The following is a 69485-nucleotide window of genomic DNA, read 5'->3' as shown; positions in this document are numbered from 1 at the left end:
AACATAATAGTTGTTGCATTAGTGGTGCACTACATAAAAAATGCACCTTCATTCAACAAATAATTCACACTTAAGAATTCTAAATATATGTAAATAAAAGAAAATTAGGACTGTACCACATCTAGTAATAGGGAGGTGTGTGTGTGCACGTGTGTGTGCGACTCCTTCAGGACATCTAGTGGTTGCTATTGGAAGCTACAACATGTGATTAAACGGCACATCCTTTTCTACAAACCTCCTTCCACATGAGCTGATAAAAAAATTCCGTAGGACAATTTCAGCTCACATCATCAGAAGCACTTCATGAGTCTTTGTGTCTCTGCCACCTTCTGTTCAGGACTTGATCCAGTTGATGGAGGAGGATCAGGGAGAGTATCCAGACTCTCTCCTTTATCACTTCCCCTCTCAGCTGCGATTGGATGCCCTCCCTGAGCTGGTGGACATCAGCGTCAGCCGAACCCTCCTCACTGCTCTCCTTGTCGCCCTTAAGGCCAACGGTAAAAAAAAAAGAAAAGTGCATTAACCTCTACTGCAAAAATGTGTTGCAAGACAGTTGTGGAGAATATTCCACAAACTTCCTCCTTTGTATTAAACACTTGTTTAAAAAGGTCTCCCTCATTATCTCGAGGCTAAAGTGACTAAATATAAAATGTGGAGAAAATTAAAATCAACATTAAAATCAGCGTTAGTATATTAACATCAAAAATTATACTAACTTGTTGTTAAGAATTTTGAATGTTGTCCTATGTTAATTTTATTCATACGAGTTGGCATTTTAATGCATCTAGATAGAAAGACTGTCATTCAACTCTAAAATGAAAAATGACCACACATTTAATGAGCAATTTTTTGCAGGTTCTCAAGGAGTGTTTTGTGAGGTGCAGCCAACAGACCGTCAGAGGCTGGAGTTCTTGACCAAACTGGGCTTCCTGGAGATCCTCAGAGGAGAAGCACGGAGCAGAGAGGGAGTGGTGCTGGGAAGGCTGCTCTGAACACACACCAATACACACCACCTGATACACAGAGGCACTTAGGATACATAGAAATGCATTGGAATCATAGCACATGCAGCACAGCATAGACATGGCTAGTACTTTATCTGTCAAGAGAGACAATCCTGGATTCCTTTGAGTCTGTTTGGCATTAATAGGATTAACCCAGAAATTTGAAGGATTTTCAAAATACAAATTAAGCTCCTAATTTAAAACCTTCAACAGAGCTGTGCTAATCTTTGTCAAATTCCACGCCTGCCTATAGATTACAAGATTTAGTTAAATCGCAAGGAAGTCAAGTTTACATTGAGAGCAGAGCAGCAGATCACGGCAGCAGCAACATCCTCGTCCACATTTCGAGTGAAAGCTGGGTCTTGATCACGTAAACTCCACCATAAAGTCAGGAGAGTTAGAATTATTATATACCTTAACTTAATCACAATCTCCTCAATTACAGTTGCTTATCTGCCTGGTGGGTCACGGGGCTGCTGGAGCCTATCTCAGCTTGCGATGGGCGAAAGGTAAAAAAGACACACACATAGGCTGCATGTTTCGGAGCTGGGTGGAATCCAGAAAACCTGGAGAGAGCCTACGGAGACATGGAGAGAACATACAAACCCACACGCAAGATTGAAACCCGGAACCTTCTTGCTGCGACGGCAGTGCTATCCTAAGCTCTGAAATGACAGGAAAAACCACTTAAAATTAATAAGAGTAAAAGAAACTTAGCCATTGACAAAGGTCATGATACTTGTCATCTAATTCTCAACAAGAAAGCACATAAGGAAATAATAAGTTAATGAATTTATAAAATAATCCCCTTGTGCTCGAAACCAACCTTACTTTGCAGACCTCTGCTCTCTTTGCATCATGGTTGCTCTTTTCTCGCTGTGCCCTGCTGGTTAAACAGAGTCTGCGATCATCAGACTGGATCCAGAGACAGCGTCGCAGTTTACACTCGCTTAGATTAAATTAATGTATGCATGAAGAACAAAACATTGTGCAGCCGTTGAAAAAAGTATACATACACTCACGCAAGACAATGCTTTCATATTTCAATAGCATCCTGAAATATGGTGACTTTAACAAAGTTTTTTTTTTTTTTATTGGACTTATTATGAGCCATTTTAGCTTTAACGTTTTAGAGAAATTGCAACAAATTGCAAATAAATGTATGCTAAAATTCATCGTTAAAACTATTCAGAAATTCTGTGCATGAAAATCAGTCACACAGACAAATAACATGCACCCAGACAAACACACACATACACACACACTTATTTAAAGTTTACACTGAGTTGTTAGTTGGATGTAATAAATACCTCTCCATCATGTAATTGCACATGTGTGTATATGTGTGTGTGCATGTGCAAGCATGACAGTTTAGACAGTTGTGTCATTCTGCCTTTTTTCTGAACCGTAATGAACACTGACACACTTGTAAATACACACACACACACACACACACACACACACACACACACACACACACACACACACACACACACACACACACACACACACTCCCTGCAGCCATGCTAAAAGAAGCACAACAGCACACACAATCAAATCAACTGAAAGTCTGTTCAACTATGAATGTTCTTTACTTTGTAATGCAGCTTCAAAAATAGTTATTAATATTTCTACTTTTTCTTTTTTCTTTCTTTTTTTTAAAATTGATGTTATAATGCTTGATCAATCACAGACTGAGAAGCACTTTTTTAGGTTTCTTTTTATTAACCAACCTCATCACCATTGTCTGAGGTTTATTGATATACAAAAAAAAAAAAAGTCCTAGACTTGAAAGCGTTGTAGACAAAAAATGAACTGACCTAGAAATGCATGAAAACTGTTCAAAAAAGATGTTTGTGGCTGAATGTGTCACTTCACTATTTTAACTGTCTTTTAATATGTAATATTATTTCAGGGGTTTTTTTTTTACATTAGAATGGAGTATTTGCTTTATGTGTGAATGTAAATGTGTGTCTTAGTTGCTACAAAAAACATAAAAAATTAAATACACAGCACTGTGGATACTATACTGTATGTCTCAGAAATAATTATGTTTACTTTGTTAATGAGATTAAAAAAAAAAGTTAATAATAGTACACATTGCCTGTCACCTGTGTGTCTTCATTACCTGTCTGCCTGCACTGAGGTCCATGTTGTCTCCTTTTACAATAAGTTCCCATAGAATGCTCTGTAGTGTTTTTCTGCAGGTTACTACAGGATTTAAAAACTTTACTGTTCAATTGAGTTGGTTTTTTGACAATAAAAATGTTTTCTTTCCCATTAAAATGACTGATTTATTATGGCTGTTATTATGAATGAACACAGATGGAAAAACCCATGGAGGAAACTTGGCTTTGAAAGGTTTCATATTTAATAGAAATATTTGTATTATAATACCTCCACCGAGGAGGTTATTTCTCCCCCCAAATTTAGTTTGTTGTCAGCGGGATTATATGGGATAGATTTCTACAAAACCTAGTAGAAGGATGAACATGAAAATTTAAAAATTTAACGAGCAGATCCTAGAATCCCCCCCACTTTTTTTTCTATGTTTTCCTTTATTGTTCAAAACCAATAAACTGATTTGCTTGAATGAGTTTATATCGGTGTGATGTAGTGCTGAACAGATGTATGCTTGGCTTAGGTGGTGGGAGAAGTGCTGTTTAATATTGTAATACATATTTAACTTCTCTGAAAATATATTTATATAATTATATATAAATATAAATATATTTCTATATAAATGATTTATATCCATTTAAAATAAAATAATAAAATAGAAATATATTTATACATTCTTATTAATAAATTATTTACATGAACGTTATTTTGCTTAGAGATGCTGGTACAGTACTCTTGATATTATCCACATCCTACATCAGTACTCTCCACTTCTGTAACTTTCCCACTTTTCCAAGAGAGGCGGAAGGACCGGTTGTGTTCCGGAGCCATGACTTGATCACTTGGGATTCGGTATGTGGCTAAGCTGCCAGTCAGGAGTAGCATCAGTGTGATTATGATGGTGGATGCCCAACTGGATGCTGAGAGACCAACCTGGGGAAGGAGAGGGACAGAGTTCATAGCACTGAAGAATACAGCAAAAACGTGTGACACGTCCCCAAAAAAACCACGACTTGACCAACGTGTACTCACAGTTCCCAGCAGATTTCCCAGAGCAATGTCTACATATGAAGAGAAGAATGCTGCAGGCAGTAGAGAGGATGTAAATATATTCTCACTTTATTGAGTATGTTACTGTTTCCACAATGATTTAAGACAAGAGAAAAACTAAACCGACAGACGGAGACGAATTTACCTACTGGGAGTGAATTATCTCATTGCCAAACTGGTCAGCACTAGTATCTATGGACCTGCAGTTGCAAAGACAAATACAGTACTCTGTGTGTGGGATTGATCGTGTGCTTTACTTTGATTGAATTAAGGAAAGTAAACTTTCTAAATAGTTTATCTGAGATTTCAATCGACAGAATTGCAGGACTATTTAATTTTTCTTTGTTCATAGTCATTATTAATATTGCAAAAGGATAAAATAATGTAAAATAGAGACTTGCAAGGAAGGTTGTAGAGTAAAAGCAACGGTTTAAAAAAAATGGATGTGTGTGTGTGTGTGTGTGTGTGTGTGTGTGTGTGTGTGTGTGTGTGTGTGTGTGTGTGTGTGTGTGTGTGTGTGTGTGTGTGTGTGTGTGTGTGTGTGTGTGTTTGTGTGTGTTTTACCACAGGCGATAGCCAGGAGGTGAGTCCTCCAGTTGAAGATGAAGCAGAGTCCTCCTATTGACATGCAGCCCAGAGCTCCATTGAATCCCAGCAATCCTGAATACAAACATTCATGACGCACTGCCATGGATAAACCTGAACCACACACACACACACACACACACACACACACACACACACACACACACACACACACACACACACACACACGCACACACACACACTGTCAAACTTGTGGTACATCTTTTGACGTAAGGAAATCACACACTGATACACACAAACAAGTTAAATCCAATCTGCTGTACTGAGATCGTCCACGTGATGGCACTAAACATCAATGATTGTGCCTGCTTACTGCTCACATTTTAATTTGTTTAAGTTCCCCCATTTGCCATGTGATGACATTGAGCAGCGCTGGGGAGGGGAGGTGCTGACATTTTCATCCTTACACTAAAATAAATGGTGCTTTAAATCTACTAAGAAGAGATGGAGACATAGTGCTCCATATAGATCTATATCGATCCATATAGATCCGTTAAGTACTTCCAATGATTACTTTTTATATTTTTCTGAATCTTTTCTTCTTTTCATCATTGTTCCTTCTATTTATTTGAAGCATTGCTGCAGGGTGGTGATGTGATACGTGGGAAAACACCGGGTCTTGCCAGCGACTCACATCCATACTAACCTAATATACTCTGAAGATGAAGATGAGTCTATATGCAGACCTCGGGGGGTATTGTTGGCCCAGATAGATCTCAGTCAGGTTAGACGCATTGACCTTTTCTCTGCAGCCCTTCGGCAGTGACTGCTCTGTGTCGTTCATCCCACGTGAGAAGAAATAACAATAAGGTCACAACGACATCAGCAGGAGCAGCACGCTGAGTTCAGCTGCAAAGACCAAACCATTTACAGGAATCTCTTTGCTGACATGAATATTTGATGCATAGTAACATCATTCACGCTTGGTTTTTTTTATTGTATTTTGGAGGAAATTGTTTTGACATTTTTTGCTACATTTGGAAAATTTGATTCATGGGGAAAATGTGCTGCAATTAAGAAAATATGAAAACCAGACAAATACATTTTATTCTGTGTCAGTGGAACAGAAGTTCAGGCGTAAGCATCTTAAAAGATGTAGAGTGAAAACATTACAGTTTTTTGTTTGAACTTATTTATGTCGTTGTGTCAGCATCCGTGGAGGCCAGCGGTCGCGTTGCCCCACCCTTTTGCAGCAGAACAGCTTTAGTATGAAAGGAAATGAGCTAAATGTTGCTATACTTGGTTTGTACCAGCATGAACCATGAAATACACACGTCAGTAATATTTCATTGGACACTGTTTTTGCCGGCAGTTCTACATTATTTACACACTGAAATGTCAACATCAGTTTATTATAAATATGTTATTCGCCTTTTTTTTTGGTGTGGTTTTTTTTGTGTGGTTTTTTTTTTCAAATTTTTGCTAAGAATTTATTGGGAGTCCCCCCCGGGAGATTTAGAGGGTTGTCTCAAGAAAAATGACGATGGTAGTGTGCTGTTATTGATTTCCTCATTACCAGCCAGTGGGCTGCAGTTTAGGATGTCTGGTCCTGAGGTAGACTGACCACACCCCAGCACTGCCTCCACATCCTCTTTCTGCTGCCATCCACTCCCTCCCTTCACCATTTCCCCTCTTCATCGTTAAACGCTCCTGTTCTGCACTCATCTTGTATTTTTCTCCTCTCTCACTTTCTTTTCATTGCCATTTCCTCCTTTGTTTCCTGCTCTCTCGTTCCTCTCCTTACTTTCTTCATTACACCCTCTCACTCCTCCTGTTCATCCACACACAAGGGCATCATTTAAGACTAATGGCAATGTTGAAGGGATCCCCAGAGGATCCTAAATTTTTTACTGATATTCTACTTGGCGTGTGTGAGGGCGGGAGAGAATGCTAAGAGAATGAGTCATAGTGCTTTTATCATATCAAACTCACTATCTGCTTTCCTCCTTTGCAGTTACTGCCCCCACAAAACCAGTGTCTATTTGCATCGTAAATGGAGTGCAGCAGGTTGGAATAAACATCTGGAATGAGCTGAACCTAATGACATGTTTTCCGGTGTCACTGTGTTTCATTCGGCCAGTGAATCCATCATTCTGTCCTTTGAAACCTGTTTGTGGACGCCGCTAAGTGGTTCGCTCTGTGTGATGAATCACTCACTAACACAGTTCAAACATCAGCAGCCCGAGCAAACAGCTCGTCATGGTCTTCAGTTTGGTTTGTTATTTTTTGTTTTTTTTCCTTCACGTTTAGTTTACTTATCCCTAGCTTTTGTTTTCAGTGCAAATTGCCTGTAGGTGTGACTGTCTTTCATTTGGTTCTGCTAAGCACTGGCGTCACATGCCCACCTCCCAACCACAAGTCAGGTGGGTTACGCTCCAGCAAACCCCCTGAGCCACCATAAGCGGAATAAACAGTAGTTGATAAATGAATGAATGAATAGTTTTCTGTGTTCATGCGTTTTGTGCATGTCCTGCATTTCCATGCTTCTTTATTTGCTTTTGATGTTTCTGTCATGTGACTCCCAGTCCTAACTGTAAGTTTGCTTTGTTAGTCCAATTATTTTGTCTTTGTTTTCTCTTGATTACATCCAACTTTGAAGTGGTGATGTATTGTAATGGTCTGTGTTCGTGTGTTCGTCAGTGTGTCCACCAAATATCTTCACAACCGTTGCAGAAAGAAAGATGAAACAAAAAGCACATTACTCGGGTAGCAAAGGGGATGAAAATGAGATGATGACCTTGACCTTGAGAAAACTAGGTCAAAGTCAAATTTCAACTTTTGTACACTCAGGAACCGGATAAGATAGAAAGACGAGGGAGAAGGGCAGTGTGAGTAAGACCATCGATCAAAGCTAGTGCTTTGATCTACCAATGCACTAGCTTTGATTTATTGTCAAAGCTAGTGCATAGCTTTGACCTATCCTGAAAGGTCAAAGTTCAAAAAGGTCAAAGGTATTTTAAATAAGTCTCTACAGAGATGACAGTGACATAAAGACAACCAATGAATCCTTGGTGGTTTTCCAATCAACCTTTTTTTCTTTTCTGTCTTGAATTTCATAATAATTAACAAGAATTTCTACTAAAAAATTCTTCAAAAAAATGAATGCAGCAGAAGTAAGACTCTGATCTGCTCCATGGATACCCCTCATGGGAACATTTTATACCACAATAAGTTTGAGTGACAGTTCTGAATATGGCCTCGCACTGTGTTTCTCCCAGGCGTGCGTCCTTGCTGTCTGACCCATGATGCTATCCATCATTCTTACAGCAGACTGTATGAATGAGCAGACTGAGTAGATGCACTAGATTGCTACTATTCCAGTCACTGCGGGGTTTAAAGACTTAATATCTTGTTTGAAATGAATACTGGAATGCTATCCAAAGAAGGCTTGATATCAAAATTAAGTCTTTTATTCTCATCTTGAAGGAATTAAGTAGAAAAAAAAAACACTTCAAAATAAGCCTGCTTCATATTGAGATCTGGTGACTTCAACAGCAGTTGAACCTGTAACATGAAGGATCAACCATAAACTAGCATTAAATTAAAATTCAAAGATGGCAAGGCACTGAAGAAACTAGTGAAAGTGGAGCAGACAAATAATAAGCCTTAACAATAATAAGACTTAAAGGTGTGTGATGCAGAACTAATAAGATGCAACAGAAAGAGGGAAAGCATACAGTGAAAACACTGCACACTTGATAGGGAGGTGAAGTGTCAAAAGACATCCTGAATGGAGAAAAAAAAAATCAAAAAAAAAACCATCAAAAACTCTAAACCCAAACACAAGCTCTCATTACAGCAGTAAATTTTGTTAATTAGCCTTTGTTAGCACGCAACATTCAGTTTCTGCACGTGTATCGAAATACTTACACCCACGCTTCTTTTTTCCATTATGTTGTGACTCATTGACACACACATCCTCAGAAAAAAGTATTTGAAGGTTTTATATTGTGCTTACATTAGAAAGGAAGGGCTGAAGTCATGAATGAAGTACCATTCTCAATATCTCTCTTATCAATGCTGTGGTTGATTGCTCTGCATCTATTGGACCAGCTAAAAGTTTAATACTAATGACTGATGTACAGATGACATTCTGCTATACTGCCAAAGAAAAGCATAAAAGCTCTTCGCTTTAATCTTAAATTGGACAGTTCACAATTAGGAACCATGAGCAGTGACTAGGTTAAAAAAAAAAAAAAAGAAGAAGATTAAAACAAGGACCAGCATTTGCAGTGCCTCTGTTTCAATGATTAGAGTTAAGAAATCTGTTTCATAATTAGAGCTACAGAAAAAATTGGAGTAAGACCACACAGACCTTGCCTTAAAATGTGTTTACGTGGCAAAGACCTCACAGGAAGTAAGAAGGAAGACAAACAGTGATTCTGTTGTTTTGGGTTAGGGTTAGGGTTAGACACAGAGGTATAGCCACAACCTGGCATAGATTCAAAGGAACACATGGACTTAAATTAATTAGACAAAAGTGATGTCAGGCAAGGTGGGGAGAGCAAATAGGGTGACAAATTAAAACAGCACGGAAACTGACCACAGGACCTCAGGACCTAAGGTAGTATATCAGTCTCTGTTTCCTAGAGACAGTCTGGTTTATGCTCCAACGGCATCCAGACCCCGTTGATTTGTGTGGAGTTTGAATGGAGTCTGTGCTTTACTGCTACGACAGAATCCTGCACTGGCTCAGCCAGTTACCTTGTAGAGGCCCTGGCCTCCTGTGACCCTGGAGGAAGTAAGTGGCTTTGAATAATGGATGGATTTCAAAGATTGAGATCTCAGGTTTTAGAGGAGCACCATGGCTTAGCTTCATGGCTGAGATGCCAACTTGGTTCACGTCCAACTGGAGTGCCTTTTTGATTTAGCTTTTCTCTTTCTCCTGTTGCCACAGTCTGCATCGCAAGCTTCTTTCTCAGACTTAAAGTTCAGTACACAGTAAGCAAAAACAAAAAGATGAAGATTCTGGCCCTAAAAATGTGTAACCACATCTTAACAAAATTCCTTCTTAACACCTTTTTATCTTTCCCATTGATAAAGTTGACAAGGCATCTGATTTTATATACCCTTATGATGTTCCACAGGCATGGGAAGAGTGACATTTGACCCAGCAGGAACTAGTGATGTGTTCCATTGTCAACATGTAGAGTATGACCAAAATAAACAACACAAAAACATCCTCTACTGACACACACATGCAGATGGAGACTCACCAGCCAAAATTCCAATTGCAGATCCCAGTAAAGCATGGAGAAGAAGCAGTGGGGAGTAGAGCAGAACTGCCCCCAGGATGAGAAAGGAAGGGCCCAGCTCTTCACAAGCATAGATCTGACCAACACCAAGAACCACTCCACGCATTACCTGTACCAGAGGGACATGTTAGAGAAGTTTATACCATTTCTCACATTTCATACTGTGTGGAATCTTCAAACATTATTAACTACTCTTCCTACACACACACACGCTAGCACACACACACACACACACACACACACACACACACACACACACACACACACACACACACACACAGACACGAACATAATGCCTTCTCTACAGTCTGTCTGTAAGAAGTGAAGAGTTTCCATGGCGACATCATGAGTGTTCCTGGACCTTGATGATATTTATACTTATGATCTTAAAATGGCTATTATGCCACACAGCTCTTAGTGTGCTCGCTATTTTGAGTGCAGACACGTTTGAATGCATGTGTGTGCAAAAATGAAATACGGTGCAGCCAGAGCGCCATCCGCGGCAGAGTGAAGGCTGAAGACATGAAATATAAATAGGACCAACGTCATCGCCATCGCTGCTGAGAGCCGGGTTCACAAATGAGAGGAGGAGGGACTGAAAGGGGAAATGTGAACGAAAAAGAAAGGGAAGAGCATTACAGCATAGAAAAAGAATACTAAGAGATGTGGGAGAACAGCGAAGAAGTGCAGGAACGGCATTATATCATCAAAGAAAACGCAACCAGACAAAATCTGTGGCTTCATTTTGCTGTTCTTCAAAATGTGGTTATACACACAAACTACAGGGAGATCATAAAATTAACAAGTTGAAATACAGGATGTTAAATAAGGGGAAAGAGAGGAGTAATTTTATTGAACTACAGCTGGAAATCAGGAGACAAGCTGAAATAAACAGTGCAGTGGTGGAATCAGACTGATCCACAGGGGTGGAAACATAAATGTGGAGCATGAACAGATACAATAAAGACCAGAAAGATAAGATAAGACACCAACTTGGAGCTTCAGTGTCTAGGAATAAATAAAGAACCAGAACATGTTCCTGAACAGATATATGTTCTGACATAGAAAGCTCATGAAAAACAGCATTCTTAATCATTCACCTTGGTTTTTAGCAGGAAAAAAGGATAAGGGAATCAAAAGAATTGACCAATAATATGGTTTTAGCATGAGAGCATTGACTGAAAAATTCTATGAATTATTAGTGCAAAGATTCTTTGAGGGTCAAGAAACAAAAACAAATGGAATTGGAATGGGAATTCTGTCCAACTTCAAGTGCTCTTCCTTTTTGAGTTCAATATTGTGAGCAACTCTTGAGCAAACTTATTTCTGACACATTTGAAATGATTTCATTTTGTCATGTACACCATGCAATATAGTGTATTTATGTTGGGTGTAGCATTTGAAAACTTCCAATATATAAAATTTTAATATTGGACATTTGTTTTTACGAGTACAACTGTGTACATTTGTATTTTGTTTTATCTGCATGTAGGTTTTGCTGTGTACAAATACAACACATACTGTGAAACTGAGTCAATATATACCGTATCCATAAGCACTATCTAATCTTTATGTACATATGGAGGAAAACAGAGCGGATTCTGATCACATAATCTGTTCCAAATACAAGAATGGAGGCTAACAGTGAGCTGATCTTGAGCAGATGCCAGCTGGCGCAAGACTTTTCAAAACCAACTGCAGTAGCTGTGCTTCTGGACACTTTTGCCAAAGGTTGGTGTGGAGTGGCTCAAAGGAACTGCATTTCATTTGAATTCAGTGGCTGAAATAAACTCATTGTTGTATACAGCACAACACTTTGCATTGTAATCGAGTAGACTCTCAGTTGTTGCCTCAGTGTTTTATTGTTGTGTTTTTTTTTCCTTCCTGGCTATAGAACAGAAACAAAAGGTAAAATCAGCCTTACAGTGTTCTACCTGGAAAGTGTGTGTGTGGTCCTATACACACATATATACGCGTGTGATGATAACTAATAAAAACTAATGACTGGAATGTAATAAATAGTTTCCCCCACAGGGGATCAATAAAGTCAATTCTTCTTGTTCTTTTCTTGTTCTTCTTCTTCTGTTTGTTGGACAATCCCACATGCAGCAGCAAGTGATCAAAATAACATCAGCACTGAATCTTGACTGAATCATCTTAGGACATCCTACCATGAAGAATTGTTAATTAAAACTGTTTTGGCTGATTATAATATCCAAAAATGAGTTCCATCAGTGACTGTTGCTAGGTTACTGGTGAGTCATAGCTGGTTGATTTTGTACATATTGTATTCATATGCTTCAACAGTTGAGACTGTATTGTAATATAGCAGACAAACACAGAAAAACTCTGGTTTTTCATATGCATGAACTTCTTATATTCCGTGTCCTTTACTCATGACTAGCAGACATGTGTTCGATAATGTGGCTCAAGGGAGTTTTGCATTCAAATATCTCCTATTTACTGAGGGGGGAAAAAACAAAGTGTTTTCTTCTTCCCATTAAAGCAGGAAAAATATGTTGACTCTACTTGTTTGGGTTACTAATAAGAACTAAAAACCACTTGTTTAAGATATTGCTTCTTTAACCAGAGAGGTTTTCCACCACTTTCTGGAGCGATGAGTCAAGTGTCAGGCTAACACGATTAAATTTACTGTGGATCTGGAAAGATTTTTCTAGATGGAAAAGATCAATCATGTGTGATTATCTCTGACAAGACTGATGAAGAATGATTCGATATTAATAGTTATAATTTATAAGTCTTCTATTAGTATGAAAGAACAATCATTTTAAATGTAGAAATGTGACCAAGAGGTGTTCAAGGCAAACTGTGTAAAGTATGTACGCACCAGTAAAACCTTTTCATTATATTGGCAACAGTTTGTTTGGAAAGATTAACCTGAAACACAAAAGTTCTCAGCAGGCAAGTCAAACTCACTAACACCGCTCTAGTAAAATGTGGTTTACTCATATTGGCCTTGCTTGTAGAGATCCTTCCTTCTTTCCATGACCTTTCCCCACCCAAGCATAAAATAAATAAATAAGATACAATTGGCTTTTGATGATTCATACAATCATCCAAATGAGGAGTTGTCTGTATCCTTATGATAATTGTGATGTTAGTTACTGTAATTATTCTTATTATCTTTGTTAGCGTAATGACTGTTGCAAGTCCAGAGGATCAGGTTGCAGACATAGCGTAAATGTGAGGACATGCATTCATAATCCTACATTGAATCACAAATTGATTTAAAAGTCTGCTTTCGAGTAGCTGAATTCTACAGAATAAAACTCAAAACAAGCATCTTTAGCCAACTGGCGGCACCCTACCTCTGCAGGGACGAGATCGGTGTCGTTGGGGTCCAGTGTCCCGGGTGGAAGACTTGGGTAGTGTGGGAAGTAAGGGTTGTTAGGGCCGGTGCAAAGGAGGTAGAGGATGATAACAGTGTTGAAGGGAAACACACTGACAGGCAAGTCCCAGCGGTCCAACACGGAGGAGAGACTACTGTATAAAAACACACTGGAGACGGGAACGTTGTTGAGTTTGCTTTACCCACAACCATGCAGCGTTCACATTCTCACTAACTGCAGAGCATAGAAACATTCTCCATTTGTTCCTCAAATGGAGAATGTTGTTACTGAAGCTGCACTTTTAATTTATGCCGCTGTGTGTTATGTTGACAGGAGGGCTATTAATCAAACACTGTCAGCCTGGAGACGTACTGTATGAAATGTATATTATTTGTATATATGGTGGACCATAGCAGTAGAGTCTGTTGGTAGGTACCTTTATGTTAACTTCACCTGCTACGCTGACCTAAAATTCAACATAATCATCTCGCTTCATTCTTCAATGTGCTGTTTAGAAATTTATTCATGGGGAACATTTACACAGTTTGTACTAAAACAACTAATAATAAAACCCTTTTCTATCATTATTGATATGAATGTCAAACTCTGGTTTTGCAATCATATTCTAATGTATGCAAGGCTTGTGTTCAGCAAAATGTTTGAAGTTTTGGGATAGGAAATAAGACAAAGAAGTACTTCTTACATTTGGCTTCGTTGCTGTTAGTGCTTGTCACGGCTGAAGTCTCACCAAAGAGTCTTTTACGCTACAGCTAGCTGCTAATAGTGAAGTGACATCAGTGACAGACTTCAAAACAGAAGCCACATTATCTATCAAGTTCCTTCCTGACGCTCCCTTTTTTTTCCTCATTTATTGATTTTAATAACATGATAACCCAAACCTATGATGGATTTCTTTCTAATTGTTCTGAGAGATAGGTTAAGGATCATGGACCAGTTCATTGGATTTTGCTATTGAGCTGAATCACCATCTGGATTGTGAATTTGGTTCCAATATTGTTCCATTCAATTACATGAAAATTTACATCAAAATTTGATTGTGGATTTTATGGTTCAGAACATTTTAGCTCATCAGGCTCATGGGTAACCTCTAACAAGTAATAATGAACCAATTGATTGTAGCTGAGCTTTGTTGACTCATTTTGGTCATTAGTATTTATCTATTTCAATGAGGATTAATTTTTCAGACTCTTTTCACCTAAATGTTTCATACACATTTGAGCTGCAGCTACATGTTAACCAAATGCCTCAGATTGTAATCAAATATTCTCAGTAATCCAGCTAAATTGCATTGATAGGTCAAATAACTGAAGCAGGAGCTTAATAACACTTCCAAGGAGATGACCATATGCATTACAAAATGAGGCTTCTCATATGTACAGCAATTCTGATGCCATTTGGTACATTTCACAAATAGCGCTGATTATCTGCAGCGGCAGTAGCCAACAGTAATATTTAGGCAAATAGTAAATAGTGTCACCGCGTTTGTTGAACTTCAGAGCAAATTCTGTGTGTCTGCACACATCTCACCATGTAGCTGACCCCAAACATGCAGGAACTAGCAGCCACCAGTACCAGTCTCCAGCTGAGCTCAACGCTCCCATCAGCAGGGCCACCAACATGCCGTTGTAACCATGGACTCCAGCGGTCACCTCAGCACTTAAAACACACACACACACACACACACACACACACACACACACACACACACACACACACACACACACACACACACACACACACACACACACACACACGCACACACTTTTAGCTGTTTTGACCATGAATGACATTGACCTAATATAAATGTGAAATTAAATTAAAAGTTTATTTGTTTGTTGTAACACTACCTGTCCTGGCCTATGATAAGCGCTGTTAGCATGGAGGCCAGCACGCCCAGAGCTCCCAGCAGGCTCATCCATGGGGAGGTCCAGTATAATGCAATCAGGATGAGAGCACCACTCAGTGGGTTGTTGGCTAGAATCACCATGGTCACCCCTCTGAGGGCCCCCACCGCCAGCTGCAGCACAAACAGCTTGTCTGAAGACAGACAAAAACTTGTTGACACATTTTCCTTTGTGGCTTATCTCCTCAAAAACCTTTAGGGGAAACTAAATTCTGAGGTCTTTTCTCTCAAATGTGGTAAAAAAAAATTCTTCCTCAGATTTTTTGATGTAAATATAAAAGAAACACACTATGAGTTAGTATATGCTGCTTTCTGTATGAGGAATGATGCAGCAGGAGTCATTTGGACCTGTGTGATAATTACATCAGCATATTATAATAATTAGTTTCAGATGTCAATTTTTCGAAAAGAAAATGCGTAAAACCACTATTCGAATTTTTCCCCCATTTAATTCATATAGAAATCCTAGTCTTTTTGAATGTTGGATTTTTGAGGCATGCTTAAAAAAAAAAAACATGACATTTTTTACTGTGACAGTTGAACATTTTACAGATTTTGAGCGGAGTCAGTGTATCTTTAGCCTTTGCTTACCCTGCATGTATTTATCCAAATGCCTCATATCTCCAGTAAACAAAAGCAGCCCATTCAACACATGCTGAATGGTGTTGGTTTGCCTCCTGTTGGCCCCCTTCACTTCTGGTTTGGTATCCATCCACATCAAATCATCAGCTGGACCACAGTTCTGTAAACATAATGAACATGTGTAGCAATGGTGGAGAGTTCCACAGTACTTGGATGTGTTTGTGCTTTTCTATCCTCTGTTCATCTGTTGGTCCTCTCTCTCTCTTTTCAGTAATCATTTACTCCTCTTCTTTCTTTCTTTCTTTCTTTCTTTCTTTTTTTTAATCCTGTTAAGGGCTATGTGATGTCAAAAAACTGGTAGAACTGGTAACATATTTGCAAAGCTTTTAACCACAAAAAGTCAGTTTGGGGAAGGTGAAGAAGTGGTGCTTGTAATTCACCTCTTTTATCTCCCCCGCTCCTCCTCCACTGCCTTCCAGCATCACTGTGACAACTCTTGAACATTTGCCAAGTTGGAGGCACCACTCTGCAGAACTTTAAACATACAGTCTTTCATCTGTAAATGAAATGTTAACATGTCAAAAAGCACTGACAGTAGAACTCACCTATATCTGTTGTTTAACAGTATGTGAGAAAAGATACAAAGTTCTCACGCATAACATTGGTTATGATGGGTGTATCAGGGTAAGACTAATGGGTAAGGCTAATGAAGGGTAAGGGTAATGAAGGGTAAGGCTAATGAAGGGTAAGGCTAATGAAGGGTAAGGGTAAGGCTAATTGTTGTCCTCTTGTTGAACAACAAATAAAAGCAAACACAGTGAGTGACGCTTGTCACACACATGAGTGCCAGGCAGTTTCTCTCGACAGATGAACCACCTCATATTATGGTGAAACTTGAGCTGTGTTTCAAATCATAAGCTTTTACTCATATTTCTATGTCAAAACACAATAAAACAGGAGATCATATGCAAACCAACTGAAATGCAGACACATCAATTGGTGAGAGTTATACTTTGAAATACCTATGAAATACCACTTTGCTTGAAATGTTGAAGTGCATTAAAACGATTGCTCACAGTCATTATTTCCCATTAGTCAACCATAGAAGTATGTGATTTGAGAAACGCCATACAGTTGCAGTTCATGCACTACAGAAACAAGCTCCTATAACATATGTAGCGTCATCGGTAACGTATCAAGCATTATTCACTCATTTGGAAATGAAAAAAGTTGTTTAAACAGCACAAATTATGGTGGTAAACTCAGTAACACAAGGAAACCATGCATGTGCTTTACAGGGTGTCCTTGTATTGTTTGCACTTGCAGAACTGGTGAGACCACTTGACATAAAAAAACACACAAAAAAACCTTTCATATCCTTGGAGCAACACAAAGTCACTGAAGGAAATGAGCAGAGATGAAACATTTTACTTAAAAACAGCTCAGACACACATGTGTGTCTGAGCTGAAACGGCAGGAAGTGAAGGGAAATAACAGTTTGCCGGACATCATCACAAATACAATGTTTTCACTGTCCGAGTCGCTGCAGCATGAGTTCAATGGCTTTGTTGTTGCAGGTGGAAATTGCTGTGCAATTCCACAACCCCGACAGCTCATTTCTCTCACTCTCTCACATGCAAACCCTGTCTCCCTCCCTCTCTTCTTTTGTTATTTACTTCAAATAACCCATCCACCTCCATTTGATAGTATCAATCTATCACAGAATGAGAGCTACAGAGGGACAAATTGGACTTTAATATGAGGAAGAGATGCTCTGGGAGATTACACATTGGCCTCCAGCTTTACTGACTTTGTTCATGCAAACACGCAGACGCATAACCATCACAAGACAACCTACCATTTTGTGACCAAGCTGTGGACGAAAGTGCAGAGTCGGACAAGATCACAAACTGATACTTATTATAAAATATTTAAACAATTTACAAATATAAATTTGAAATTAATAAATGTGTAAAGTTTAACTTTGAACCTTTTGGTTAAATTTGTTCTATTTTTAGTGTCTGATCTGGTCAGTTAGTTATTACTGCAATTGTTTAGTGTGAACAACACACACAAGAACACAATAAATGCAGCAGCTGCATTGAAAGTCACCATTTTAGGGTGTTGTTTAATGCAGTTCTGTCCTCTGATTTCACAGCTCAATGATAGTGATTAAAATATTTTTATACATTAATTTCTGAAGTTCGTGTTAGCTTACAGACAATTCCATTGAGCATGGACATGATGAGGCAAAAGCAAAGAAAAAATTTCCTGTTCTGGACTTTTGTGTAATATAATCTGATCAGCGACAACAGTTTGTGTAGGAAGAGTGTGCTTAACATGGCAGAACATATCTCAACAAGCAGCAGGGTTGTATCAGAGACTAAACTGTCTTCCTCAACCTTGTTCAGTTCCATGTCCCTCATGTGACCTTAATGTGTTTGGTAATGTCATGATTTGAGATGATTGCTACTGCACCACTTCTGCTTTATTATCAAATAACATGTCGCATTTTACTTCCTGTTTCCTACATACATCATCCATATAAAGCTCTGACTAATTACAGCTTTCAGAGCCATTACATACTGTATTTTGTAATGAAATTTTTAAAAAATCAACTACTTATTGCATATGATTATGTTTGTGTCCTTTCCATTCTAATTCTACCATGAAACCAGCCTTGTCTGCTCAGTGTGCAGCTTACAAGTGTATACTGTATGTCCAACCAACCATCTCAGGTCAGCCTTATCAGAGTAAACACACAGAATAATCAGGCTGTGTCATATTATAATGTGATAGTGAGAATAATGATGATAAAACTCATTCACACAGAAGCCTTCAAAATGACTGTTTTTAAATAACTGTCTTGATCCCGTGACTGAAACAAACAACTCTTTTTAAATGATTCCTAAATTAATTTCAAAACATTACACTATGGTGGTCCCAAGTCTGGATAAATACAGAGGGTTGTGCCAGGAAGGGTATTCGACGTAAAACTTTCAGCAAATCAAATCTTTGACTTCTGTTCCAGATCGGTCGAGGCCCGGGTTAACAACCGCCGTCGGTGCTGTTCACATACAGAGTCTTCTTCTTCTTTTCCTTTCAGCTTTTCCCTTCAGGGGTCGCCACAGTGAATCAGTTGCCTTTATCTAACCCTGTCTTCTGCATCCTCCTCTCTCACACCAACTACCTTCATGTCCTCTTTCACTACATCCATAAACCTCCTCTTTGGTGTTCCTCTAGGCCTCCTGCCTGGCAGTTCAAAACTCAGCATCCTTCTACCAATATATTCACTATCTCTCCTCTGGACATGTCCAAACCATCTCAGTTTGTCCTCTCTGACTTTATCCCCAAAACCTCGAACATGTGCTGTCCCTCTGATGTATTCATTCCTGATCCTATCCTTCCTGGTCACTCCCAGAGAGAACCTCAGCATCTTCATCTCTGCTACCCCCAGCTCTGTCTCCTGTCCTTTCCTCAGTGACACTGTCTCTCGACCAAACAACATCGCTGGTCTCACCACAGTTTTGTACACCTTTCCTTTCATTTTAGCTGAAACTCTTCTATCACACATCACACCTGACACTTTTCTCCACCTGTTCCATCCTGCCTGTACACGCTTCTTCACCTCTTTTCAACACTCTCCATTGCTCTGGACTGTTGACCCTAATCGTCCACCTTCTTGATCTCATCTCCCTGTAACCTCACTCTTCCACTTGGGTCCCTCTCATTCACACACATGTACTCTGTCTTACTGCGGCTAACCTTCATTCCTCTCCTTTCCAGGACAAACCTCCACCTCTCTAGCTTCTCCTCCACCTGTTCTCTGCTCTCACTACAGATCACAAGGTCATTTGCAAACATCATAGTCCATGGAGATTCCTGTCTAACCTCGTCTGTCAGCCTGTCCATCACCATAGCGAACAAGAAGGGGCTCAGAGCTGATCCCTGATGCAGTCCCACCTCCACCTTGAACTCCTCTGTCACACCTACAGCACACCTCACCACTGTCTTACAGTCCTCATACATGTCTGGCACAACTCTAACATACTTCTCTGACACTTTAGACTTCCTCATACAATACCACAGTTCTGGGCACCTATCCTCTCTGGGCACCCTGTCATAAGCTTTCTCCAGATCTACAAAAACACAATGCAGCTCCCTCTGGACTTCTCTAACTTCTCTATCAACATCCTCAAAGCAAATACTGCATCTGTAGTACTCTTTTTTGGAAACCATACTGCTGCTCACAAATGCTCACTTCTGCCCTTAGTCTAGCTTCCACTACTCTTTTCCATAACTTCGTTGTATGGCTCATCAGCTTTATTCCTCTGTAGTTGCCACAACTCTGCACATCTCCCTTGTTCTTAAAAATGGGGACCAGAACACTTCTCCTCCATTCCTCAGGCATCTTCTCACTATCTAAGATCCTGTTGAAAAACCCAGACAGAAACTCTACTGCCACCTCTCCGAGGCACTTCCAAACCTCTACAGGTATATCATCAGGACCGAGTGCCTTTCCACTCTTCATCCTCTTCAATGCCCTCCTCACTTCATCCTGACTAATCTTTGCTACTTCCTGGTCCACAACAGTCACCTCTTCTAGTCTTTGTTCTCTCTCATTTTCCATGTTCATCAACTCTTCAAAGTACTCTTTCCATCTTCCCATCTGGCACCCATCAATAGACTTCCATCCCTATCCTTAATCACCCTAACCTGCTGCACGTCCTTCCCATCTCTATCTCTCTGTCTTGCCAACCGGTATAGATCAGTCTCTCCCTCCTTACTGTCCAACCTAGCATACAAGTCATCATAAGCTTCTTGTTTGGCCTTTGCTACCTCTACCTTCACCTTACGCTGCATCTCCCTGTACTCCTGTCTACTCTCCTCAGTCCTCTCAGTGTCCCACTTCCTCTTAGCTAACCTCTTTCTCTGTATACAGTCCTGTACCTCCTCATTCCACCACCAAGTCTCCTTATCTACTTTCCCTCCAGATGACACACCAAGTACTCTCTTACCTGTCTCCCTGATCACATTAGCTGTAGTTGTCCAGTCATCTGGAAGCACCTACTGACCACCCAGAGCCTGTATTAACTCCTTCCTAAAAGTCATGCAACACTCTTCCCTTTTCAGCTTCCACCATTTCATTTTCTGCTCTGCCTTTGCCCTCTTCATCATCATCAAGATTATTCAGGATGAAGTGAGGAGGGCATTGAAGAGGATGAAGAGTGGAAAGGTGTACAAAACTGTTATGAGACCAGCAATGTTGGTTGGTCTAAAGACAGTGCCACTGAGGAAAAGACAGGAGACAGAGCTGGAGGTAGCAGAGATGAAGATGCTGAGGTTCTCTTAGGGAGTGACCAGGAAGGATAGGATCAGGAATGAATACATCAGAGGGACAGCAGATGTTAGAGGTTTTAGAGATGAAGTCAGAGAGGCCAGACTGAGATGATTTGGACATATCTGGAGGAGAGATAGTGAATATATTGGTAGAAGGATGCTGAGTTTTGAACTGTCAACAGGAGTTCTAGAGGAAGACCAAAGAGGAGGTTTATGGATGTAGTAAAAGAGGACATGAAGGTAGTTGGTGTGAGAAAAGAGGATGCAGAACACAGGGTTAGATGGAGGCAACCGATTCACTGTGACGATCCCAGAAGGGAAACGCCGAAAGGAGAAGAAGACGGAAGTTAATATACTCATAGCAAATTTCACCAAAAAAAAAAGAAAAAAAGAAATTGATTAAAGGCCAGAAACACAAAGGAAAATTAAGACATTAATCTGAAAAATTGAATAAAAATGAGCATTGAATTAAATATGAAAACTTGATTATTTGCATTTGTGATCACTATTTTACATCTTTACTTTTCAATCAGGGCATCATCAGCACTGGACTGAATGTTGATGAGGCACTGATTCACACCTCCACCTCTTAGAAGAGTTTAAATAAAATCTGTACTTCTCTCCACTCAAAGATCAAATGTGAAATGATGGGAAAATACAAACTTGTGTCTTAAGGTGAACTGTAACTCTTATGAATGTTCTTATTCAGTCCTTGACCAAAGAAAATGTTCCAGGCAGTTGAGTATTGACATGTGATAACCGCTGACAGTGACCGATAACCCCCCCGCTGGAGCGCTAGAGATTAACTGTGTAAAAGACATAAAACTTTCCTGACTGGAATTGACCCTGTTCAGAGAAGAGCAGCAGGGCGATCCTTCACTGAGAGAAATATTTCATCTATAAGGAATTATCTTCAAACCAAAACAAAGTCTAATTCCACATTCAGCCTTCAAAGATTACCTTGACAACAGTTTCCGGTGGAAACTTGCCTCCATACTCTATTTGCATTCAAGACAAGGAGCATAAAAATTTTAATTTGGATCATTAGACCAGTTTTAAATAAACTGAACAACAGCTATATGACTTTAATATCCAAGCTAGTTTTGAATTTAGGTTAGCCATAATTTGAAGTTCACAGGTCAGGCAAGTGCCTTCTATGCCAACTGGCATGCAGGGCAGCAACGAAGGATCTCCACCAGGTGTTCTTGGGTCGGCCTCCTTTGTGCCTGCCTTCTGGTGTCCAGCTCTCTGTTGTCCTGCTCTCTGCGGTTTACATGTCCAATTCACTTCCACTGCTTTCTCATAAGGATGTTTGCCAAGTTGTCTTGTTTGAATATACTGAGAAGCTGTTGATTAGAGATTGTATTGGGCCAGAATATCCGCTGTACTCTCCGTACGCTTTTGGTGTGAAAGGTTGACAGTCTTTGGAGATCGGATTCTGTTGTCCGCCAACACTCAGGACCATATAACAAGGAAGAGAGGACACAACTTTGGTACAATCTGATACACTCTTACAGAAAAAGACAGTATTATTTAGTAGACATTCAGGTTTCATGATGATTAAATATTAATATTCACAACACTCAGGAAACCAGCAGCTTTTAGCTACCCTGGAGTATACCTCCAATCTGTTCTTTCATTCTCCCTCTTTCTTTCTTCTTGTCTGTCTGCGTCTTATTTCAGTGTTTCTTTGTCTCTTTCTCTCCCTCCCCCCCTCTCTACATCATACATGCATACAAATACAAATAATAATTGTAATTTTTGGACTTGATTATTTCCATGCTTTGTGTGTGTGTGTGTGTGTGTGTGTGTGTGTGTGTGTGTGTGTGTGTGTGTGTGTGTGTGTGTGTGTGTGTGTGTGTGTGTGTGTGTGTGTGTGTGTGTGTGTGTGTGTGTGTGTGTGTGTGTGTGTGTGTGTGGTGGGGGCTGTTCAGAGAATATAGTTTTGCTTTTGGACAATTATATGGGTTTTGTGAGTGTAGGCCATCTTTATTTGTCTATGCAGGAATGATGACTAACAGGCCCAATCCAATCAAATTAGCATGCAGCATGATAAGAAGCACGGAGGCGACGAGGGACTGCTGTGCATTCGTGACTCATCGCCTGAGACGACTGAGCTCCTCATCAGAAGCCTGTGTGTTGTACATGTGGATGCAGGAAGCTCAGGGACAGGAGTGCTAAGGGAATCAACACGTAAACCTACAGTATAATTAAGACTCAGTAGAATGCAATTTTGTATTTTGAAATTGATGTATGGTTTATTCCAGTAACATGCTAACTAGTACTCCATAGCCTTCAAACGGAGATAGGCTAACTGTTCTGCTCCCAGTCCTGAATGATCATTTCCTGGCGACCTATTAAGTGCACTGATGTAAGTCATTTGCAATATGTCAAATTATTCCAAACATCAGCCCATCATCATTTTTTATGGTACTCCGCACCATACAGATGTTTTCTTTTTGGGAAACATTAGCTGCTTTGCACTTGTTTGTAGTTTGTCAAGTGGAGTATCGCCTGGTGGTACTCCGCACCATACAGATGTTTTCTTTTTGGGAAACATTAGCTGCTTTGCACTTGTTTGTAGTTTGTCAAGTGGAGTATCGCCTGAGGACCTAAACAAGGTAATCAGAAATGATCTTAGATCAAACAAAAGTCGAAGCTAAAATCTACTCCGCTTCACTTTATCTGATGTGGATCTGAGGTAAGAATCAATTTATATAAAGAAACAATTAACTTCCGGGATTCAGAGCAGCCAAAATGAACCAGACCTTTTTCAAAGGGACAGATAAATTACATTTAAGGTCCAGATACTTGCAACCAACATGAAAAAAGCATCAGATACAAAGAGCAACTGATGCATGTCCTTTTGACTGGCAAAAGGGAATTTCCCTTGAGGGTCAACGTACACTTGCGATACATTCTGCTCTTGTATGAGAAGTTTAAAAAAAAAAGGTCTGCATCCCTGTAGGTGACAATCAATAATGACTAACAATCTATCAATGATTTGTAATCACTTACATGGTTTCAGTTTCTATGGCAATAGAAATTAGAAGATTCTTGACTGTAGTCTCTGTTCACCTTCCTGACTTCAGTTTCTCTGTTCATGTTCCGGTGCAGACAGCTTCCATTTGCTGAAAAGCTTCCTGTAAATTTAATCAAATCGGAAAATGAGTTGTTTCTTTGAGCATTGAGGTGTTAAAATTGTTAGTTTACTATTAATAAAAGTAGAAGAAATGTTTCAAAATCTGTTTATGATATTTTTAATGCAGATCAATGCTTTAGTCTTATACAATAGTCAGCAAGATATCAAGTAGCCCAGTGTTTCCCGCTACATTCCGTCGCTTGGGAATTCCCAAAGTAGATTCAGTTTCAATCTTTTTCAATTTGTCCTTGAACCTGACACCAATCAGAAGTCCCCCGACCTCTCAATCTCATAAATATTTGATACCCTGGAAATGACAGCACAATTCATTGTGTTGGTGAAGCCCACCAGAATTTGTGGGTTAAAATGTCAAAACCAGACATGTTTGGAGACATGACTCGGATACACAATTTTTCATAGTCCATGGATTTTGGCTTCAATATCTGTCCTGTTTGCTAATGATTTTTATCAGTTTCAGGAAAAAAAAATCCAAAATATAAATGAAAAATGACATATTTAACATTCACTGACAAAACAAAACAACAATATTTATGTTTTAATAAATAAGTTAAATATTCATGTGGATCATTCAAAGCAACAAATGAAAAACACGAGGATAAAAGAGATGCAGTGTATATATGCAGTTTGTTTTGCCAACTTCGAGTGATCTAATGGAAATATGAAATAGTTAAGTTACTTACATAAATTACATAAATCATGTCATGTAAACTTGTACAACAAATGATTAAATCAATTTAACATCTCATCTTATTTTATTTTAACTTAAATCAGTTTAAAGAGATAGCTGAATAGTAGTATTGTCAGCCAATAAATTGTGATAATTTTATTAGGATAGACTAAAAGTCTATTATGGAATCTGGTATTCTTCTTTGTATATATTTCAGTATGATTTGCAATAAAAAGTAATAAGGTTCTAGAATCAGTTCTATGATTTCCATATTACCTTTTAGTTTATTTTGCCTGGTAATTTTATATTCAAATATGTAATCAATCATATATTGGGCCACAGCCCCTCCAGCACTGATGTGAAGTCCTGATGAATATTAATAAGGCCAAGAGAATCCTGAAAGGTCTCATCCATTTGAATTCTTCTAAATGGGGCTTTTTGTTATTTTATATCCCTGTCATGATGTTAGACTTAATGTTTCCTACATGTGATGATGTTAAACTTAATGTCCTTTTCATCCTATATTATTCTACGATTGAAGGATGTTAATTCAATCTTGTCCTGCAGGTAATTCCAGATATACACTATAAAACAGGCCAATGCAGTATTCAAGGGGTTATCTTTCAAATAATCTAGATATACTGTATGAGGAAAGAAGACTGTACGGTTTAAGCTGTTTTAAGATCAATAAAAATATCTATTTTCTGCTGTCTCTTGAGGCTCAAACCCTTGATATGAATTCCTTGATTTTAAAATAGTTGTTCATAGAATTTATGACAGTTGTTTGATCTCCGGCTGAGAACACAGCAGATGTACGTGAAAACTTGACAGCGTGTCTGAGGGAGCTGCAGGTTAGATCAGCATTTTATCTTCCTTCCTCTGAGGAGGTGCTGAAAAACACAGCTGGAAATAACTAAATGTTATGAAGCCTGGTTGAAGAAAAAAGGAAGAGAATCTGGTGTTTTTGTCTTCCCTTATATTTTCAATTATTTCATGAGCAATTCAAGCCTTATAGTGAAATGAATTCTATCTTTTCAAAACATGCTTGCAAAATTAAAAAAAAAATTCTATGGCAATAATTCATATTCATAGTTCATCCACATTTTGAACCAGTTTAAACATATTAAAAACAGCTGCAAAATGTTTGGAAGCGATGCTGCTATTTAGCATCAGCTCCGCCTTAGTGTTCCTTAGAGAATCATTTGATGGATTGAATGAAAGCCTTGTGTCAAATCTAGTCGATAACCTTCCTTATTCCCTGGGCAGACTCGGCAATTAACCAGCAGCAGCAGATGAAGACAAGACATCAGTAGGGAGGCTCAATCCTAATGATCAACTCGGCATGCGTGTGTTTGTGAGTGTTGGCTCACTGTTTGTGTTTGTGTATCTCCCTCTCTGTCAGTAAAAGTGTAGACTGAGCTGCATCGACACAAAAATCATTATGTCCCGCTCGGCTTCTCTGACTCTTCATCCCTGCTCTACCTCTTCATGAAATGCTGGATCAGAGGCAATGGAATGGAAATGAATTAGAAGTGTAGCATTTAAAGTGTCCCGTGACATTTGGTATTGGATGTCATAAAACTGCATCAGAAGGGTAGGGTCGACAAATATTTGCTGGTGTCATGCATTATGCAACATTGCTTATGCTAATTTCAATTTCCACTTGTTCAAGCTGTAGCTTCAATTGCTTGAGCAGCTGCAATTGCTAACTGTAGGTAACTAGCAGCAAAATGCATTTCCTCTCCACTGATAACTATAAGAAGATAACAGTGTTGGGGAAAAAATCACAGGGTATAATCCAATACAGAGGTAAATGGAGAGTGCAGGAAATAAAACAAATGTACCACTTGTTCAAAACAGTGGACAAGGACAAGCCAACACACAGCTAAGAAACACAGACAGCGTCATCAAGAAGCAGACAGACTGATACTGTAGATGCTATAAATCAACGATCAACCACCATGTGTGCAACAGCTAAACAGATTTGCTCTACTGTTGCAAGACCATGAATCTCCAACTGAATATTTAGACAATCATCTATCTACAGGATGCAGGGTAAAGATAAGACATCAAGAAAAAAAAAGACCCCAGTAAAATATCCAGTAAAAACACGAGAGTACTCTGGTGTTTCAAGGATACAGTCACTGACATGAGAAAGAGTCCCAGAATTGAACTACAAACAATGCAATTACAGACTGCAACATCCCGCGACACCCCTGAATTCAAAATTTTACCCCGATCTACTTGCATAGGTCAAAGATCAAAGCTAGTGCTCTGAACTACTTCTGACCTAAAGCACTAGCTTTGATCTACGGTCTCACTCACTGGTCTTTCTATCTTATCCGGTTTTCTGAGACTACAAAAGTTGAAATTTGACCTTGACCTAGTTTTCTCAAGGTCAAGATCAGCATCTTATTTTCATCCCCTTTGCCGCCCGAGTAATGTGCTTTTTGTTTCATCTTTCTATCTGCAAAGTTGTGAGGATATTTGGTGGGATAACTAACGGAGGGACTTTCATAGGTCAGCGTAAATCAAAGCATAGGTAGTTCTTACTCACACTGACCTTCTCCCTCGTCTTTCTATCTTATCCAGTTCCTGAGTCAAAGTCAAAGTCAAACTTTCTTTATTGTCATTATACACACATAGAGATGGTACAATGAAATTTCGAGGCCAGATGGAGTGTTGGTTCAGATACTGCACCCCGGGGGCGCCGCCACTACGGTCCAACATGACCTAACATTCCCTAGATGCATGTTTTTCCTGATAATGGGGGGAAACCGGAGAACGTGAAGAAAACCCAACTCTTCACAGAAAGGTCATGTTGGAGTGTACAAAAGTTGAAATTTGACCTTGACCCAGTTTTCTCAAGGTCAAGATCAGCATCTCATTTTCATCCCCTTTGCCGCCCGATTAATGTGCTTTTTGTTTCATCTTTCTATCTGCAACGGTTGAGAAGATACTTGGTGCACTAACTGATGGACGGATGGATGGACGAACACACAAACACTGACAATTACAATACACCCCCTTTGCGGGATGTAATAAACCCTCCCATGGTGTTCACCACCACTACCAGGTCTGACAAAAGCATCAAGGCCATGACACACAGCCCCCACTGTCCCTCCACCTCAACATCGTGGTCTGTCTCCTCAGTTTGACAAGGAAGACATAACTGTGTTTAAAAAAACAAACAAATTGCAGGGCTGCTGGAACCCTGAGTTGTTTCAAATTGCACTCACATGTTCACAGTTAAGATTGTGTTAATTTACCATGATTATTTTAAGACCACTTTTAAATTTTAACTTTCTACTAAAACCTTTATTTTTTTAAAATTTTTCTTGTCTGTTGCTCTTGTCCAGTTTCATAAGCTCACAAAAAGAGATTGCTTTTTTTTTCTCATGTTATTTGATGTTCTCTTAACTCTTTATTAACTCTTTTAATATTTGTTTCAATAATTTTCTTTTAATGTGATTTTTGGCTCATGCTTATTTGTACAGAACTTTGAATCATCTCACTGCTGAATTGTGCTATATAAATACATTTGCCTTACCTTTCCTTTCCTACAATCACACATATAAAATCCACAATCCCATGTGTCTCTCTTTTCCTTCATGTCGATTGCCAACCATACCACCAGTCTCACTTGTGACTAGCCTCCACTAAGCCCAAAACAGCTGAGGCTCAGAATTAACCCCTCAAATCCAGTTGTCCTCTGTGAAATCCGGGGAACAAGAAGCTCAGGAGGATGAATTTGTGGAGTCAGAGAGAGAGAGTTAATAGAACTTTAAAAGAAGTATGAATTTAGAGCCTTACCAGCTTATCCGTTTTAGGCCACGACAAGTGAGTTGTTTTACACCTCCTGCATTGCTAAAAACTACTTGATTTCATTCAAGAAGGTTTATTTTTAACCTCCCACTCAGTCACCCACAGACAGACACAGTCACTCACAAAGAACGATTTGTAGTCAAGAGAAGGTTAAGTTGTTGATTGCACTGACTTTGCCTTAAACTTAAACATGGACATAATGATATTTGTGCTGTTGTGTGTTGGGGGGGCGGTGTTGGGATTGAAACAGTCAGATAAATGAACAAGATGAGAATAAGAACATGAAAGATGAGACGGTAGAGGCAATCGATGGTGGAAAATTGAACTCTGGTTTTATGGCATGGTAGAAGGTAAGGGCTGGAATCTGTCTGATTGGGGTGGGGGTGAGGAGGCAGGGGGCTCTAATTGGAAGGCCCTTACTGACCAAGGAGGGTGGTGGTGAGTCGGCAGGGAGAACAGACTGGATAGCTGGTAACATGACATGCATTTGAAAGATGACGTGAAGGGAGACGAGAGGATGTTCACAGAAACTGTACAGGGAGAGCGGTCAGATGTGAGACATAAATAAATGTGCAGAAACACAGGCAAAAAGACAATAAAAAGGAATGTTGATGGAGGATCGACCTGGGGGGACAAAGGGGAGGGTAGTATGGCGTAGTGATCATAAGAAGCTTCCCTTCATCTGTTGCCTTGAGCTGTAAAACATCTATTAACAACGCATGAACATCACACTTACACAATCCTTCACGCTCACATGTGAATGCTCTTTTGATCTTCCTCTGCCTTTCTCAGCCACACAAACTCTCTCTCTCTCTGCAAAGCAAGGAAATTCAAGGCGATAAAAAGATGATGAGGGATCTGTCAAAACAGAAATCCAATCAAGGAGACGTCTGTGGAAGCTGACTCTCACATTTTTACAAACATCAGTAATGGTCGGGTATTTCTATTGTGCCTTTCCACCAATTCTGGCAAAAAAACAAATCTTTTGATGCCTGATTGTATTAGTTTTATAATGGTTATTATTCTTTTTCTTATAGATTTCATTTGAATTCCATCTGGAATTGTTTTCTTATGATAAAATATATCAAAATTATTTTTCACTGTCTGGCTCATTCAGTCAGCAGCTGAAAAGAGAATTGAAGTGGAACTCTCTTGACTTTCAAAAGAGTTGATTGTCTTGTTTCTTCCCTTTATTTGGAGTATCTCCTGTATATTTGCTTTCAAATTACATCTCAACATTCTTATTTACCATTATCTATTCTGTCTTTCCATTTGAAGATCGTTTCTGGAGGATTCAGAGGCAACTCGCTGTCATTCTTCATCTCACCCTTCATTAAGGTGACTGCTAAAAATGTTCAACAACAACTTTCTCCACTCGACATGGGGTTTCTCCATGAGAGAGGACCTGGTCTGGCTGCAAGCACAAAGGGTTTATTCATTGCATACAAAACACAATAATCCTCAATGTTGCTTATTCACTAATGGAAACGATAATCCTTCTCACTGAACTTTCAACCCTAACTGTTCTGTAGAAACAAGAGCAAAAAAAAACCTCAAACGTTTCCCTTCATGCCCATAATCTCACATTTATTCCCTTTCATTTCTTCTGCCTTCCCGACAGGCTGATGTTGTGAAACAGCTCACCCCCCTCACTATCTTCCTCCTACTTCTTCACCAGGCTGATATATTGAAGCTAAACGCCTCACCATCTCTCTCTCACGGCTCCATCAATCTTCTACCTCCAACCAGACGGTCTTCCTCCTCCTTCTCTTCATCTTCCTCCATTTGTTATCCACTCTGTCTGTCTTTCAGCACCATCCTACCTTAAATACGTGGGGGACACTGTTGCCATGACAGCAGAGGTGATGTCAAGGCAAAAGATTGATGAACCTGTGTTTCAACTTTGTTTTTTGTGTGTCTCAACACACCCAAACACCACACATTTTCGTCCCAGGTGGTTGTAGCTTTCGTTGTCTCTTTAATACAACAAGGTCTTCTTGTCTGTCTTGTTTACTGCCTTTTTAAATGCTAGATGTCTCTGGATTTCAGTGTCGTTACCATGGCAACCCATATGGCTCCTTTCCTTAGTCCTACATTGGCTGTAATGCCCCAGGTTGAGTCTTGATAGAAATGGACTGACTCCTTCTTATATACAGTGCACCCTCGTTCTTTGCAGTTAATGCATTCCAGGAACCACACACGATTAATGAATTCCTTGATAGAGTTAAAAACTATTTATGTCATTATTTACAGTAATTTAAACATTTATGAACCCTCCCCATACCGATATTAAACCACTTTCTATCTGTATTACCTTTTCCCACACTATTATGAACGAGACCAAAATCTTTTTTTTTTTTTTTAAAGATTTTTGTCCCTTTACTGCTAGGAATATTCCTTTTGATCTTAAATAAATAAAATATTGATACAGATGAAATATCAACAAATAAACTAAAAATGCTAATATTGCTTTTTTGATCAAGTTAATCTTCAACCAAAGGTTGTAAAACCGTTGCTGATTTGGACATATATCAAGGCATGTACTGTAATGCAGTAGTTTGCAGCTCTTGTATACTGTTCTAGCTGATTGGAGGCTTTTATGTATATACTAGTTATGCTCTTGTTGAGCTTAGTGTAACTTTGAATCAAACCACAGTCTTTATATTTGCTTGACCATTTAATCAAAAGCCCCTTAATGCAGTTTGGTTAATGCTGACCCTCTACTGTTCCTAAATGTTCTGTGAAAATGTTACAAATTCAAAAGAAGGCATAATTGTTCTCCCTTAACATAAGCGTGATATGAGGTGACTGTTAAACAGGGCAGCATGGTGGCACAGTGTTTAGCACTGTTGCCTCACAGTTAGAAGGTTCCGGGTTCAAATCCTTTCTGTATGTTCTCCCCATGTCTGCATACGTTCTCTCCAGGTCTCTGGCTTCCTCCCACCTCCAAAAACATCCAATTTGGTGAATTGATCACTCCATATTTACCATAAGTGTATCTCTCTGTGTGTGTGTGTGTGTGTGTGTGTGTGTGTGTGTGTGTGTGTGTGTGTGTGTGTGTGTGTGTGTGTGTGTGTGTGTGTGTGTGTGTGTGTGTGTGTGTGTGTGTGTGTGTTTGTGTGTGTGTGTGTGTGTGTGTTTACTTCTCTTTCATGTGGCCCCATGCTGCTTGCCCCACTTCTTGCCCATAGCCAACTGGGATAGGCTCCGGTACACGTGACCTGCAAAGCGGAAAAGCAGCTGAACACAAGTCAATTACGGACATGTCATCTTCAAATAAAATGGATGGATGGATTGTTAAACATAACAGAGATAAAGAGTTTGATCACTGTAGTTGGGCACGCTTCTGTGAGAAACAAACAGGGAATGATGGGACTATTTGCTATAGCAGTAAACTATTAATGGGTTCTTCTCAGTTGAGTCATCTTAGACCACATTTAGTAACAGTCCTTATTAACAAATAAGTAATTTAAAATGCAGTTTTGCAGCTCCTAAAAAAACTTATCCTGATCAGGGAAAGTGAGAGAATCAGTAGGTTACAAATTGATTGATACAGTATAATATATGGTGTACAATAATAAAAGTCTCTTTCCCCATAACCCCACTTCCCTCAACCACACAGTTTCCAGGATAACAAGGATGATGATTAAAGATGAGAGTGGTTGTAAGCATTATAGATCTGCCTGGAAATTGCCCAGATATTTTAGTATGCTATTTTGCAAAGAAAATGCTGTAGCAGATCCATGAGTCAAAATCAACCATCTCCGATATCTTCCGCTGGATGAATCCCAATTATTTTCATGACACTCCTGCATTTCCTTGGAATTTCTTTCCTTGTTAAACCATGAATTGTCCTTTTTTTTCTCTCATATGACTTGACTGAAGATCTATCCTAAAGTAAGGAGTATAGTTTAGCATGTCCTGGGGCTGCACATAATCTGCAGACTGTCATTTCAGCCAAACACAAACACATTTGATTAATTTCTCCCTGCAGGGATGTTAATCATTGAACAAAAGCTTGCAGACATTCAGCCCCTGAGGTTAACTATGCATTTAAACGATGCATTTCCATTTAGAGGCCATTAGTCATGCATTGATGAAATGTTGAAAAATTGAAAGAAAAAGAAGAAATAGTCCAAGACTGACTTTTTAATATGCATTGCCATTCTGTTTACCAAAAGTTCAGCTCCAGTAACTCCCCCAAAATGATGATTTGTTCACATTAACTACTGCCAGCCGCTTTCCCTCTGATGACTCCAACCTCTATCTCATTTATTTTTCTGTGCTCTCAAAACGTGACTCAAAAACAGCCTTCAGTCCCCAGTGAAATGAGGTAATAAGTGTGATTAGATACTTGTGTGTGCTGCATTAAGAGCATGAACACAATGTCAGAAATCTGGTCTGCTCGAAGCCTGGTCCAACATTACAATTAATAACTCGTGTCTATGCTTAGTATGCATGCAGTACAGTTCTTTCCTATGTGCAGTGTATGCGCCAGATATAAAGGTCTCAGTGACACTTGTCTAATTATCCGTTGTGAAGGTCTTTTTCACCGTGACTCATCTTCTCCATCCTGCGGTGCATCGGGGACAGTTATTTTCCCAGACGGAAAGAGAGACAGGTGATTTCAAAGAAGAGCACGGTCACAACGACTCCGCAGGAAAACACAAGGACTGTGCATCAGAATGGAATGAATGTTGCCAAGATGAAGGAAAACACATCAGATCTATTACAAATGATCCAAAATTGACTTTTCAGCTTCATGTTTTTTAGAATTTAAATAATGATGGATGAGTTATTCAGTTTAGTCACAGAAAAATGTCATAGTTGAACCCTATCTTTCATGAATATATGGAAATAATGGTATCTCCTCCAAATCTAGATGGAATAAAAACTGGTCAGGTCAGGTGGTGTGGTGACACTAATAAATTTCTGTCTACATGCCTTGTGATTAACTGGCATGTCATCCAAATTATATGATCAAGAAAAATGATGAGAGAAGTGATGAGGAGAAGCTGGGGTGCCAGAAATGTATAGGACATGTGAAAAGAATAAAGTGGACACAAGCTATGGTAAATATGTCAAGTCACAAATCAGCATCACCTCACATCACATATCACCCCATCAGAGGGGCTTGAGTCTCAAGGGGGATCGCTGGGTCTCTGTGGAAAAAAAAGAGTCTGGTGTGGTCTTGCTTTTTCCTGGAAAGTGTCTTGACTTGTCAGGATTTCCTACAATAAAAAAAATTAACTGACTTGATTGACTGAACATGGGCTGATCCCAACATTTTGTATTACCTTTATGTGAGATTGTTTCTAGCATCTATGGTCAACAGGTAAAGCCTTTCTAATTTGTACTTAGGTTAAGTTCAGGACATTGGATGTCAAATCTGTTTGCTCTGATTGTGTTATTTCTATTCAGTTGCATTGAACGCGAGAGCGTTTTATCTAGATGTACAAGTCTGTTTCCTGCATGCGGGTAAGTAATGGCGATATTGTTGCCCTGGTAATAAGAGAATGCAAAATTGTGGAGAAAACAGCAGATTGCCCCCAATGGGGTAATCTGCTGTTCATTTGGTTCACTGCTCTCAGTTCTCCATTATAGGCGTTTATCTAGTGGATCCAGATCTAGTGCTTTTTGTGGACGGTTTCTGTGGCAAGATATCTTTCAATGGTGATATATTCAACACAGCCTGCTTGAATGTGATTTGAGTAAATACATACTCTGTGTCCACATACTACAGATCGCAGTTACCGTTAAAAAGTAAGAGCCTGTATTTCTTTTGGATTTTGCTGTGCCATTGAATTTAAGCACAGTGGGATGGTGACTTTCTGCTCTTGGTTGTTTTGAAGTGATTCTTGGCTATTTTCAGATTCTGTATTGGTTTAAAGCCCACATCACATCTCTGTCTCTCTTGGTTTGCAATGATCATCTGAAACACTCTGATGTGGACTCTTATGTAAGATTGTTGTCATCATTTAGAACTCCCTGTCTTTATCTGATGTTTTGTAACCACATATTTGACTTTTCCTTGCTTTTTCTCCTGCCATCTTTGCTGTTTGCCACCTCTCTTTGTGCATCAGTACATTGCAGCTCAGGTAGAGACAGGTATGGCCATCTCTGTTGCTGTAATCATAGTAGTGTAATGATAAATTATAGATATTAAATAATACATTTATGCAAATGACGATGGAAATTATAAAGACGTGAGTTTGATTGGTTTTGATGTTTATGTTGAGGTGAAAATGAGGTTCTGATTCATCACACCAAATTCCATGGATACATTTACATTGATTAGTGATTCATGTAGAATTTGTTGCTTTATTCTCAGCAGCTTAAATGATTATTTCAAGGTTCTTATTCCAAACCCTTCAGAAGAACATTGCACAGACAGCTTTCTTTCTCTATTGCTTCTTTCAGCGACCACATTCAAATTGCTGAATACTTTTCATGTATACTATACTGCCTCCTGATTCCTCTTTTCATTGGACACAAACGGCCCTCAGACATAAACCTAGACTGTCTGCAAACCCACACATATCAGACTCATCTCTCTGTATCCAGAGCTAACTTCTCACCTTCTCGTCTGTCAGATCATTATGCCATCAATCTCTGCACCTCCTCCTCATCAGGCTGTGCAAATCTTGCCTCACCTCTTATTCCGACTGCCCATCTATTTACTTCCTCCCCCCACTGCTGCTGCCTCAGCTTCCTCGCCCCACCCTGCAGATTAAATTTTAAGAACTGTGCTTCAGAGAAGTAATGGGCACACTTTGGACTTGTCGCTTCAGGTTCTGCTTAAAAATCTCATTCACCAGTTGCCATGGTTATACTGATCCTGTTGATTTCATATTTCTCTGAAAATAACACGTAATTACATTCTTTTGGCTTATTAAGATTTTCGACATACTAAGAATCTTGCATAGTATTTTAGTTTACTAAATAGTATGTTACTATGATATTAAGCTGCAGTAGTAGATACCATAGCGTAATACATTGCTATGGTTACTCCTGAGCCCTTCAGCTTTGGCAAACCAGAAATATTGCTACCTGTTTAGTGAAATGCAGCTATAAACATCAGATTTAAAGGCTCATGTTAAATACAGAGGGATTTACCCGGTGGCATATTTAGCAGTGCATGAACTCATGTCACTAAAGGCGTCAGTGTGATGAACATTTATTTTAATGCATATTTAATGAAACTAGTTAATAGTTTTAGATGTAATGTATGTTTTCATTCACCCATGCTGAGTTTCTAAATGAAAAAAACAAATCACTTTTTTATCACTGAAAACATGCAGCATGAAAGGACCGGAATGATTTGGAGGAAGAATGGTTACAAAAAGAATCAATAAGTAGAGAGATGTCTAACTTAGTTACTGTACTCTCTGTACTGTGAGTTCCCTGATCAGAAACACACACACACACACACGCACACACACACACACACACACACACACACACACACACACACACACACACACACACACACACACACACACACACACAAAGAGACAGAGAGAGAGAGAGAGAGAGAGAGAGAGAGAGAGAGAGAGAGAGAGAGAGAGAGAGAGAGAGAGAGAGAGAGAGAGAGAGAGAGAGAGAGAGAGAGAGAGAGAGAGAGAAGGGAAGTGACTGGATGCACCAACACACTGAGTGATTTGATTTCTGCATACATCTGTCTGAATCAGATTAACCTGACCTCATTCTGACTGTTAGGATGTGAACAGGTCACATTTAGTGCAGATGTGTGTGTGTGTGTGTGTGTGTGTGTGTGTGTGTGTGTGTGTGTGTGTGTGTGTGTGTGTGTGTGTGTGTGTGTGTGTGTGTGTGTGTGTGTGTGTGTGTGTGCATGTATGTTGATGGTGCTAGGTATAATGTAGTGTTTGCAGAGGAGAGTTCAGGGTTTCATCAGAGGATACACATTTTGATTAGACCCAGAGGGACGAACTGCTGGAGGCTGTTAACACACACACACACACACACACACACACACACACACACACACACACACACACACACACACACACACACACACACACACACACACACACACACAGTGAAGAAATACTAACATGCTGGATGCTGCTTCGCATAAAAGAAGAAAGGAAGATAGTACTAATAAGTACTAATAATAATGTTTACTTCCTCACTCTTTTATAATTTGTTATAAATTGTTTACTACACAGCACGTTTGTGCAAATGTGAATAGAAAGAGATAAAATGTCTGTCTGGAATTTGATGACAGGTTTTGTGGAGGCTTCATAATAAAACAGAATAATTAATCCTGCATTACATTTTTTTAACCATTTGAGAATAGGACAAGGCACACTTGTAATTTGCTCATTTTATAGCATCCACACGTTGAATTATTTAGTAAAATGCTAACTGCAATGCTAACTTCTGCAGGTCCTCTTACACTAATCAGAAATCACTTTTATTGTTATTGTCATTCAGTGCAAATGCAGACAAAAACAGATATAAAACATAAAAAAATAGATAAAAACAGGTGAGAAAGACAACCGTCATACATTCAATATTCACTCACAGTCTGGAATTATCAGTATCGATAATGTATGCATAAATTGCACAAAGACACTTAGTGGTGTCGCATTTCAATACTGCATTATACATGTGCACATACATATTTCACAGTAATCTGGCAGCGTTCAACAGATTTACAGCAATAGCAGAAACTGTTGTTCAGTCTGCCACTAGACGGCCACTAGCAGCTCTTGAGACACGTTGTATTTCCTCAGAATCCTCAAGAAGTAAAGTCTCTGCTGGGCTTTCTTTACCAACTGAGTGATGTTTACCCCCCACCATTATCCTCATGAATGTGGTTGCAGCCTTTGACAGCTTTCTCTTTCTGCCACGCCCGGGTGATGCAACCGCTGCATCTTTAGGTCTGGACTTTCAAAGCATGCTTCCAGTCATATTTCAAGATTTATTTTTTTTTAATATTCTGCTTCTTGTTTTGAGCAAAACAATTGTCTTTTTGGACATTTCTGCGTCATATTACAAAAAAAAATTCAGTAAAATTTGACATGAACATTTAGGTCCTAACAGAAAGAAGAAATGAGACTTCACTGCTAAAGTCTATGAAGGTTAATACAGAGATTTAAGTGTTTAGCAATTTACTTGCATATGTTTGTTCCTGTGAGTAAAATATTATGAATATTGCATTGACTTATCGATGAATCAAATGCACCATTGATTTATCAATAAATCAATGCACCATTGATTTATTAATAAATCAATGCAGATAAATTTGCCAGTGAACCTGATATATAATGTGGGTGGATTTTTATTTGTGTGCAATAGCAAAAGGGGTTTTATCATTTGTGACCCTGGTGTTAATTAAACTACGTTTTATGACATTGATAAATTGAATGTCCCTCTTTTGATTAAACACAATCAGTAAGTTCCAGATCTGCCATCAACTTTATGAAGATGTTCATTTTGCCAATTTTCTGCTTCATAAAATACCAAAAAACATGAAATAAAAAATAAATAAATAAGTAAATAAAGCACCTACTTTGTACAGGTCAATGAGCCTTTTCCACTATTTAGCTATCAGTGTCTAGGTCATACTGTGTTGATCTGTAGCAGGTCAGGAATATGTTTTACTTTAGGAACTTGAATGCAGCCTCACAGGTTATAACAACAAGAAAAGAAGAACAGAGTGACAAACCTCCTGCTTCCCTGGAGACCACATTAGCAAACCCTTGATTAGACTCTGGAGGAGACCAATGCAGACAGACGATCTAAAAATACGCAGCTGGGTGAGTCTGTATTTTTAAGGGGCTAAGCTGAGCCAGCACTACCCCCCCCAACCCAATCCCCACCCCCAACCACCACCCACACCCAAAAAACCACTTCACTGATATTAAATTCACACGATGACCTCAGCCTGAAGCACTTAGCCGCTCTGCACTCATTACATCATCAGACTTGGACTGGGTTTGATGATGTCATCCCTGGGGTGTTGGAATTGAGGACATACTTCGTTTATGCAAGGTTTATGAATTATGGAGACGTTCCTTTTGTAAAGAACAAAATAGAATGAAACCCATACTTGTGAATTTAAAAATCCCTCAAGCAGTGAATTAGCTAATTTAATTCCACCGGTAATAACATTTTTGGAAATATGACAACACACACAAAAACTTGTCCAGTATATGGTGATAAATAAAGACTGCAAACCCAGGTCTTTTGTCAGAACTTGCCTTGTTTTATAGTAAGGTACATACATTTTACACTTCAGCTGTCTTTGTGCTCACAGTAAGAGGGACACAACACTGACAGTAAACAGTATGTGGCTCACATCTCTTCAGAGTTAACACACATACCAACACCCACGCAACCCAAAAGGTGCATCAGCAAAAGCACTCACACACACACACACACACACACACACACACACACACACACACACACACACACACACACACACACACACACACGCTCATGCATCCACGTCTAACTGTCCCCAATGCACTCAGTCTATTCCAATCTTCTCTCAAACCACCTAATTTAGGCTTTCTTGCGCTAAAGTAATGATATATGAAATACCACTTATACCTACAAAACATGTCCAACAAATCAACTATAAGAGTACAAAACAAAAAACATAAATAAAAGCAATCTACATTTTTATGAAGTAAACATCATCGATATAAAATAAACTTTAATAATCCACATTTTTACAGCATTGTGAGATGTGTTTCATTCCATTTCTCATACGATGGTCTAGGTTAGTATTTACAGGAGGAGCTGAAGAATGGAGAAGAGAAAGAAGAGAAAGAGAGCAGTAGCGACATTTAAGACATTCTGTGCTGCACACAGTTACAGTGACAATTGGTTGTTGCCATGGAGATGACATCTCATGGGGCCAGATGATTTTTGGTGACAGTCTTTGGAGCATTTAAAGCTACAAAGTTCCCTCTGTCATGACCCGCTTTCCTATGAAACCCGACACCTTCAAAGATACATGATTGATTGAAATATGACATCACTTCAAAGGACCATCCCCTCAATGTCATAGTCCCCTATCTTTTTTTCCCCCACCCGACCGCACTGAAAAATCCAATGGATACTGGCTAGTGAAATGTTAAATCCCTTCCATCCTCAATCCACGTCTTTCCAGACCAGATCAGATACAGATGACAGAATCCATCCTGGCGTCCTAATCCTCCGACAGGCCGTGCCACTTGGCAATCTGGCGACGTGGGTGGTCGCAGATCTCCCTCCAGTGCTCGCCGGGGGTGCCCGCCGCTGACGTGCCCAACACCAGGCGCCCGATGATGGTGTTGGGGCAACGTGCACTGCCTGCGTCTGAGTCCATCAGCAGCAGCTCCACGCTGGTGTCCCTCAGGCCCTCGTTGGAGGGAAGGTCAAACACAAAGAGCTCATTGAAGACTGGGTTGGGGGAGCACTTCTTCACGTGGGTCTTCTTCTTGCACACCCGTTTCTTGCCGTGGTACATGTTCACCTTGACATATGGATCTAAAAATCCAGAGTGACAAGAGTGAAGACACAAAGTGAAAGAGGAAGCAAAAATATGGTGAAAATCCAACCTCACAGTCTTTGCAGAGCAGCATATTATTCCAGATCAATACAGCAATTGATAGAGCTGAAATGATGAATGGCAGTTAAGAGGGCGAAAGAGGCTGTGTGTGTAGGTCTGTGTTTATCACATCTCGATCAGTTCGCTCTGATGCTGAGACTATGTCATTGCGGCAGCTATCACAGAATCAAGAACCGTTTGGGCTGCTCTAAGTGACCAACAGGGCAGAAGGTACCCAAACAGATACGTGCATGTATGCATTTGTTTGGATGGCACCTCCCGTTTAAAGTACCCTTCACAATCAAGGATAAGAAAGCATGATTCATAGAATTTTCTTACCTGTAGGTCCATTATTTTCAGTCTTGGGTAAGTTGCGAGCTTTAAGGACGACCACGGTCAGAGTGTTGGTGGTAGACTGGTAACACAGGGACAGCAGTAACTCACCTCGGCCGGACGACTTCTGTTGAGAGAGCAGGGAGGGTAAATGGATGAGAAGTGGCGGGAGACAAATCAAGGATGAAAAAAATGAATAAAGAGATGATGGGTGTGGAAGGAATTAGAGAAGAGATTTTCAGAGATGCTCTGAGTAACAATGAAAACAAAAACACACTGACAAACACATCCTATGTTTACTATGCTGATGGTTAAGGAGGAAGCTGTTGCCTGCCACTGCATCTACATCACGTTTACTCCACAAACATTAGTCATACATGTCATTGAGAGAGCATGTGTACTAAGAATGACTGCAAGCTAAACAAGCTCCTTCTCACATCTCGACAAGCACAAAGGTGTGACTGAGAAGCGAGTCTGCATCGGCGCTTTCACTGTGTTACAACTCCACACCCAAGAAATCTGACGCCTGGGACACCTCACTCATGGTTGCTATGGGAATTACAAATAGAATGCAGTCTATTACTACCCCTAACTTGGTGGTTCTGCATCCGATTTAACAAGTATACGTCCATGACATTTCTACTGCACTTCCGGGGTGAAAACAGGCCGTTGGCCATGCCACTAGTGACAAGCCATGTACATCCCGTGACCTGCGGTGTGCTCATACATGCACACTGTTACACACACAAAGCAGTGAGGAAAAATCCATGCAATGCAGACAAAGACAGCCACCACCCTGCTAGCAAGGGCTGCTTCTAATTACAAGGAACAATGGAGAAAGAGAAAAATCCTGCATCTGTTATTACATATATACCTCATTAAATCCACTCAATTGGTTGTTTGCACCAATTTTATGAGACATAACAAGAACTGAAATATTAAAGTTCATAAATTATGGCTGATTACAGGAAATAAAGTAAGAAGAGTTGTTGTTTTTTTACCAGCAAATATTACATTCAATGAAACAATTCAGCAGAAAAATCCCCAAAGCAATATTATGCATTCTAAAAACTATATTTTGCCCCTTAAAAAGTGTTCTGAACAAAATCCTCCTTGCTGAAGAGTTTTATGAAATGTGTCTCAGCATGGAGCAAGTCAGAGGAATTTTATTCTGTTGATGATTTTTTTTAAAAAAGAGAGAGAGAGAGACAGAAAGCTCTGCTGAGACAAGGAGGGAATAAATTCTGAGTTGTATTTTCCAGCTTTTCTCTAGAGGCAAAGTTTTAAGCTACAAATCCATGATTACATTGATATTATCTCACATTCCATCATCAATGCTCCTTCCCCGGCCCCACCAGTCTGTAGAGCCACTGTATGCTAAACTACAGAGGTGTGCTCACCCCCCATCCTTTATGGTAAACATGGTGTAAGAAACCCTGCACAGAAGGTTTTCAGTCAGACTTCCAAGGTTTGCATACCTCTACACCTCTGACGCTGATGCTAAAACACACAACAACTCACGAAAAGGAATTTATACTGAATGTGATCCAGGAGCTTTACTGTCCTCACTATTGCCAGGAACAGAGAGAACGGAAGTGTAATGACCACCACATCATGGATCCATTGTGGTGCAGTGTAGATACCCCTCCATCCTCTCAATCCACAAATGGAAACGGTTTAAATTTTAAGTCGCGCCTGAACGTCTCAGATGACGTTTGAATCTTAAGCTCTTCATCAAATGAAAAAGAAACCATTCATAATCGAGATCTTGTGAGGCACGTATTTTAGAGTGGAAAGGTGTCTCATATCTTTTCAGGATAAAATATTATAACATAAATGTCTGTTTGATATTTCAGAATTATCCTATTTTCATAAATGAGATCAACAAACTGCAAAAATGAAGCAAAAATAATAAAATCTAATGATAAAAAAGAGATCCAAGGCTCCCATCCTTCCATTTAAGAGCGCCAGTCCTTGGTATCAGCTTTCAGATCCATTATGGGCAGCAGATGCGATCACTGCGCTACAGAAAGAATAAACCTACTATCTGCTCTCCAGCTTGGCTTCATTTAACAAGAACAGTTTCATACCGGCAGGGATCGATCCACTGAAAGTGAGCTTCAATTTATTTGATATATTATTTATATTCAAACTTAAATCTCCTCTTCAAGGTGCAGATTAGCTAATTTAAATAACACTTGAAAGCAATATTAAATAAATTAATTGGATATGTTTCCATTTAGGTGACTTAGAGAAATTGCCATGATTAAAATATTTTTCCACGTAGATGAATGGATGATTGCGTATTAATTTCTGTCTTGATTAATTCAGGAACATTGGAAGACCAGAATTGTGGTGCTTTTAGGAACTGAAGCAAACACTAATGTCATAATCAGGGAAATACTGATGCTCCAATCAACAATAACAAAAATAAAATTAAGTTTCCACACATCCACAGTGTTCCAGATCTTACCTTGAAATTCTTCTTGATGATCCCTCGACTCATGAGGACACGTCCCTCGGATAAGTCAATCCCGGACAAGGGTACAAGGGTTTCTCCGATGACCTCATCTCGAGAGAACCTGTCAAAGCTGAGCACCATGAAGTGAAGGGCCAACTCTGACACCCGTGCCAGCGGAATCCCGTAGAAGCTGAAGGTTTCATCAAAGGCGGGGTCCAGAGTCTTCCTCAGGACCCTGGTCTTCACCCGGTGCTTCTTCTCTGGCAGCAGGGTCAGCTTGATGTAAGGGTCAGAGGTCAGCGATTGCTCGTCAGTTGGGGTCAGGCCATGGGCTTCCTGGATCAAAAAGTTGAGTCATGTGATTAGCTTGGAATGTGTGAAAGGTTTCATTCAGATTTGTTTTATATATCTGATTGTAGCTTCAAAAAAAACAAAATTCCCTACCTTGATGTGTACAATGAAGGCCTTCCTCTCTGACTGGTACTCCAAGGAGAAGTGAAGGGTCCCTAGCCCACCCTCTCTCTCCTCCACCTGGGTCTTTTCCACAGCTGGGGTGGGTGCCTGGCTGGAGAGGGTGCTGGACGGTGAAGGCAGGTCACGTCGCTCCATCACACCAGGTTGGGTGAACCCGGCTTGGGGAGAGGGCAGCTCCAGTTCTGGGGAGCTCCGCACCTTGTGGTGGTGGTGATGAAACGGTTTGGTGGTGAAGTTACCATTCAGATCCCGTTTTTCCAGATCTAGATGCAAAGCCGGTCTGGACTCGCTTGGACTTGTCGGCAGTTTGCCGGAGCCAGTGGGACTCATCAGCGACGTAGTGTGGCAGTTTCCATTCACATCGGTTTTGCCGGGGTCGTTGGCTGAAGCGGTGGCGGCGGATGCAGCAAACTTCTTGTTACCGCTCAGGCTCTCCGGGTAGATGTCGACTCCTTTGAGCATGTGCACAAACTTGTAGGGAGGTGTCTTCTGGGATTTGGTGTTTTTACGCTGACAGCAAATCCACGCAAAGGCTGACGCAGTGAAGACGAGGCCAAAGACGCTCACCAAAGCAACACCCGCGGGTACTGCCACTATGGAGGAGGAGTAGTAGAATTCATTAGGTGTGCACAACCTCAACAGGTTTAAATGTGGCATTTGAATCCATTTTGTGAGTCAAGGCTACAGCTTTGACTCAAAGGGATGAAAAACAAGCCAATCTGGGATGAAAAACAAGCCAATTATGATTAAGGCTGAGCAGGTTTTAGATAATATTTAAAACTAGATAATATTTAGGAACTGTTCTTTTATAGGGTAGTTATAAAAATGGTTGAACAAAGCAAACTCATTTATATTCCTAATTAGATTGACAATGGTTTATTGTTTTCACCAGCAGTGGCATTTAGACACCTACCATCCTCCATTGGAGTCACTAAAACCCACCGAGTGCCTCGGCTCTTTGTTTGATGACGATGACTCAACAGCATCAGAACAGAGTTAATGGGCTCATTTCAGTGGCCGAAACACAAAGTGTTTCCTGCAGTTAAGGAGGCGGCCAAGTGGAAAAGCACTCAGGTTAACACACAGTCAAAGAGAGAGAGAGAGAGAGAGGCGGAGGCGGAGGCGGCACGTTTCAGACGATATAGTCAAATCTATTGAGCTACATCATCGTCTGCATCTTTATTCAGTTTCAGCCTGGGTTCCTGTAATGCTGATCTAACAACGTATGAGGATATTTTTATTGGCCTGCTTATTTATTTTTATATAATTCTCTCTCAGATTTTAAAACCATAACAACAAATTCAAATTTAAATCCTATTTATTTATCAGTATGGAGAATAACACAAAAACTATTGGACAGATTTCCAGTAATCTTGATGGGAGGACTGGTCCCTGTGCCAGACTAGACTGCATTAAATTTTGATACAAGTCTGGGATTATTTTTTCCACAATTGTAAATTTTTTATTTGATTTCTCGACGCATGAATCCTGACCAAAAAATGAATCCGACAGATTTAGATATTTATTTAAAAGTCTCAATTCACCTTGTTATAAACATGTTTTCATAATAGGTGGGCTGTCCTGTAAATGATAGTGAGAGGGCATTTAGTTTGCATTGTAATAGGTTTAATAGAATTAAATTGGACCATCGGGCCTTGGCTGAGATCTTGCCAATCCACATTATCTACTGTAAGCTAATCTTACTATAATTCTTGACAAAGCATCCATCTAACATAAAGTCGAAGGGTTTTTCTTTCTCTTTCAGATTTCTCCACCAAAGAGGCGGTAACTGAGCTCATTTTCCAGTTTATCCTCTCATTAATTTTTCAGCTTCACACACTGGGTAGACTGGTTTTCAAGGCAACAACAGATGGATGGGACAACAGGAGGGCGAAGAGGCGACCGGTGAGATGTTTTATGTAAAAACACACACTCGCATTTACAACCAAATATGAAAATAGTGAATAAATATGATAATTCATTATTGGTTGCTGCCTTTTATTCAGCAGTAAAATGGAAACTGTAAGTCTCAGGATACGTCTGCTTATGGAGAATTCCTCTTTCACCTCAATACATCATCACCTGATTCCTCCAAAACACTGACATTCATCCCTTTGTCTGAGGATGAATTCACCAGGACTCACCGAGCTGCGCTCCTTCCTCCACCATTGGAGCCATTGTCGCTGTCCGAGGTGCTGAACCGCTCCGTTTGCGCGCTTCTCCGACTCTCTCCTGATGTCCGCGCCGCGTCTCTCAGCCGGGATGGACTTCAATAAAACACCAGCTTCGATTGCTGAAAGGACAGCCTTTTGCGTTCCCAGAAACGAGAGGAAGAGGATGATGGATGAAGGGATGCTCTGTCGTCGCCCTGTCGCCGTTACTCTGTTATGCGTGAGCGTCTTAGGAGGGACAACACCCCGTTTCTCTCTCTCTCTCTCTCTCTCTCTCTCTCTCTCTCTCTCTCTCTCTCTCTCTCTCTCTCTCTCTCCCTCTCTCTCTCTCTCTCTCTCTCTCTCTCACCCCTCCCTCCTTGACGGACGGGAACGCGTTGAGCTCATCGGTGCTGACGCAGTGGTGACGGAGGCTGGCAGTGATGTCAGGGGCCCGGCCCCACGGATACAGCAGGATATCCAATATGGTTACCTGTCAGGGAACCGTCCATATTACAGCTGTCTGCTCTGTGAAATAGTAATAATAATAATAATAATAATAATAATAATAATAATAATAATAATAATAATAATAATAATAATAATAATAATAATAATTGTATCGGCCAAAAAATGAAGGAATTAAGTCAGAAAATGACATGAATAAGACAACGCGCTCTTCATCGCCAACAGGTTTAATGTGTGACGTGATCGAATACTGCCCTCTAGTGGACATTGTAAAGAATGCATTTACAGTCACTAAAATGCATCGAGTCCCACAGCTTCTCCAGTAGAACACATTTATATTACATGTATATATTACAAATGTAATATACATTTGTAATACTATCCAAACAAAAAAACAGACCTTATCACGTTTAGTAAATTGTTCAGAAAGCTGAAATCAAAGATATTCATAAGGAAGTAGATTAGTGCAATATTTTTTAAATCTATTAAGAGGGGCCAATATGATTATGACTAGATATCAAAAGAAAATTGTTAGATGGAGAATTCTAGGCTTGAAAACATGTTAAGATTTCCAGAAACATCTAGACAAAAAAACCCCCCAAAAGACTAAACTTCATGAGGAGGCCATATTTGGCAGTTTAATCTCATGTGGTTTCTGTGTTCAGCAATACAGGTTTTTGAACTACTAATGGGTCTTTGCAATCTAGTCATGAATCTCTTATTATCTAAATTACATGCTTGCTCTTTCCCTTTTACCAATACATATCGTTCTTTCTTACACCTATATTACAGAGCATTGCAGTTTATAATTAGGAGACACAGAAAATTAACTTTTCAGTGTTCTTTTCTCCTTGCTTTTCTGAATCCACGTCTTTCATTATATCTACAGAACAGAGGTGCCATTCAAAGCGGCGGTGGAAAAGCGAGTGTGTCACATCACACAGACAGGAAGAGAAAGCACAGTGTGGTCTGAACATAACCACGGGTGACTCACAAGCAGCACTACAAAAATCGATCGACGCTACTTTGACACGAAAAGAAAATGTTCTGCTTTGAAAAAGAAAAGCACATTGTATGGAAAAATCAAACTTCAATTGTGATGGTGCTGGTGCTGCTTTTCATTTCATCATGGAGACTTAAGCTCTTTGCATCACAACACACAAGAAAATGGATGGGATATCGTTTCATTCATGTCCATAAAGTTGATTTTATGGGGAGGCAGAGACCTGCTCCAGTGCTGCAGCAGGTTTTCTGCTGTTTTTGACTAGCATGACTGTTCAGAATTTCCTGAATCTTTAATGAACCGGTTTAAATAATGTTCTGTATTAATAGAGCAAAAATGAAAATAATTGTATTCAGACATGTTTTCCAGCAGCATTAATGAATAAAAATAAATTCTTTCTTTTTTTATTTTAAATTTTCAAACAATGTATTTAAATATTATTCATTGTATGTACAATCAAATTGTATGTATATTTTTTTATGGTAAACTTCACCCAGCATGTTAAGTATTTTATCTTAAATGCTGACCAAGAGTTGCTTATAATTTAATTATACTTGCTTGTCAAATTGAAACTAACCACAAACCGTGAGTTAAGTATACTGCACAAATACATCTTGCATGACCAGACAGCCACAACCTGTGTCAATGGAAAGATGAGATGTTGTTTATTCTGGGCATGAGAATTTGACAAGCCAAATGGCTTCTATCCGTCAACCCTTTTTTTATTTTTCAGATGTTGTTGATGTTGCAACATCTGCTGTAACAACATGTCTGGAAACAAAAAAATAAACGAAATAAAAAAATTTAAAAAAAGATTCTTTGGACGTTCAAATCAAAAAGCTTTGTGGCTAACAAATGAAGAAAATGTGGGCTGTTTTTTCTGCTTTCAGCGAGCTCATAAATTAAATTGAAAACACTCTACTTTATTTACAATCTTTTTTTTTTAGCTAAAACTAGTGAAGCTGCTAAGCTAAAACATGTCCTGTTCATGTTCATGTTGTCTAGCGATGCTATGCAAACCGCAGAAGATGCACCAAAGCTTTTAGCTTAGAGGGGGAAGAATTTGTTTTAATTAATGCAAATAATGTCTTTCAGAATCAATCCATTCCATCTTAGGGCTCCAAGAAATTAGGATCAAAACAAGTCCCCATCCAATTAAATTATTTTTGTGAAAATTCAAGAAAGCAGAAATGCAATAAAGCTCCAGAAACATTTTGGGGATTAAGAGATGTCCCTTTCCATCCACAAAGGGATGAGAAGACAAAAGTTATTTTTGGGGCGTTGATTAACTGTTTCTTGAAGAAGTTGTAAACCTCACCGGGCCACGTTTAATGTTGGATCCTTATCCTAGCCTCATTATAGAGGGGACAATAGATTTATACCTCCATTGACAGATGTTTCTGCTGATGTCTGTATAGACAATATAAAAAAAAAAAAACAGTTGATGGAGACAAAGTGATGAGCTGCCTCCAACTGTACTGATCTGCACACAGTCTGGGTTACGTGTTATTGATCACAAAATCGTCTTGTTCATCTGTGTAACCATTTTAATGAGAGCTTTACGGATGGACAGAGGAGCACTAAGCCTCTGCACACAGAGACCCCTCCTCCTGATGTGCATCAGTCACAACCATTTCAGTCTTAATCACATTGCACACGCAACAATGAACTTGACCATGAAAACAGCTCTCCTCGTCACCCTCAGTAAGTGCATCTATGTACTTCATCTATCCAAAGGCCAGTTTTTCTCCAGGTTTTTGTTTGCTGGAATTGTTATTTAAAACCATGTTTTCTTTGCGACATGAATTGTTTGATTTCTTCAAAGGAATAAATATATTTTCTTTCAGGCTGCATCTCTGTCTCATGTTTGGAGTTCATCGAAGTTCAGCCTGGTGAACATGTCACACTATCATGTTCAAATTTTTCCAGTTTTGCCTCACACATATATTGGTACAAATCAGCCAACGGATCCAACATCACCTGCATTGTGTGGCTGTGGAGACCCAACACCAACGCAACATTCTGTGACGGATTTCAAAAAGACAAATTCTATATGACATCCAACATCGCATACATTTTTCTTGAGATCAAGGGAGTGAATATTTCTGACAGTGGACTGTATTTCTGTGGGTTTCCATCAAAAAGACATGCAGTAATTGTCAGTGCAACATATTTGAAGGTTCACGGTAAGAATGTCTTTTCTGTCTCAAGAAAGAAGGGGACTGAAAAAAAAGTTTACGAAAGGTTTCAAATAGGTTTCATGACTCGAGCATGTGGGCCTGCTTTCTTCTGTTTTGGTCATAATTATTCCACGTGTCTTTGTGAAAGATTCTTCTCGTGTTGAAGCATTTGATGGAACAGCAGCCATGGTCGGTCTGATTCTGTTTGTCCTGATAATGGTCGTCTTTATATTCATCATTGGTCTGCATGTCAAACTCATCAAACTTCATAAAGGTATGTTTTTTTTAAATCATTATTATAAATATAATAACTAATTTTGCAAAAATTGAAAAAAGGCTAATTTACAAGAAATAATATTGAATAATTGGCAAATCCGATGTTTTCTTTTCATGTAGCTCGTAATGTGAGACAGAACCCAGAACACAGTGAGGTAATCAAACCATTTATTAACGTTTATTAAAGGCTTGTGTCGCACTCTCCACGTGGAATGTGAGATGAGTAACCGTAAACATGTTTCTTTACAGAACCTGTGCTCTGATACGTTGACCTATTCAGCAGTGAGATTTAATCCAAAAAGAAGAAGCAGCAGAGTGTTGGACCCAGAGACACAGCTGGAATTAAATGTCCTGTGAGCATAAGAAACTGTGAGTGGTTCCTTTAATAACAAAAAATTCAGAACCATTATATCCTAAATTACACATTTTTCTTCATCATTTTGTTATTTTGTTGGCAATTTTTTTAAAAAACGTTTTAATAGTGAGAAGTGGTTGAGGTTTACAGGAAGAGACAGCAGCCCTGACATCTTCTAATACCAATCTTTAATCATATCATTTATATTGTGCAACTTATGGAGCTTACCTGACACTGACTCAAAGATGCTGTCCTTGTGTCTTTTTACATGTGACCACTTAAATCTCTTCATTAACATCAACAGAATGGCTCCATACTCTAGAACAGGGGGGCAAAATCCCCAACCCCAAATGTCTCCTTCTGTTTATGTAGTTTACTTTTGGATATTCATGTAAATCCATGGAAAAGCAGTCTCACAACGATCAGCTGATTTATTTTGTTGATAAACTAGAACCAAACGGCTGGAATTATCTGTGTGTAATTTGTGACTCTCATCAGTATTTTTCAAGCTGTGTGGTCATCCTGTTGTTATAGACCTTCACTTTTCACTGAAACACTATCAAAGCTGTGCAATCATGCTCAGAATTTATGTGGTTGCAATACAGAAATCGGCCTAAAATAGACTCAACCACAGGAAGACAGTCTTAAGCTGCGTGCTGTCAAGCTACTCCTTTAAGAATCACCATTCTAGATGTTTTTTATTTGAATTCCTTCATGAGAACTGTCAAGCAGCACTTATAAATAACCATCTAAATATATTTTAGTGAGTTAGAGGTAAACCAAGACTGGCCTTCAGCTTTGAAACAGCCTCAAAAATATTCCTGAATGAGATGCGTGATCACAGGCAACAATACTTTCATCTATTTGAATTGTTTAAATTCTTATTGCTAATAGAGGCTGGAAACTAATTCAACTTTATGAAACAAACAGAACAACAGATACTAAAAGCTATTTGTTAATCTCTGATGAACTTTGCTTAATTTTGGAGCAACATTTACTGTCCAGACTGTTGGGATTTTCCTTTCAGGAATCCACAGGATCCGTAGATATGGATCGAGACCCTGTCCTCCAGCCATATGAACTCAACATTGTCCTTAGATTGTTGCTTTACATAGTTTTCAAAATAAAAATGGAATTTCAACAGCTGCTTAACGACAAATTATAAATTTTTATAAAATTTAATGTACGTCTTACAGATGTGAAAAAGATCTACGAAGCCAAGAGGAGAACTACACATGACTTACCAGAAATCCGTGTTTAGTGTTTTCAGTACTTTATTTATGCAGGCCAGATTCACATGATGGCAATACAAAGACAAATTCGTAACATTATAATATAAAGTCTTATTGTAGCATCAATATTAATTTGTCACATAAAAAGTCAATACATGTAGAATTTACTGACACCTGTTAACTCTAACCAGGCTGTCTTCAGCACTCCTTTATGCCCCATCTCAAAAACATCCACTTCCCAAAAGCCAACCATGGTCTTCAAAGCAGCTGCTTGGAATGCCTGGAAAAGGACTATCAGCTATACAGGTAATTCAGAAATACATGAATCTGGACTGAAAAAGCAAAAATTTCTGTAGGATCTACAAGAAATCATCTCTGTAGTAAACAACACAAAAATTACCTTTAAAAATAGTTTGTGCTTCAAGATTTCTTAAAACCCTTGACTTACCTGTTGACTCTGAAGGTGTCTGGCAGCCAGAGGTCATCTCCCCCAGATTGAAGGTAACCTATCCTCGGCTACCAAACCTCACCTGACTCTGTTCCACCGGTCACGGCGCCTTTTCTCTAATGTAAACAAGCGTTGAGGGGGGAAAGCTACGCTGGCGAAAGATTCAGAGTGTAGCAGTTCACACAAGACCAGAGAGGAGCTTTCCTTACGTTGTCGTGACGATTTCAACAGGTTCGTTATGCGTGGTTTCACCATGGATAAACGCAGATCATTAGATGAAAGGATTGATTATTTCCCGACATTTCCGTAAAAGTTTGCGCATTAATGCAAGCGATGAGGTATTTTTGCGCTGAGAATGATTTTATGCACATCTGTGAACATTACTGAACAAATGTTTATTTAAAACAAGTTTCAAAGGTACAAGAGCGCTTTGCGGTAACTGTCCTATCAACAGTTATTTACTACATTTGTTATAAACCTATGTGTTTTGACAGTTTATATTCTCACAGCAACGCCACATGGTGGTTTTTGTAATCGATGGAAGTTAAACTGATGGAAACAACGTGCAGTTTAGATTATTTAGCAAGAGTAAATTCAGTTAATTCTACAGTCACAAGTATCGCCTAGAAAACGCTGCTGAAAATTTTCAGCTTTCTAATGATCACACACAATATCAGAACACTAATGATTCAAACGTAAAAGTACAAAATAAAAAAAAAAATCCGCCTATAGTCAGACGTGGATCAAGAAAAATAGTACAGCACAGTTACAAACTAAAACAATCACGGGACAATATCCGAATGTAAAAACTGTCCCAAAATAATGAAAGCAAAACAGACGTGGACGCCGGCAATTCACGTCCTTCTGTGAGCATCGCAGGGGAACGCAACGCGCTCAGCCAGACAGGAAGAGGAAAGCGTCACGTGCATCAGGAGGCGGCGGCGAGCGCAGACGCAGTAGAACGACGATCCTGGAAAAAGAGCAAATGACACAAATGATCTGTCTGCAATTGGTCATAAAAGCACGTTGTTCCTTCTTCGTGATCGAAAAGGTTTCGAGTTCCGTGTCTTGAGTTGCCCTGCGTAGTTCCTCAATGCAAAGTCGGAGTTTTTGTCGGACTCATTTAATAGAGAGCAGCGAGAATCCATGTTAGCGCAGAGACGTGCATTACAGAACAAATCTAAAAGATTTGGAGTGGTATTTCGTAGAGCGAACAGATCTCAAGCTGCCTCTGCCGTTACAGGGACGAAGGGCAAGTTTTTAAAGAGATGTGGCATCAGACCACCTCAGGCCTATTCTCACCTTGGATTAATAAGCGTAGCGTGCAGGCGGTGGCGGAGGCAGCCGGTCTGTGTAGAGCTCCCTGGCACGTGGAACTCCGTAAGGAGGGACTCGGGAAACTGGAGAGAGGCGAGAGCGCTCGTAGGAGTAGCCATTACTGGCAGGGGGGGGCATTGGTGCGTTTGGCCCTCTCCTGAGGGGGCTGCGATCTCTTGCATAGTACGAGGCCGGAGGCGGTGGGAGTGGCCGACGCTCGTATGGGTCAAGCGACGGGTTCATAAGACGGTCTCGGACGACGGCTGAGGGAGGTGGCGGGGGAGGAGGGGCGCCAGGACGCTGGTCCTCGTAGGAGGGCATGCCATACGGACGGGCTCGGTACTTCTCATAGTAATCTACGACGCCGAATCTTTCCCTGTCACCATCGTAAGGACGATCAGGATAAAGGGCTCGTCTAGGGGGGGGCGGCGGCAGAGGAGGGGCAGGGTAACCTGGGGGCATATGACCAAGGCGGCCTCTCATGAAGCCAGGTGGAGGAGGCTCGGGCCTGTCCCCTGGATAGCGAGGGGGCCAATAGCCTCCCCTTTCTGGGGGAGGAGGTGGAAACTCTTCATCATGTCTGGGGCGGCTCTTCGAAATCTGGACGTGGATACGTTTTCCTGATTTTAAAAAAACATTTGCAGAAACAAAATACAGATTAAAATAATTAGATGTAAAACAAGAATATCATATGAATCTTTATTATTTGATGGCCAACTCTTACCTTGAAACTCAGTGTTGTCCAATCCCTTTATGGCATCCATGGCCTCGTCGGAATTAGACATGTGCACAAAGGCAAAATTCTTAACCACTGCACACTCTGTGACGGAACCATACTCTTCAAATAGAGCACGAAGCTCATCATCGGCGCCCTTTTCTACATTGGCGACATGCAGTTTGACTGAGCCCTGATTCTTCCCATGGCTGGCTTCAACATTGATCTGCGTGCCATGAAGCTTGTAGAGGTGGAGGCTCTTAATAGCTTTGGTGGCCGCCTTACGGTCATCCATGTGGACAAAAGCATAATTCTTGATGATGGCACATTCTGTGACGGTGCCGTGCTCTGTGAAGAGCGCCTTGATTTCCTCTTGGTCTGCTTCCCGAGGCAGATTTCCCACAAAAATCTTCACCATTTTTGAAGACCTATTGGAAAACACATTGGAACAAAATCATTAGATATATATACATGATGAGCAATCAAAATTAAATTAATTGATCCTCAAAGATACAGCAGTAAGCATTAGATTTCAACTAAGAGAGTATGGGGAAAGTGGAACAAAGTACCTTCCTAGCATATAGCATGTCAATAACAGCTATCAGGGAAAAACAGGCCCTTTCCATTCACTTTAAAATGGCCGACATCGGCTACACAGAAAGACAGCTAGCAATTTATGATTTCGATTTCATTAATAAAACTGGACTAATACAAATACTTTTACCAACAACGAGTTGTAAATAAACCTGCAGTACGGATTAACATTAAATGCAGCCACAATCTGTAGTCTTGGTTGAACAAATTCTGTAGTTCTAGCTATGGTTAGCATGCTAATTATGCAACGCTATTACACAAAGCACAACAGTCCATATCGACAAAGGAAGGAGAAAACACACTGCCGCAGAAATAGGATTAACATTTTAGTAAATTATTATATACACATTGGATTTAATAATTTTTTAAAAATCGCAAGAGCGGCAAAATATGTCTTAAATTACCTTTCAAAATCGAACCTACGTAGAGAACTGACAGCTAACCGACTGCTTTTCTGCTGACTTCCGTTTGCTCCCTAGTTTCTTCTTCGTCTATATCCGGTGGACATCCACACAACACCGAAACACCGCCACCAGCAGGTTAGGGGGATATCGCGTTAAACTATCTTATTTATCTATGCAACAACATTTGGTTTAATGATTTCTTCTGTAAGCTAACTTTACTGCTACAAAACACTCGCTCACGTGTTACTTCCGTTTTTATACGCAAACACACTTCTTGAGACATCTGAATGGGTGATTGTTTTCCATCTTAACTTTATGTATGTACTTTATTTATGTATGTAACTTTTCACCGGAACTACGAGGATACTTTAGTAATATTTTACTAAATATTACTAAAGTAATATTTAGTAAAATATTACTAATGCGTAACGTTTTAGTTTCAGTACAGCAGCTTCGTGAAGCAAGCACTGACGTCCTGTCTGGTTGCATCATCTTGGACTTTTCAGTGCCGTAATGCTGCATTAAGGTGCCCTTCTTAAAAATTGGAATTCATAAATATCCATCTAAAAAAAATAGGCATCAGATGATTAAAAAAACATTATTGTAATAAATGTGTGCTGTGTTTGTTTATTATTATTTTGAATAGTAATAACAATGTTTCTACTAACAATACGTTTACCATTCTATCGTGCTGAATATGAACCAATAATTCATTTAACAATTTATTCATGACCTGACATTGTTCCAAATGATTTATTTATTTTATAGTTTAATAGTTTTAAACTTGGTACGGATATGCTGAACTTTCCCTAAACTATAAGAGCAGATTTCTTTAAACTTTGTTTAAAAAAAACAAAGGCTAGCATTGTTGTTGTTGTTTTTCACCGTCTATGGAGATATTTTCCATCTCATATTGAAAAACGAAAGGAAAAACCAGACTTTTCCATTCACAGCTTATTGCGTTAAACAGCTAACCACAAGACAGTTTGTAACGCCGAAGTTGCACTTGAAAGCAGCATTGTTATTACTGGGTCTTGTGAGAGTGACGAAAAAGACATGAGGCTCAGGGAGGAGTTCTCGCTTGTTTTCTCTTCTGGCAGCAACGCGAGTTCCCTCTCATTCCAATCAATCACATTTAATCCAGAATCTGCAGAGGGAACAAAGGAACCAGACAATACTGGTAAGACACAGACACCTGAGGTAAGATCAACATGTAAACATCATTATCTCAAGGGATTCTTATTATGATTGCCATCTGTTCCTACAGTTTCTCATCGCCAAACTTCAGCAGGACAATCAACACTTTCATTGATTTTTTCAGGAGGCATTTGTTTCATCATGAATGTGTCCCAGACAATGGAGACAGAGGAGGATCTCCTTACTTACCTCCACATCAAGCTTTATCATCCTCAGCAGAACTTTAAGGGCCTTTTTGGGCTTCTTCCTCTGGGGACCAAGAGAAGACACTCTGCAGATGAACCTCTGAAGTTAGGACGTGACTCTCAGACCTGTGCCTACACTCTGGTCGATGCCAGGGTGTCTCGAAAACAGTTGTCCCTCCAAGCCTACCGAACACCCCACAGCCAGGAGATGCTTTTCACCATCCAGAACTTCAGCCAGAAGTGTCGAATGTCAGTGAACAGTGTGGTGCTTGGTTATCTGGAAAGGATGGACCTCCCGGATAAAGCCCTGATCCGGTTCGGAGAGTATGAGATGGTGGTCATCCGTCACAGTGGAGAGGCCAAGGGGAGCTTTGAGGTGGAGTTTGAGGTGCTCCCAGTGTCTCCATTCAGAGAGACATGCATGTGTGTGCCCAGCATGACTCCAGTCATAGAAACAAGCTCATGTGTTAGTTACCCAAATGAACTCAGAGTGAATGGGCCCCTGGAGACAGATGAAACTCTCATGTTTCACTCATGAACAACCATCTGATGTGACTTTTTATTTGTTCATGATATTACTGATAGTATTGGTTTGTAGTCATTTTAAAGGTCAATCAGGTTGAGATGATGTTTTTCATCTGAAATCATGTTATTACACCTTTAGTTTTACTTTTGTGAAGAAAATCTGCTTTTCGTGTAAGTGCTACTTTGAGCCATTTGTTTTCATACTTTCAATTATTAAGATTAATATTAAATTACTTGTATTTAAATAAATTGTCAAACTGTTTTGTTTTGTTTTTGTTTCTTTGAGTGCTGTTGCACCTGAAGTCAGTGACGGATTAGAAAACAGAAAATTTGCATTTCTGCCTGAGCTCAAATTACAGTGCCGGAGCCAGGGTGAAAACAAAGAAAACAGAAACCTCTATTGCGGTTTCAAATTTCTGGAAAGTTGGGTAATCTCACTCAAAGGCAGAGGTTCCGTTTTGCTCAATAACAAACGAAATTAAATTTATTATAATAGTTCTGCATTTAAAGTTTACTTGAGAAAAACAATGTGTTCTCAACAATGTATATTTAAAGGATGAAATGAAGCTTTTTTTAATACTGACTGACCTAAAATTGTTAGATGATCAATGAAGTACACTTTCCTCTGATATGAAGATGAATGAATCTGAAGTAGCTACATGGAAACAGCTAGATGTCCTAGCCTGGATTGCAGCCACAGAACATACATTTACCTAATAAATTACAACACAGTGTAAGTATGAAGTACTTAGATGTGTTCTTGCTGAAAGTGAAACCCATAAAAGAGGGATTACAGTAAAAATGCATCATTACCCTTTGGCTGGTGATCTTACTTTGACAAGCATTGATGAGATAAATTTCAGATACACTGGTTCAATATTCTGTTTATATCAGGTCCATAAACTGCACTGATTTTTTAAATAATTGTCAAAGTCCAGTGTTGCTGGAGATTTATTATCTAGTTTATTGAAGCTACAAACAGGAAATGATGGACGAGAGATGGACAAGATTTATGTGTTTACTGGTGGGCAAGAGTCATAGAAGTTAAAATGGGATCCATGCCATGCAGGAAGTAGACCATTCCAGTCAACAATATAAAAACGTGGTGAAAGATGTCATCCACAAACCACTGTTTCACAGCGCTCATCCATTGTGAAGGGAGTGCAGCTTGAAAAAAAACCTCATTGGAAATGTGAACCTTTCTTTAAGGACAAACAAAAGGGGAATAGAGAAACCACTTTGCTCTTCAGCAGGTTTCGATGATTTCCTGAATTTTTCTTTTTGTGTCACACGCTTCTTTGTCTTGTGGTCGTTCCCAAAGCACCAAATGTATACAGCCTATTAATATTTAGCTGGTTATCTGTCCAGGATCCAATTCACCTTTCACCCTTCGTTCCTGGGGATGATCCATCCCAGACTATCCTCAGGTAGACAGCATGTTTTCAACATTTCAGATTGTTTCTACACTTGTTTCCAGGAATCGTATTTTATGTTAAAAGGTTTACTATGATCAGCTTCTCAGATGAAAAGACAGCAGAAAGGATCATTTTAAAAGTACATTTTATTAAAAGTGCTGCACATGATTAAACAAAACTGTAAATAATATATTGTACGTAAATTAAAAAAGTTTACTTTAAAATGTTAATGCACATTTTCAAAATCAAACTTAGTACTTTTGTTTTTGCTCCCATTTTTCACAAGTTGAATAAAGAAATGAGACTCCAAACTCAAGGTTTCTTGAATTCCTCCACCTGATAGTTGTGCAATATTGATAAAATTAGTTCAGCATGATGTATTTTATGAAAATAAGGAAAATCAAAAGTATTAAGTGTCAAGAACAAACCAACTGCGACACCAGTCCCTTTGAGCCATCGATGCATTTCTTCAGTTAAACAGGGATGTTTAGGCTGGAAAGAGGAGGTACTGCTTCTACTCTTAATGTTTGCAATAATTTCAATAAATAACAATCAGAAAAGTCCAGTCTTTCTTCTCTCAATAATTATCCATTATTTTGGGGTCACTGGTCTCCAAGAAAAAAGCTATCAGATATTTTCCGATGTCTGCCATCTCACCTCAACAAAAATGAACCGTCCGTCATTGAAGAACCGTCTCCAGTTCCTGTGAAAACAAGAGACGCTTCACTATAATGTAGATTCCATAACAAAATAGTTAATTCCATGAATTTGGAATGAACTCATACGGCTTTACCTTCAAGTACAAGGTCGGATCTTGTCCCACAGTTCACAATGTTCAGAGGGTACAAAACCTGAGAGTTCACTTCTCCAACCATTAAAGCTTCCAGAGCAGAAGTAGGCCTGCAGACAGTCAGCGATCAACTCGTCACCGATCAAACCTTTACATTATCTGTTCTTACATTGTACTTGATCTCACAATACTTTAGTAAAACCTAGTAAGTAAACAGCACTGAAGCTTAAGACTCCAAAGCATTACATTTATTTTAATAAGAAAAATCATGTATTTTAATTTCAAGAATCTTAAATTTAACTGACGGTACTAAAAATATTATCCATGCACGGTTTATGCTAAATGTGTTAAAATATTTAATATTTTAAGTTAATATTCTTCAAAAATAATTAACAGCTGCTTTACATTGAGGTTTGAACAACACATACCTGAACTTGGCAGGTCGCTGCACATCATCCCCCAGGGACTACTTACCATGAGCTGCCACCTCCTTCATAGTCTAATAACCTACAAAGAGCACAAATACTAAGAATACCAAGACAGCATGCAATTTGTTGTACAAATATAAAATCAATAATGTTGAGAGTTAAGAAAATGATGGAATATGTACTCAGTTACAGAAATTAGAAAAGCAATCCCAGACCCCAGGACAACTGTCACAAACAGGCCAGAACAGTCGTCACACAGCTCGGTTAACGTTTAACATCCAAGGGAAACTGGTTCGATACACGGTAGGCATGACAACATGCAGCTCCCTCTAGGCCAGAGACACGCGGAAGCCAATAAACGGCATCAAATCGCGTACAGCCACAGGAAAATTCAGGAAACAGAAGCAAACTGATTATTTCTGATCACTGTAGGGAGTCGGCGGGGTTGGGCACAACTACAGATTCCGTTACCTATAGCTTAACCTCGAGGGTATTCAAGGGGAAGTTAGACAAATGTATTTCTTTTTGTCTCACATTGCAGTTTCTGGTAATAACTAAAGACCTAGGAATCAATCCAATTCAATCAAGTGGCCAATAACAAAAAAGCTACTCAGAAGTTCTTGGTTTTCTGACCTTCAAAGGTCACACAAATGGAAAGCAGATGAGCGTTGCTTCCCATACCAAAGATTCATCTCAAATAAGTCATCTACTATGTGTCAAGTTTATGAGTCTGAAGAATCAAAGAAAATCAGGGTGAAGGATGGAAATAAAAGTATGCTAAGGACTTTAACGCCTGGTCGCCACTGAACATATCTGGTCTGGTGAATACTATTTGTCTGCCAGGTCCTGCGACTAAAAGACCTACCCAACGAGGAATAATTTCACAGTTAAAACGGCGTTTTTGGTATGACTTGTTTATTAAAAAGATTTGAAATGAAAAGCATCCTTTGGAGTAAATAAAATCATACATAATGGTGGTATATATTCTATTTCCGCAAGAAAAGATAACACAAAGTGTAAAAGAACACAGGAAATTTTGATCTGTCATGCTGACATGTGTCGCTACACCCATTTTTTATATTAAAGCCTTGTCTACACCGAATATTAGCGTTTACTGATGAGCCTTGTCATCCACCAATATCTGTAGTCTGAAAACAATTGTTTTTACAAAAACTGCACATAATTTCATTTAAATGATTTCCCTTATTACTAAAATTTATGTCACAGTTTCCAAGAGATTATTTCCATTTGAAAAACTTCAGATTACCTGGCCGTTAAACTAAGACTATGCACCTAAACCAGCAAACTAATCTGAAAACATTTTAACTATCTGAACAGCAAACAAGCAGAGGAACAAAAAGGCATTAAAAGCTCAGAAGAATACGTGAACTGTAGACATTGTATACTATTTTTTTTTTTTTTAATGTACGGGGCTGTCCGCAATACAATATCTTCCAGTAAGTCTCAGGTGAACGCAACGCAATCCGCCATAGACGAGGGATGTTTATTGCCACGAGCATCAGCAGACGACGATCTTGTCATATTCTAAACCTGGAAAGAGAGCACACCACACATGTCAAGAACCGTGATTTAGTAAGGATGCGCGCAAGAGTGAGGTGATAAAGCAGCAATATTTTAGGATCCTATTAGCAATGAGTAATTATTGATCTCTCGGTTGGACTAAATCTGTAGGTATTAAGAGCTCTGGCTTATGATGATAAAATGTTTCGCTAAATGTTTTTTGATTATCTCCATCACACTTATTTTTTCGCCACGTGACCTATGGCATGAAGCATCCACCCTGTGCTCACCTTGTATTAAACTTTTAATAGCCTGTATATCGTGGTGTTGCTGTCGGTGGCAGCGTCGGCACGGTCTCTGAAACGGGTTCCATGGGGTTGGGGGTGGAATACATCGGAGTCCGAGACAGCGGGGACAGCCGAGATCGCTCATAGGAGTACCCATTACCCGCTGGTGGAGGAGCTGGAGCTGCGGGTGCTCGCCGGATGGGGCTTCGATCCTTGACCATGGAGGGCTGCGGCGGAGGGGGGAGCGGGTAGCGATTGTACGGATCATTAGCCCCCATTCCGAGACGCTCTCTAACCAGTGCAGAGGGAGGAGGCGGAGGAGGGGGGATGGCACCGGAATAGCCGTCATTATAGCCTGCCGTGTTTTGAGGATGGGGTCTGAATCTCTCATAGTAATCGACAACGCCATAGCCGTCTCGCTCGCCATAACCACGGTCTGGATAAGGTACTCGTCTCGGAGGAGCAGGCAACGGAGGAAGAGACGGGTAAGCAGGCATACGGCCTCTGTACGAAGGCTCGGGCTGGTCCATAGGGTGGCGAGGAGGATAATAACCTCCTCTGCCAGGTGGAGGTGGAAAGTCCTCCTCCTCTGGACCCCCTCTGGGTCTGCTTTTTGATACCTGAACATGTATGCGCTTTCCTGAGAGAGAAAAAGACATCGTCCCTCAAATGTAAAAGGCCAAACTCGAACTGAGGCAAAGTCGGCAACTTCCAAATCCTTACATTCATAGAGTGAAATATCAAATTGCTTACCTTGAAACTCTGAGTTGTCCAGGCCCTGTATGGCATCCATTGCCTCATCAGCATTGAGCATATGCACGAAGGCAAAATTCTTAATAATGGCACACTCTGTGACAGTGCCATACTCTTCAAACATCTCACGAAGCTCTTTATCAAAACCCTTCTCTATATTGGCTATGTGGATCTTCACAGGGCCCTGGTAGCTTCCTCTTCCTCTGCTGGGCTCCACATTAATAGGCCTGCCATTCAGTTTATAGAGATGGAGCTCCCGGATCGCTTTGGTTGCAGATTTGCGGTCTTCCATGTGGACGAAAGCATAGTTTTTGTACTTGGCACATTCTGTCACACTTCCATACGGGGTAAAGAGAGCTTCCACTTCATCCTTCCCGGTGTGCTGAGACAGGTTACCAATGAATATTTTCACCATTGCTACTCCAGTGTTCTTCTGAAAAGACAGTAGACAGAACATAACACAGAACAAAATGTTATGACTGAAAGCCATCAGTGTGACTGCAAATGTTGGATGCATTACGTCAGTATCAAGATATGGAAAGCTTGTATTTGAAGCGTCCATAGGCCAAAGGAGCTCGGCGCAAAACGATACGAAATTTGACATGTCGATATTTAAATCAGATGTAAATTATTATGCTTGACACAAATAAGGTGAATAAAACCGATATAACAATAAGTGGCGTCGAAAAGTTTCCGGACTCACTTCCTAGTCTCAGCCCTGCGACCCAGGATCAGTTCATTTCCACGGCTACTATTAGCATGCTAAGGTTAGCTTCAGTGGGTTAGCCATTTTGTTGCGCGTCTAAACTAAATAAAGTTTATTTAAATATCAACATTGAGTGTATTTACACTGGACCTGTGTCAAATATATTGAATTTTGCAATAGGAGGAATAGAAATGAGTAAAGAAAGATCTAAAAACAAAGATACTTACAGCTGTTGAACGACGAAACAATTAGTCTCTTCTTCGTTTTTTTCGTCTACCGCTTAATTCTGCTTCTTCTTCGCCTTTACTGCTGGCGGACGCGGGGCTGCTGGCGTCTAGCTTACGAGCTCATTACTGCCACCTTCTGCTCCGGAGTGTGACTCAAATTATGGACCGCTCACAAAATTCAGATACAGTACTATGCTTATTATCAGATTTACCTTACAGCTGAAAAATTCTAAGTAAAAAAAGGTTTATCAAGGTTTTTTCATGCAGGCATCAACCTACAATCCGTGTGGACAGTGATGAAAGCTGTCTTTATGTTGCTGTTTATGTGGTGGATGAATGACTTCCCAGAGCTAATAATACACCAGTGAAACATGACTGCAGATCTTCTAAAAGACATTTAAGTTTTTTGCCGCATAAGTTGACAGCGAGCATAACAACCACACAAAAACCAACAGATTTACAAGTTATGGGAGTGATTTATTCCATGATGCAGGCTGAGTGCACAACGCTCCCTGATGAGGACACACATTTTTAATAGCAAAACCATTGTCTATCAAATAAACAAGCAAAAAGAAGAAAGAGAAAGAAATTTTGTCAAAATTACATGACTGTGCCATCAGTTGTGAAACCTCTTCACAATTATATTGGAATACCACGATTCTCACACTCCCCATTAAGGAGGACATTATTACAATGATGACACACTACTATAGAAACATGAGCGGAGTATATACAAAAGACGAATAAAGATGTAAATCAGGAGAAAGTGAATATGGGGCTGTTTTAATTGAATACATGACAAACCAATTAGAGATCGTAGCGGTAATGGCAGCAATAGGTGTCCGTGAAAGCCAAGGCCTTTTGCATTTGAGCCTGCAGACCTATTAATTCCCTGTCTTGTACGAGAAAACAGAATCGCTTACATCATCAGTGCTATCGAATGAACGAAAAGAAACAGAAAGAAATACTTGTGTCTTCATAAATTGATAAAAATGACAAACACTGACAGGTGTATCAAAAATATCCATATAGAGCTGTCGCTGTGTACCTGTGAGGAACCTTATAAGACAAAAAAAAAATCATATTCGCTCTTGAGACGTCACTCTTAAGATTACATTAAATCTATTGAAAATGAATGCAGGTGAAGCAGGCCATGAAAACAGTGAGATTACGTCAAAATCAAAAAAATCAGGAAATGTCACTTAAAAAATTAAACAGAAAAAAAAGAAAAGGCTGTGTATTTTGGTAGCAGTATAAACCCCCCCACCCCCCACAAACACACACACACACACACACACACACACACACACACACACACACACACACACACACACACACACACACACACACACACACACACACACACACACACACACACACACACACACACACACACAGGTCAAAGGGAATATGTACAAACTGGACATTGTTCATATTTACACATTTACAATACAACAAACCAAACCTTGAAGGAGACATGATTCCACCGCAAGCTATGCCTAATATAGGCTGATACAGTAAAATATATCAACTACACCCTCCCTTTGTGACGGTGACCTTTGTCTCCATGCGGGGGTAATGAGTTCACTTTAACCTCTGACCCAAACAGTGTGGGAAGCTGGAGGAAGAAGAGGATGAAGGGGCATACTGTTATTATAAATAAATAGAATGGACATGTTTCACTGAGCAGATGAGTATCTGCTCTTTTAGGCACCATGGGACAGACGATGAGCTCCTACCAAGGTGGTGCTGGTTTTAAACACCCTTGAACAAAACTCCTGTAACTGTGTGACTCATCAACAAGGAAATGAAGGTGTTTTGAAAACTTACAAATGTGTGTGAACATACAGTACAGTCCAAAGAAGATGGGCTCTCCAGTTAGCTGGGAATAAAATTTTAAGAAAGTGCAACACTGCTCTTTTGTGTTAGCATGCATACGTAGATCCTATGCAGTTTCACAAGAGGTCACCATACCGTATTATACACTACATTGAAATATGTTATTGCCTGTGAGGACAGGTTGTTTAGTAATTCTTAAATATGTAAATTTTCAGTTGGGGTACCTGAATACACTTAATGTTTTCTGCTCAGAAATAAATCTACTCATCTTGTTTTTCCTTTAGTGGCTCAGCAAATATACGATTAAACCCTCTCTGAGAGTGAATATTAGTGGAAACCAGTGAAGTGACTCATTCTTGCTGATTCTAGATGCTTACAAGTGGTGAATACACACAGTATTTTTTTAAGTCACAGATGAGTGTCCATAGTATCAAGACCTCCATCCTCACAGAGTGCCAGTGCTGTTCTCCAGGGCTGGTGCGAGAAGTGAGGAGGAACAAGGGGATTACGAAGCTGAGTGTGTGTTTTCCCCTGTATGAATAGAATAAGTTGGGGTATAAAGGGTGGTGGTGACCAAGAGGTCTGTCAACATTGCTCCATCCATCTCAAAAAAGAAACACGAAAAACAAACACAATCTACAGCTGAAGGATTGAGGAGGCCATGAAGTGGAGATGGAGTGTCCAGTGATGAGGAGAGAGGACAAATAGGGGAGCGAGAGAGGAAGGCAGACTGGAGTCCCTGTGCTCGTTACCCAGCTAAGCTAGGCAATGCTAGCTTATTAGCAATGCCATTGCAGCCATCAGCTGGTCAGATAACTGTGTAGTTCTCTGGAGTTGATACTCAGGACCACACCTGAATGGTTGCCTAGCAACAAAAGAGAAAAAGTAGAAGAAACAAATGAGCAAAGCTCAAAGAATGAAGCAGAAGTGATGACACTGAGGTTCACTGGTGTCAGAGGGACCTGGTGGAGTTTTCTGCTACTTGTATTTTATATGGATCACTCGTATTTGTGATCTTCATGCTTCCATTATCCTCTCAGAACAAAATATTCCTACTAATTATTTTCAGATTAAATCTCACATGAAAGAGAAAAGATAAACCAAACATATTGGGTTCTTTTTTTTTTTTTGTAGATTCAACAAGTGGCCTTAAACCATCTAGACAAACTCACTGCGTATAAAAGCAGCAATTGTCACATGTGAGACATTGAAAAAGGGTTTGCCTGATTTACCAGAATGATCAATCCTCTATTAGATGTGTTGCTGATGATTGACAGCACTGCACTATCAATCAAGGCAAGGACACACTCATCTAACATTTATTCAAAGTGGAACTTGAGCAACTGTTCGAAAACTCCTCTGGGTGCCTTTGATCTTTATCTCAGCTTTCCATCCATACAGAATTAATATCATTTTTATTCACGCTTTTACATTTCCTACATATTCTGTGATGTAGCGATACAATGATTAAATAGTAATTTTCAGTTCTCAACTTTCTACATTAAAAAAGTTTTGTTTTACCAAAATATCTTATCTTAGCTGATCAAATATATTGTTTTATATCATGTATCATCTATCATATATCATGTATCACAGAGGTGACGTCACATCACAAAGCCAGGTTAGGTCATGCTATGTCAAGTTTTGTATCATGTGATGTAATCTGATGTCATGTCATGTAACAAATCATATCATATCATATCATATCATATCACATTATATCATATCATGTCATGAACACATCTGGTGACAACTGGAAGGAACCTGGTGTGACTATTTCCTGCTGGCTGTATGTAGATGCATAACAAGCACATTTTAATTACAAATCATAATACATGTTTGATTTTTGATACTAATGATTCAGCGTTTTAGGAGGTAATAACTAAGTTTCATTCCAAAGCACGATTGTTCATAGCACTGTGGCAGATATGACTATGGCATGATTTGACTGTAATGACAATAAAGTGTCTCAAGACCATTCTAAGTAAATAAATACATGAATCAAATTTAGTAGCTAATTAAATAAAAAAGCCTAAAGCATCTGAGTAAAACTGGTGATATGTTTGAAAAAAGAGAAATCCTGCAGTACCTTGATGTTTGTTAGCTGCTGGTGTTAGTAGCTTGGGTTTTAGTAGCAGTGGTTAGTGGTAGTCCTTATAAGGGAACGGAAGGCGGGGCTACCTCCTGCGTTACCTAGAGTCTGCGAGTCCAGGTCATCGTCGATGAACTCCTCGCCCTGAATAATGTGCTGGGTGTCCTCGCTGTGATTCACAGGGCTGGTCATTTCCTGCTCTTTCTCGTTGTGCATCTGGGCGTAGACGTTACGGTTGCCTGGAAGCTTCCTGAAAAACAGTGGGGGATAGGCATCCTCAGTCCTAAGCCAAGGACTGTGGGTGTTGTTTTGTAAGATTGGGCCATAAGTTTTCACTCCATGATTTTACTTTAGTGACTTTTTAGTGGATGTGTTAGTTTCGGACACAGGGAGGTGCTGCTGGTGCATCATTGATGTGAAAAGAAAGCATGCAGTTACACAGACTAACAAATCACAAATCAACACCTCTGGTTTCATGCGAGCCACCAGGGCTGGAAACTTAATCACCCCTTTCAAGTCAGATGATAGGAAGTGCATAAAGATGATCCTGTTGTAGGGTTGGGCAACTTTTATATAATTTACTGTTTACTCTTTTACTCTGTTAAAATTGTGGTTTTAATGATTCATTGCTTTACAGTATAGCCCTTTTAATTCCCTTCACAGCCTACTTTTATTGATGTCATTTATTTTTTTATGATTTAAAGACTCTCTCATGGGCTTGGCACCATGTTGAATCATTGCGATCACGTCGAAGACCAAACAAGTTTTTTTGAATGGCCTCATTTGAATGAACCTCCTGTCTACCTGTATTTGTTAACTTCCTCCCTACTTCTGCACTGAGCAGGAAAAATATCACACAGAATATTCATTACTAACTGTCACAGCACTACTTGTGCTTATAATCAGTCCAACGTGAAATCGAAGACCTCGACTGTATTTCCACAAGATTTCTAGTCATGTTAAATACTGATAAACTTCCAGATGCTTTCATAAACATTTAACAGTTTCCTGTCAGCTCACTGGTAGCTTTAAAACTTGCATGAAAATTATTGATTCTCAAAAAATCAGGAGAGAATTCTGAGTACGATTGATGTGTTTTGTGCTCTAAGAAATCAAGGATCTTAAAAGTAAATCAAGTACAGTATTTTCCGCACTATAAGGCGCACCTAAAAGTCTTTAATTTTCTCAAAAAGCGACAGTGCGTCTTATATATGGAAACAGCTTTAAAATAGGCCATTCATTGAGTTCTCAGATGAGTTCTTAACTCTCAACTGTAACCTCAATCCAATGCGCTTTATATGTGAACTTTTTCTTAAATGTGTCATTCATTGAAGGTGTGCCTTATAATCCAGTGCGTCTTATAGTGCAGAAAATACTGTAGGTATGAAATATTACATGTTTTTTTTTTCCACAATCTGTTTTCATTCACAGAATCTTTCTGATGCTGCTCACCTTTTGAATTTGTAAAGGATGAAGGAACCTGTGGCGATGATGCTGATTAAGAAAATGACAGCTAGGGCCCAAACACCTGGACCTCCAGCAGCTCCATGGTACCCTGGGATGACAACATAGAAAAATTAAAAAAAAATCAACAATGAAAACTCCTGTTTGCACAATCAAAACATTATTTTGACTTTAGAATTTGTTGTTAGAGGCGAATCCAGAGAGTGCAGTGAGGAAGAGGAGGATCTCATCAAAAACTAGGGGATGAATGGAGAGAACAGGAGGACAGAAGTTTAAAACACCCCATAAAATTAAAGATCTTCTAGAAGAAGATCCTCTTCATAGAAAACAAGAACATATAAGTCCAGTAAAGGGTAATCAGGTGGATGAAAACACCGCACAAGAATTTAAACTGGACGGGATTTGGTTAGGCATTGGTTAGGAAGCCAGGGAATGAAAAGGCACTGGGATTAAATGCACCCAAACAGAAAGCTGCAGGTTTGTGGTTCATGAACGCACCAGTCTCTGTTGTTGCAGCTGTTGAGTCATTAGCAATTAGACCTTGCCCTTGGAAATAAATCAATGACATGCAAATATCATTACTAATAAAAGTTTTTTTTTTAAAAATGTATAATAAAGGAAAACAACTAGGAAAGTGATGCATATAAGAAGAGACTGTACCTGCATTTGGGTCAGCTAGCATCACTAGCACTTTTAGACCTCCTCGCACTACAAAGCTGACGTTGTTGTCATTAAAGGCCTGTAAGATGGCTGGGATACGCTGAGGGGTAAAAGAATATTCAAGGAAATATTTAGAGAAACATGTAAACAATCTACTTAAGTGTCAGTTTGGAAATAAAAATTCTGACAGCTGTCTGTGCAATTTTTTTTTTTTTTTTGATTTTCAGAATTCACAAGATGGACATTTCTCAGCTTATTTTAAATTCATCTTCAATGTTAAATTGCTTCCAACAGCAACACTTTCTAGGTAAAATAGCAACATGGGCTCTTTTGTCTCGGAATGTCTCAGCATTTTAAAACAAAAGAAGTGAGTGAGCGTGCACCTTATCAACAAACACGCTCTTCTTCGCTGGTTTGCTGTCCAGTGGGAGAACGTACAGGTCAGCTGTGGTGGGGAGGCCCGGCTTCACCACTGTCACCAGGGATTCCTGTGGGACGCCCGTGATCTGAGGGGAAACGGCTAAAAGTCA

At 39.6% G+C, this 69485-nt stretch overlaps 8 protein-coding genes and 1 long non-coding RNA gene across 18 annotated transcripts in view; 3 read left to right on the top strand and 6 right to left on the bottom strand.

Moving 5' to 3' along the window:
* si:dkey-183c6.8 (protein O-GlcNAcase) overlaps positions 1 to 1312 on the top strand; it is a 10758-nt gene extending 9446 nt beyond the window's left edge. Inside the window, exons 16-17 of the mRNA XM_068308247.1 lie at positions 338 to 497; positions 856 to 1312. Of these exons, the coding sequence (XP_068164348.1) occupies positions 338 to 497; positions 856 to 992 (297 nt within the window). The 3' untranslated portion in view covers positions 993 to 1312. The remainder of the gene's footprint in view (positions 1 to 337; positions 498 to 855) is intronic.
* On the bottom strand, positions 119 to 1383 carry LOC137590581 (uncharacterized). The gene is made up of 3 exons (XR_011034430.1): positions 1298 to 1383; positions 894 to 1013; positions 119 to 484 (listed from the first exon to the last, which is right to left on the bottom strand). It is a non-coding gene; the product is annotated as an uncharacterized lncRNA (long non-coding RNA).
* Positions 1384 to 3832: 2449 nt separating this feature from the next.
* Positions 3833 to 16121, bottom strand: si:dkey-183c6.7 (urea transporter 1). Of its 3 annotated transcripts, XM_068308433.1 has the most exons (8): positions 15902 to 16121; positions 15255 to 15444; positions 14935 to 15063; positions 13366 to 13555; positions 9998 to 10145; positions 4740 to 4874; positions 4158 to 4207; positions 3833 to 4058 (listed from the first exon to the last, which is right to left on the bottom strand). In XM_068308433.1, exons 1-8 carry the CDS (start codon positions 16026 to 16028, stop codon positions 3867 to 3869), a joined length of 1161 nt encoding a protein of 386 aa, XP_068164534.1. In that variant the 5' UTR covers positions 16029 to 16121; the 3' UTR covers positions 3833 to 3866. The 3 variants fall into 3 exon arrangements, with proteins under 3 accessions (XP_068164534.1, XP_068164533.1, XP_068164535.1); XM_068308432.1 differs by having other exon boundaries at positions 3833 to 4207; XM_068308434.1 differs by lacking the exons at positions 3833 to 4058; positions 4158 to 4207; positions 4740 to 4874 and adding an exon at positions 8063 to 8285.
* A 23019-nt stretch (positions 16122 to 39140) lies between these two features.
* syt4 (synaptotagmin IV) lies at positions 39141 to 46095 on the bottom strand. Its single transcript, XM_068308249.1, has 5 exons — positions 45869 to 46095; positions 43695 to 44317; positions 43263 to 43586; positions 40796 to 40916; positions 39141 to 40395 (listed from the first exon to the last, which is right to left on the bottom strand). The coding sequence occupies exons 1-5, from the start codon at positions 45900 to 45902 to the stop codon at positions 40076 to 40078; spliced, it is 1422 nt and encodes a 473-aa protein (XP_068164350.1). The 5' UTR covers positions 45903 to 46095; the 3' UTR covers positions 39141 to 40075.
* A 2919-nt stretch (positions 46096 to 49014) lies between these two features.
* Positions 49015 to 51395, top strand: LOC137590966 (uncharacterized). Its single transcript, XM_068308826.1, has 6 exons — positions 49015 to 49049; positions 49193 to 49531; positions 49674 to 49799; positions 49922 to 49956; positions 50051 to 50154; positions 51353 to 51395. Exons 1-6 carry the CDS (start codon positions 49022 to 49024, stop codon positions 51393 to 51395), a joined length of 675 nt encoding a protein of 224 aa, XP_068164927.1. The 5' UTR covers positions 49015 to 49021.
* An 817-nt stretch (positions 51396 to 52212) lies between these two features.
* Positions 52213 to 54990, bottom strand: rbm4.3 (RNA binding motif protein 4.3). Its single transcript, XM_068308727.1, has 4 exons — positions 54867 to 54990; positions 53878 to 54296; positions 53139 to 53773; positions 52213 to 52806 (listed from the first exon to the last, which is right to left on the bottom strand). Exons 2-3 carry the CDS (start codon positions 54284 to 54286, stop codon positions 53145 to 53147), a joined length of 1038 nt encoding a protein of 345 aa, XP_068164828.1. The 5' UTR covers positions 54287 to 54296; positions 54867 to 54990; the 3' UTR covers positions 52213 to 52806; positions 53139 to 53144.
* Positions 54991 to 55780: 790 nt separating this feature from the next.
* On the top strand, positions 55781 to 57037 carry tifa (TRAF interacting protein with forkhead associated domain). Of its 2 annotated transcripts, none has more exons than XM_068308728.1 (2): positions 55781 to 56046; positions 56134 to 57037. In XM_068308728.1, the coding sequence occupies exons 1-2, from the start codon at positions 55923 to 55925 to the stop codon at positions 56784 to 56786; spliced, it is 777 nt and encodes a 258-aa protein (XP_068164829.1). In that variant the 5' UTR covers positions 55781 to 55922; the 3' UTR covers positions 56787 to 57037. The 2 variants fall into 2 exon arrangements, with proteins under 2 accessions (XP_068164829.1, XP_068164830.1); XM_068308729.1 differs by having other exon boundaries at positions 55920 to 56066; positions 56188 to 57036.
* Positions 57038 to 57787: 750 nt separating this feature from the next.
* On the bottom strand, positions 57788 to 63027 carry LOC137590887 (RNA-binding protein 4.1-like). 4 transcript variants are annotated; one of them, XM_068308724.1, is made up of 6 exons: positions 62901 to 63027; positions 61968 to 62400; positions 61218 to 61854; positions 59407 to 60957; positions 58982 to 59088; positions 57792 to 58891 (listed from the first exon to the last, which is right to left on the bottom strand). In XM_068308724.1, exons 2-3 carry the CDS (start codon positions 62380 to 62382, stop codon positions 61232 to 61234), a joined length of 1038 nt encoding a protein of 345 aa, XP_068164825.1. In that variant the 5' UTR covers positions 62383 to 62400; positions 62901 to 63027; the 3' UTR covers positions 57792 to 58891; positions 58982 to 59088; positions 59407 to 60957; positions 61218 to 61231. The 4 variants fall into 4 exon arrangements, with proteins under 4 accessions (XP_068164824.1, XP_068164825.1, XP_068164826.1 ...); XM_068308726.1 differs by having other exon boundaries at positions 58316 to 58891; positions 59407 to 59485; XM_068308723.1 differs by having other exon boundaries at positions 57788 to 58891; positions 58982 to 60957.
* Positions 63028 to 64256: 1229 nt separating this feature from the next.
* sorcs2 (sortilin-related VPS10 domain containing receptor 2) overlaps positions 64257 to 69485 on the bottom strand; it is a 267219-nt gene continuing 261990 nt past the window's right edge. Inside the window, exons 23-28 of one of the 4 annotated variants that reach the window (XM_068308719.1) lie at positions 69339 to 69461; positions 68956 to 69055; positions 68794 to 68841; positions 68284 to 68386; positions 66921 to 67126; positions 64257 to 65604 (exon numbers count right to left, since the gene is read on the bottom strand). In XM_068308719.1, the coding sequence (XP_068164820.1) occupies positions 65540 to 65604; positions 66921 to 67126; positions 68284 to 68386; positions 68794 to 68841; positions 68956 to 69055; positions 69339 to 69461 (645 nt within the window). In that variant the 3' untranslated portion in view covers positions 64257 to 65539. The remainder of the gene's footprint in view (positions 65605 to 66920; positions 67127 to 68283; positions 68387 to 68793; positions 68842 to 68955; positions 69056 to 69338; positions 69462 to 69485) is intronic. The other 3 variants (XM_068308720.1, XM_068308721.1, XM_068308722.1) reach the window with 3 other exon arrangements.

Source organism: Antennarius striatus, chromosome 23 (assembly GCF_040054535.1).
Source record: "Antennarius striatus isolate MH-2024 chromosome 23, ASM4005453v1, whole genome shotgun sequence".
NCBI lineage: Eukaryota > Metazoa > Chordata > Actinopteri > Lophiiformes > Antennariidae > Antennarius > Antennarius striatus.
This window is presented reverse-complemented; position numbering and strand designations above follow the sequence as displayed.

What these genes read in the sequence shown, in the direction of transcription:
- si:dkey-183c6.7 (XM_068308432.1), bottom strand. Translation starts at nt 16,028, where the DNA reads ATGTGGATGGATACCAAACCAGAAGTGAAGGGGGCCAACAGGAGGCAA. An exon ending in TGTTTGGGGTCAGCTACATG is followed by an intron (nt 13,556 to 14,934) that starts GTGAGATGTGTG and finishes TCCCGTCTCCAG; the next exon opens with TGTGTTTTTATACAGTAGTC. An exon ending in CCGATCTCGTCCCTGCAGAG is followed by an intron (nt 10,146 to 13,365) that starts GTAGGGTGCCGC and finishes CCTCTGGTACAG; the next exon opens with GTAATGCGTGGAGTGGTTCT.
- syt4 (XM_068308249.1), bottom strand. Translation starts at nt 45,902, where the DNA reads ATGGCTCCAATGGTGGAGGAAGGAGCGCAGCTCG. An exon ending in TCATCAAGAAGAATTTCAAG is followed by an intron (nt 40,917 to 43,262) that starts GTAAGATCTGGA and finishes CTCTCTCAACAG; the next exon opens with AAGTCGTCCGGCCGAGGTGA. An exon ending in TGAAAATAATGGACCTACAG is followed by an intron (nt 40,396 to 40,795) that starts GTAAGAAAATTC and finishes CTGGATTTTTAG; the next exon opens with ATCCATATGTCAAGGTGAAC.
- LOC137590966 (XM_068308826.1), top strand. Translation starts at nt 49,022, where the DNA reads ATGAAAACAGCTCTCCTCGTCACCCTCA. An exon ending in AGCTCTCCTCGTCACCCTCA is followed by an intron (nt 49,050 to 49,192) that starts GTAAGTGCATCT and finishes ATTTTCTTTCAG; the next exon opens with GCTGCATCTCTGTCTCATGT. An exon ending in AGAACCCAGAACACAGTGAG is followed by an intron (nt 49,957 to 50,050) that starts GTAATCAAACCA and finishes GTTTCTTTACAG; the next exon opens with AACCTGTGCTCTGATACGTT.
- rbm4.3 (XM_068308727.1), bottom strand. Translation starts at nt 54,286, where the DNA reads ATGGTGAAGATTTTTGTGGGAAATCTGCCTCGGGAAGCAGACCAAGAG. An exon ending in GGACAACACTGAGTTTCAAG is followed by an intron (nt 53,774 to 53,877) that starts GTAAGAGTTGGC and finishes TTTTAAAATCAG; the next exon opens with GAAAACGTATCCACGTCCAG.
- tifa (XM_068308728.1), top strand. Translation starts at nt 55,923, where the DNA reads ATGAGGCTCAGGGAGGAGTTCTCGCTTGTTTTCTCTTCTGGCAGCAAC. An exon ending in AAAGGAACCAGACAATACTG is followed by an intron (nt 56,047 to 56,133) that starts GTAAGACACAGA and finishes CTGTTCCTACAG; the next exon opens with TTTCTCATCGCCAAACTTCA.
- LOC137590887 (XM_068308723.1), bottom strand. Translation starts at nt 62,382, where the DNA reads ATGGTGAAAATATTCATTGGTAACCTGTCTCAGCACACCGGGAAGGAT. An exon ending in GGACAACTCAGAGTTTCAAG is followed by an intron (nt 61,855 to 61,967) that starts GTAAGCAATTTG and finishes TTTCTCTCTCAG; the next exon opens with GAAAGCGCATACATGTTCAG.